General features: G+C 50.6%; 2 protein-coding genes and 1 long non-coding RNA gene across 9 annotated transcripts; 2 read left to right on the top strand and 1 right to left on the bottom strand.

Annotated features, from left to right (window-relative positions):
* Positions 1 to 20620: 20620 nt before the first annotated feature.
* Positions 20621 to 27247, top strand: Upk3a (uroplakin 3A). The gene is made up of 6 exons (XM_027954650.2): positions 20621 to 20738; positions 21609 to 21764; positions 22395 to 22674; positions 24669 to 24751; positions 25318 to 25450; positions 26942 to 27247. The coding sequence occupies exons 1-6, from the start codon at positions 20687 to 20689 to the stop codon at positions 27099 to 27101; spliced, it is 864 nt and encodes a 287-aa protein (XP_027810451.1). The 5' UTR covers positions 20621 to 20686; the 3' UTR covers positions 27102 to 27247.
* An 849-nt stretch (positions 27248 to 28096) lies between these two features.
* LOC114107256 (uncharacterized) lies at positions 28097 to 33367 on the bottom strand. Of its 2 annotated transcripts, XR_003585312.2 has the most exons (3): positions 32845 to 33367; positions 29801 to 30275; positions 28097 to 29685 (listed from the first exon to the last, which is right to left on the bottom strand). It is a non-coding gene; the product is annotated as an uncharacterized lncRNA (long non-coding RNA). The 2 variants fall into 2 exon arrangements; XR_011706994.1 differs by lacking the exon at positions 32845 to 33367 and having other exon boundaries at positions 29801 to 31035.
* A 227-nt stretch (positions 33368 to 33594) lies between these two features.
* Positions 33595 to 56857, top strand: Fam118a (family with sequence similarity 118 member A). 6 transcript variants are annotated; one of them, XM_071609396.1, is made up of 10 exons: positions 33595 to 33672; positions 43077 to 43132; positions 43761 to 44013; positions 46233 to 46454; positions 47793 to 47921; positions 49559 to 49844; positions 51249 to 51281; positions 52199 to 52276; positions 52502 to 52537; positions 55645 to 56857. In XM_071609396.1, exons 2-10 carry the CDS (start codon positions 43086 to 43088, stop codon positions 55662 to 55664), a joined length of 1104 nt encoding a protein of 367 aa, XP_071465497.1. In that variant the 5' UTR covers positions 33595 to 33672; positions 43077 to 43085; the 3' UTR covers positions 55665 to 56857. The 6 variants fall into 6 exon arrangements, with proteins under 6 accessions (XP_071465497.1, XP_071465498.1, XP_071465496.1 ...); XM_071609397.1 differs by having other exon boundaries at positions 43758 to 44013; positions 46266 to 46454; XM_071609395.1 differs by having other exon boundaries at positions 43758 to 44013.
* The last annotated feature ends 1723 nt before the right edge of the window (positions 56858 to 58580 follow it).

The raw sequence follows: 58580 nt of genomic DNA, 5'->3' as shown, positions 1-58580 counted from the left end.
AAAAATAATAATGTTTATGATAATAATAATAAAATGAATGCTACAGAGACTTGCCTGAAATTATAAATTAATTGTTCAGGGTTAACTTGAAATGAATTATTCTGGAAGCCCAGCCCAGTGGCGTGTACTGTAATCCCAGCAGCTCAGGAGGCTGAGACAGGAGGATGGTGAGTTCCAAGCTAGCCTCAGCAAAAGTGAGGCGCTAAGCAACTGAGTGAGACTTTTTCTTTAAATAGAATACAAAATAAGGGCTGGGATGTGGCTCAGTGATCGAGTGCCCCTGAGTTCAATCCCTGGTACCTCCCCCCAAAAAAGAAATGAATTATTCTGTTGAATGTGTAAACAATTAACTTTGTAGGAAATGATTTTTCCCTTCATCATTCATTATAATATAGCATGTAAGAAAAAAATAAAACTGTCTTAATATCCAAATTTGAGAACTCTATGGCAAGATTTCTGAAGTGCATTGATTGAGCTATTCCATAACTGAATTTACTTAAAATGAGAATTAGCCTTGCTCAATCTTATTCCCCTCCTCCCTAAAATATGAGGAAGGTCATTGTTTTGGGATAGGCTCCTATACTGGGCCCCAACAGACTAGACTAAAAACCAAAGCCGAGTCATTCATCCCAGAGTTCCATGTCACCAAACCGAAATTAAGCTGTTTGTCTACCTTCCGAGAAATCAGAATTAGAGAGATAACAGCCAAATTCCCAAATAGACTATTTTCAACTGGCATGAAGATAAAGTCTCCTTGCTTTACCCTTTATAAAAACGTCACCTGGAAGAACCTTGTGTCAGATCAGATGGGGGAGGCTTTATTGAGATATCACTCCCGGGCGGAACTCCATCAGACCCACAGAGGGGACAGGGGAAGGGTCTGAGGAGAAACCGCGTGGAAGCTGGACGGGACTGGACTTTTATGGGGCTTACAGCAGGAAGGGAAGGGCTTGGGACAGGAAAAGGTGTTTCTAGGGTCCCTTGCCCCCTTGAAGTTGGCTGAACTCCAGGATTGGCCAGGGGGGTCCTGTTGATTGACAGGCATTAGTCAGGAGATCTGGCTGATTGACAGGCTTTCCGCCGGCATCTGATTGATGTTCTTTTCCGGCGCGGGCTGCTTTGTTCTAAGTTGTCACTAAGTCGCCACCTCCAACCTAACACCTTGTTCACCAGTTCCGTTTCTGCCACTCTGTTTCCTGGACCCCACCTTACGAAACCTGCTGTTCTGCTCCTGCTGGGTGGGGGCCCTACTCCACTTCCTAGGATGGAGGCTGCCCCAGTTCACGAATCACCACAAAAGCCACGTAGACCTATCACTAAGTTTGTTGTAATTTTGTCTTTTTACAAGAGAGGTCAATGAGAAGAAAAGATTCTGTAGGCAGAACAATGATCCCAAAGATGTCCACATTCTACTCCCTGGAGTTATAGCAATGTATACATCACCTTACCTGGAAAAATAGGCTTTGCGTGGTGATCAAGAGCGTGGATTTTGATCTCACCATTATGTACAACTATAATGCATCAATTAAAGACTATGGAAAACAGGGCTGGGCGTGGTGGCACATGCCTGTGATTCCAGCAGTTTGGGAGGCTGAGTCAGGAGCATCTCGAGTTCAAAGCTAGCCTCAGCAATGACAAGGCACTAAGCCACTCAGTGAGACCCTGTCTCTAAATAAAATACAAAATGGGGCTGGAGATGTGGCTCAGTGGTTGAGTGCCCCTGAGTTCAATCCCCAGAACCAAAAAAAAAAAAAAAAAGGAAAACAAACAAGAACAGATTCTGAAATGGAGAAGTTATCCTGGATTACCAAGGTGGGCCCAACCTAATCACTTAAATTCTTAAAATGGGAGGACATTCCCCAGCTATGGCCAGAAAGACTCCACAATACAAGAAAGATCAGGTACATGCAGTGTGCTGGCACTGCCGGTGGTGGAAAGGACCACAAGCCAAGAGATGCAGGCAGCTCCCAGAGCTGGAAAAGTCCATGGGATCGATTCTCCCATTGAGCACACAGAGAGAACTCAGCTCTGCCTCACCTGAATTTTAGCCCAGCAAGACCCCAGTTGGACCGCTGACCTTCAGAACTGGGGTTGTTTTAAGGACTAAGAGTGTGGTGGTGGCAATACCAGTACAGCAGCAATTGCGTGGGCACCCCTTGCCCTGAAGTTTATTTTGCAAACACGAGAACAACAAAGCAAACTTGAGCAGAAAGAAAAGTCAACTGCAATGCAATTGCTTTAATGGGCCTGTTGCTTCGTTTTCTGAGCTTCCTGTTGCGACTTGCCTCAAGAACCTGCCCAGCGGCCATCGTCCTATGCTGGTGTGAAGGGGGGTCAGTGGTTCAGGGTTTTCTCTCACTCCTGGCCTTGATGTGCTGGTGGGCTGTGATAGGACCCCATGTTCATCTCTTGTCCTTGGTCAGCAGTCAGTTCCCAGGGCAGGGCAGGGCAGGGGCAAGCGGCCCACTTTTCAGTCAGTGATCACAGGTTCCCAGGGGTAGGTTCAAGGCTCCTCATTCTCCCCTGAAAGCCTGCTGGACGCCTTGCTGGGGTCACATGAGTAGGTGTGAGCTGCTTCCTGGCCAGACACCTCCCAGTGACTCACAGTTCTCCTGTGCTTGGAATTGCTGTTCCTCATTTTCATCTGGGAAGTTACATCTAACCATGCCCAGGTCTAGGTTGCAAGAGACCCTCCATAGGAGGGGACTTTCTCAACTGCTACGAAGGTGGAGGGGCCATCTGAAAAGGCGCAGGGGCCTTCCTTCTCCTCTAGCCTCCTTTGCCTGACTGCCATCCCTCCCAACACACACACACACAAAAAAAATATTTCCTCGGCTGCAGTTGTTGTCAGGAGTTCTGCCATTGGCTCTCCATTTCATTCATTCATTTTCTCTTTCTTTTTAAAATAAGTCCCTGCTAAAATTCCCCTGGAAGGGACAACCTTAAAATTATTATCAGGCACTGACACCTTGGTGACAGCAAAGGATACAGAGATTTTGGGAGGCTTGCCTGATGGGTGGGGGTCAAGAAGGTGCAGGCTAATATTGCTTGAGTGGCCACTGTGTGCCCACGCTCTGTGGACATGGAGTCGTGTGATTTCTGTCTCCAGCTCCATTCATCTTCCCTAAGACGCCCACATCTGCCCCCCGCCCCGCCTGCCCTAGGAAGAAAGGTACATAAGCACCTAAACCTAACTGGGCTAGTGACATTTAATAAACGTGCCTGCCTCTGTCCCCCGTTTTCCCAGGTCTATGGTCAGTTCATCTCAAGAGCCTTCGTGGGCCAAGGGGAAGCTTTCCCTGGGTCCCTACACTGCCCAGGGTGTCCTGTCTGAATTCCAGACCAGCTCTGCTGACTCCGCCGCTGCTGCTTCCCAGTGTCTCCTGCGGCAACACGGCCAGCTCTCAGGACGCTCTGACCCCAGCCTCGTCCCGGGAGAGGCCTGGGCCCTTCACCTTGAGCACAAGTCTGTGGATAGATCTAGGGAGTCTTCAGGGAGCTACATCTTTACTTCTAGCTTCTGACTGAAATTCCACCTGCCTTTCATTATGATTGTGGGCTATGACCGCAGGTTCACAGGTAGGGACTGTGACCGTCACAGTGTCCACGTGGGGACCAGCAGAAGGGGGAGTCAGACGCATGCTTGCCCTGCCAGAGCTGTGGGGAAAGGCCAGGACGCCCAAGGACTCCACTCAGGGATGTGTGGTCAGCTTTGAGGGTACAAAGTGACGGGGGAATTGTTAGGGGCTGGGACCACAAAGGTCTGTGAGGACGAGGCTGCCAAAGGCCTGCACACAAGAGGGCACAGGAGACTTGGCCAGAGCCGTCGCCACAGGAATGGAGATGGGAAGGAGGTGAGGTCACAGAGGCAGGCCTTGGTGCCCCAGTGACATGAAGCCAGAACCCAGGGCCCCTCACCCTGAGGCCCTCCCTTCCCAGCTTTGAGGACACGACACTAATTGTTGCCTCCCCTGTGCCAGCCTAGAAGGCAGGTGAAGCACCTGAAGAGCAGGAGCTTGTCTGAGCCAGAGTGAACGGCCACGGGGGACACAGGTGTCCTGGTGGCCCAGAGCAGCTGCACCGGATGAGGTTTTACAAAATGGCGGCCGTGTTCCCAGCTTCAAGCTACAGGGCCCGCTGGGAGTTACACCCCTTGTCAAGAATCATGACTGCCGCTGACAGAAATCAGGCCGTCTTGTAAGAAAGGGGTGGGTCCCAGTCTCTGGGCAGTTGGGCACCAGGTTCCTTGGTAAAAGGTTAACAGTGTTTTAGAAAACTACACTTTGGCCCAGAGCAAAAGTCAGGAGGAATCTGCAGCCAGTTCAAAGAGTCAGCTGCCAGTGTGCCAGAGACCTTATTCACCGTGTTCGTCGGCTTTTCACCCTGAGACAAAATACCTGAGGAAAACAACTTTATTTGTCTCATAGTTTCTGAGGTTTCCATCCACAGCCAGCAGACCCCATTGCTCTGGGCCTAGAGCATCCCAGCAGAAGGGCTTGTAGGGCAAGGCCACTCACCTCATGGTAGCAGGAAAGCCGGGGGTGGGGGGGGGAGAGGGAAAATGGGGCCAGGGACAGAATTTGGCCCTCAGGACCCTGTAAGGAGCACTCTGAGAAGCAAGCACCCAGACAGCAGGACACCAGACAGCCTGCCTGCTGCCTCATCCCTGCCCCTTCTGCAAGTAGCAGAAGGTAGCTGTCCCTAGGGTGACAGTGAGGTCATGCAGACGGCGAGGGGGCCTATATAAGTCCTCCGCTCCCCAGAGAGAGGCACTCAGGGAGGTGGATGTTGGAGTCTGTAAACAAGTCAAAATAACACCTGGCATTTTGCCAGGGGAATGTTAGAGTTCGTAAACAAGTCTGGATGGTGCCTGGCAAAATGCCAGAGGGAGTGGTTTGAGAAGTAACAAAAGTGAGCCATTAAGTGTGGAGATTCCTGATTGGTTGACTGATGTATCTAGTTTATGTTAATTAGATAAGCTGAGTGGAATGTATAAATACTGCTCCTGTCCTGCAATAAAGGGCTTCCACTCCTGCTGTATCAACTTACACAAGTTGTTCGTCACCCCCCCCCCCCCCCCCCCCCCCCCCGGTTATTTTGCTGCAGCCGGACTGTGGCAGGTGGACACTTGGAGACTCCCTGAGGCCCGCCGGAGCGTTCTCCACGTCTGCGTAGCTCACGGGGTCGCAGACCTCTCCCCCAGCGACACTGTCCCGTGCAGCCCGTTGGAAGGGAAGAAGCACTCAGGGAGGCAACCACAGACACTGCCACTCCGGGTTCCCAGAGACCACCTTGGTGGCCAAGCCACGTGGCGCTACTGGCAGAACATGGCCTGTTACGTCTGAGGGGCTTGCTGGCTGGGGGGAATGGGAATAGTTCCATTCTGTGTGTGTTAAGAGTGTGTCCGATATAACTGCATTTGAAACGCACCCGGCTCTGGCCCAGTTCCTCCAACACTGCTCACGACAGAGCCACTCCCTCCTACTGGGTTCGACCCCCTCCACTTCCTACCAGTTCAAATTAGGAACCCTTCCATGAGGTCATCCACCACTGAGGTCAGAGCCCTCGGATACAGTCAGCCCTCTAAATCCCATCTCTGAACATTGCTTTACTGGGGACATGAGCCTTTGGGGGGACACCTCAGATCCAGACCATTACATTGATGACATCTCCTGACTCCGTTTTAGGACCCAGAACCAAAGCTACTCCATTTTGATTTTCTTCCTGGACACCGGAAGCAGCCCCTCCAGGCACCTTCAGGGTCAGGCCCTCAGGCCACCCTGGGCCCAGCTCCTCACACCAGGCGCCAGCCTCCCCCACCCACCATGAGCTCCTCTTCCTGCTTCTCTCCAGCCCCCAGCTTCCTGTGCCCAGCTGACTGACCCACCCGCAAGGGGTGCCTGAAGGGAGTCGCGAGGTGCCCGCCCAGGCTCTCCCTCTCAGTTCTCCCCAGCCACCCCTCTCCTCCCTAGTCTGCCTGGCAAGTTCACCCGGTTCTCAAGTCCATCTGCCTCACGCCATCCCGCTGGCCTCATCCTAATCCAGGCCTTGGGTTCTTCGGCTGAACTCTTTGAGCAGTGCTTTTTCCTGTTCTGCAGACCAAATCATCATGATCTTCTGCGCATGATTTTTGTGGATCAGTAGTTCAGGCCCAGCAGAACTGGGCTCCCTGTTTGGGGTCTCCCGATGCTGAGATCCTGGTATGGGCTGGGGCTGAGGTCTCACCCAAGCCCCTCCCTTCCCAGCTTTGAGGACAGGACACTACCTTTGCCTCCCCTATGCCCACCTAGAAAGCAGATGAGCACACTGAAGAGCAGGAATGTATCTGAGCCGGAGAGGACGGCCCCACGGGAAACAGGTGTCCCAGTGGCCCCGCAAGCTCGGGGAGCTGCTGGCAGATTCAGTTCCTTGCAGTTCACGGCTCTTGGACTCTCCGAGGTCAGCAGGAGCACCTTTCTGACTTCCCCTGCCTTTAAGGTGCCCCCTCCTGTGCTGGGGTGTAGCTCAGCAGGAGAGCACTTGCCTAGCATGTGTGAGGTCCAGGGTTCCATCCCCAGCTCAGCAAAACCTTCCCACCTTAGGAGCGCAGGCCGTTAAGACAGGGCCCACCCGAGGGTCATTTGGTTTTGTTTTGTGGTGCAGGGGCCACATTCAAATTTCTCTTATTGTTTCTAAAACACCCTTTATAGCTGCTGCTACATCAGGCTCAGGGTGAACCTTCCAAAACTCAAGGCTGAACTTGTCTTTACCTTCAGCGTTTAAGGTCCCTGTCGGGTCCTGTTTCCACCTAAAACCAGAAAACAAATATTTAAAAATAAAAAATAAAAGGGGCCAGGGTTGTGGCTCAGTGGTGGAGCACTCGCCTAGCACCACAGCAGGCCTTCTCAACAGGCTGTGGTCCCCAGGCCGTAGGCACTTCTCTCTCGCTGTCTTCCACCTCGGACATTCCTCCTGCTTCCTATCCTTCCTACCCAGTGCAGAGGTGGTCTCCTCAGGGAAGCTCCCAGAGGCCATGAATCAGCTCCAGGTCTCACGTTTCCTGGTCCCTGGACACCCTTCTGTCCTTCAGAGCACCCCTGCAATCCACACAGATCTGTTTGTGGGTCTGGGTGTGTCACCACTGTCTTCCTACCCCAGCCTGGGCCCCCCTGTGGGGACACAGCTGTTTGCCCCACTATGTGCCCCCTCTGGCCCAGACCTGGCGCATAGTGGCTGCTCCCTACACACAAGAGTCAGGGAATAACGAGAGAATCAGGCATGGGCAATCCTCTGCTGTTGTCCCAGGACTTTGCAAAATCCACTGGCCATAGTAAAGTGACTGAGGGTGGCCCCCAGAAGGACAGAGCCAACTGTGGGAGTGCAGCTGCTCCAGCAGCAGGAGAGCTGCTTTCCACAGGGCCCCCCTCCAGGACACCTGGCTTCCTGTCTGCCGGGCTCCCAGCTGGAGCAGGAAGGGCAGGAGAAACAGAGGGCGCGGCCTCTTTAAGAAGCCAGAGTATGTCATATGTAGGGCACACCTGTGACCTCGGCTACGCCAGAGTCTGAGGCAGGACAATGGCAAGTTTGAAGCCAGCCTGGACAACTTAGCAAGACTCTGTCTTGAAATAAAATAGGGGAGGGGTTGTGGCTCAGTGGTAGAGCACTGCCTAGCATGCATGAGGCACTGGGTTCCATCCTCAGCCCCACCTAAAAATAAAGGTATTGTGTCCACCTAAAAATAGAGAAGGTAAATATTTAAAAATAAAAAATAAAAGGGGCTGGGGTTGTGGCTCAATGGTGGAGTGCTTGCCTAGCATGCGTGAAACACTGGGTTCTATCCCCAGCATCACATAAAAATAAACAAATAAAATAAGGGTATTGTGTCCATCTACAACTAAAAATAATAATAATAGTAAAATAGGGGGCTGGGTTGTGGCTCAGTGGCAGAGCCCTTCCCTAGCATGTGTGAGGCACTGGGTTCGATCCTTAGCACCGCACGTAAATAAATCAATAAAAATAAAGGTCCATTGACAACTAAAAATATATATATATAATAAATAAATAAACGAGGAAAGGGCCGCGGAGGTTGCTTGCCGGGCATGTGCAAGGCCCAGGCTCACCCCAGCACTGCAAAGGAAGACCCCTGGGAACCACCAGGTCTGGGGCAGAGGGAGGAAGGCCAAGAGCAGGCCAGGCCAGGACAGTGAGGCAGCGATGGTCAGAGGAGAAAGGTGGCGCAGAGCAAGGGCCAGGGCGAGGACTGGGCTTGGGTGCTGGCAGCCCCGTCCCGCTTGAGGCCAGCTTCCCCAGAGTACCAGGAGGTGGGCATCCCCCGGGGGCTCCTTCCTCTGGATGCTGGCAGCAAGGCAGAGGGAAGAGCCATCTCCGCCAGGCTGTGCTGGGAATGCCACCGGCCTCTGGGAGTCCCAGCTACCTGCCCTGCACAGGGGTGAGAGGCCGTCCCGGGGCTGGTGCGGATTCCCGACTCTCCACGAGCTCATTTCCCACCCGTTAGGGGCCAGCTTGCTTCCACCGAGAGAGGACAGCGAGAAAACAACCCGGAGTGGGGAGGCCGCTCAGTGGCACCGCGCTGACCTAACGTGTCAAGGAAAACAGATGGCAAGCAGCCAAGTTTTGCTTTAATGAGAACATTATAATTACACACAGTATTGGGTTCATTTTGGTAAAATGATACATACCAGGAATTTGATTTCAACCCCCTGCCCCCCTCTTCCTCCTGCCCCCCTGTTTTCTCTAACCTCCTCTATTGATCCTCCTTTCACTCCTTGTTTGTTTTTGATTTTTTTCTACACATACCCACAGGTGAGGTTCCCCTTGGTCCTTGGCACCTTTATATATGTGTACAACAAGATTTTGTTGAATCCAGTCCATATTCCCCGATTTCCCGGCTTTCACCCTCCCCCTGTTCCCTTCCTCCACCGATGGAGCTCACATCTTTATGGCTTCCTGTCCCCTGCACTGCCACCCTCTCACCCTCCGCCCATTCTAGCTTTCACCTATGAGAGAAGACAATCAGGTCTTGGGTTTTTCTTTTCGAGACTGGCTTATTTCACTCAGCATGATGTTCTCTATTTCCACCCATTTATCAGCAAATGCCAATATTTAATCTTTCTTTATAGCTGAGTAAAACTACGTGGTGCATATACACCACATTTTCTTTATTAATTCATCTACTGGCAGCCACCTGCGCTGACTTCACAACTTGCCTGTTGTGAACTGTGCTCTATAAACACTGAAGTGGCTGTTTCGCTATAGTACGCTGATTAGTTCTTTTGGATGGATACCAAGGAGTGGGATAGCTGGGTCACGTGGTGGCTCCACTCCTGGCTTTTTGAGGAATCTCCATGCTCCACGCTGCTTTCCAGAGTGGTCGTTCTCCTTTTCAGCCCCACCAACGATGGATGAGTGTCCTTCTCCCCCAACGTCCTTGCCAGCATTTGGTATTCTTGATAATTGCCATTCTAACTGGGGTGAGAGGATATTTTAGTAGAGTATTGATTTGCATTTCCCTAATTGCTGGAGAGGTTGGACATTTTTTCATACATCTGTTGGGCATTTGTATTTCTTCTTTGGAGAAATGTCTGTTTAGTTCTTTTGCTCATGAATTGATTGGGTTATTTGGGTTTTTTGGTATTGAGTTTTTTGAGTTCTTTATGTATTCTGGATATCAATCCCTTGTCAGGGGAGAAGCTGGTAAAGATAATCTCCCATTCTGCCGACTCCTTCTTCACACTCTTCTTGGTTTCCTTTGCTGTGCAGAAGATTTTTAACTTCATGGCATCCCACTTCTTAATTCTTGGTTTTATTTCACAAGTTTGGGGTCTTGTTTAGGAGGTCAGTGCCTGCACCTATATGATGGAGTGTGGAACTGAGGTTTTCTTCTCGCGGTGGCAAGGTTTCTGGTCTAATTCCCAAGTCTTTGATTCATTCTGATTGGATTTTTTTTGGCAGGGTGAGAGATCAGGGTCTAATTTCATTTTTCTACATGCCCCCATCCAGTTTCCCCTGAACCATTTATAAAAAGACCAGCTTTTCTCCCACATGTATTTTTGGCACCTTGTCAAGTGTTGGTGGTTGGTGGCTGTGTTTTCTATTCTATTCCATTGGTCTTCGTATCTGTTTTGATGACAATGCCGTGCTGTCCTTGTACCACAGCTCTGCAGTATGCCTGGAGATCAGGGGTTGGGAAGCCTCTCTTCTTGCTCAGGATTGCTTGGGCTATTCTGGGTCTCTGATTCTTCCAAGTGAATTTAAGGACTGTGTTTTTATAGTTCTGTGAAGAATGTCATTGGTATTTTGATAGGGATTGCATCAAATCTGTATATTGGTTTTGGTAGTATGTCCATTTCAACAATATTAATTCTGCCTATCCAAGAACATGGAGATCTTCCCCTCTTCTAAGGTTGTCTTCTTCTTCTTTTTTTTTTTTTTTTTTAAGGATATTGCAAAAGGGATGGTTTTTCTGGCTTCTTTCTTAACTGAACCACTGTTGGGATATAGGAAAGATACTGATTTATGAGTGTTGATCTTGTGTCCTGCTACTTAGCCAAATTTATTTATCAGCTCTAGCAGTCTTCTGGTGGAGTGTTTTTGGGCCTTCTAGGTACAGGATCATATCATCAGCTGTCGGGAATTAGGAATGAATCATTGCTTTTTTTTTTTTAAAGGAAACATTTTTACTTTATTTATTTATTTTTACGTGGTGCTGAGGATCGAACCCAGTGCCTCACGCATGCTAGGCAAGCGCTCTACCACTGAGCCACAGCCCACCCTGAATCATTAACTGTGCAACTCTGGACACTGAGACGCCTCTGCTGGGAACCCTTCCTTGCACAGAGGGGACGCCCATTTGCAGCTGACTCCTGTTGATAGGGAGAATTCCATGCTTGTCATGGAATTTACCAGTTCAAAAGCCTTGAACTCAAATCCCAGATGGGCATAAACCGATAAGTCCCCAACTAAGTTGTTTTGCTCACAACTTTGTCCTGTTCGCCTCAAGAAGCCTTTCCATTGTGAATCCCTTTGATGTTTGAAACCTATAAAATAAACATACAGAGCCTTGATCACTGAAAGAACCAGACTCTGTCAGAGCTGGATCACCCATCGAGTCCTGCTTTCACTTATAATTGAGTCTTCGTCTTTGTTTCTCATAGTTTCTTATTTTCTTAATTAAAATTTCTAATTTTCCTAATCTGACCCCTCGCCTGTGCTCAGAGAACTGTTTTGTGCTGCACAGGTCGCTGCAGTCAGCAAACAGAAATAGTTTGAAGTCATCCTTTCCTATTCATATCCCTTCAATTTCCTTCTCTTGCCTGATGGCTCTGGTTAGAGTTTCGAGAACTCTATTGACTAGAAGAGGTGGAGTGCTTGTCTTGCCCCTCACTTTAGAGGAGAAGATTTCAGCTTTTCTCAGTTTGGTATGATGTAGGCTTTGGGGTCTTGTATGTAGCCTTTATAATGTTGAGGTCACTTCTTTCTATCTCTAGTCTCTCCATGTTTTTAAAATATTTTTATTAGCTATTGATGGGCCTTTATTTATTTATTTGCTTATATGTGGTGCTGAGAATCGAACCCAGTGTTTCACACATGCTAGGCAAACGCTCTACCCCTGAGCCCCAGCCCCAGCCCCTCTCTCCATGTTTTTAACAAGAATAATTGCTGGATTTTACCCAAGGCCTTTTTTGCATCTATTGAAATGATCATATGTTTCTTTTTCCTAATTATATTAATTTAATACTGCGGATATATGTTTTTTAATCATATATGTATCATGTTTTATACATAAAAAGAGTAGTTATTTTCAGTCTCCAAGAATTTAATTCCAGGACTGGGGCTGTGGCTCAGTGCCAGGGTGCTTGCCTAGCATGTGTGAGGCACTGGGTTTGATCCCTGGCACCACATTAAACAAACAAACAAAAAAAGGGGCTGGGATTGTGGCTCAGCGGTGGAGTGCTCATCTAGCACATGTGGGGGCCTGGGTTCGATTTCCAGTACCACATAAAAGTAAAATAAAGATATTGTGTCCAACTAAAAAAAAAAAAGAATCTTATTAAAAAAAACAGATAAAATAAAGGTATTGTGTCCATCTACAAATTAAAAAAAAAATCCATCAAGTTGTTTATCTTTAAATACGTGTGGTTTATTTTAAGCTAATTTTACCTCCAACTTATGTACAAGCAACGTGCAAGTGTACACTGGTGACCGACCTTAGGGCAGGGCCGTCTTAGTCCATCCAGGCTGCTGTAACAAACACCCCAGACTGGGTGGCTTCTGGGGAGTAGCACCCAAGCTGAAGGCACTGGCAGACGTGGTGCCTGGTGAGTGCTGCTTCTTGGTCCACAGATGGCTCCTTGTACTCTGTCCTCACACAGTAGAAAGGGTCAGGGGCCTTTCTGGGGCCCCCTTTAAGGGCACTAAGCCTTTTCATGAGGATCCTGCTCTCATGACCTGGTCACCTCCCAAAGGCCTTACCTTCTAATATCTCCCTTGGGGGCTGGTGTCGGGTGGTGCTGGGGATGGGACCAGGGCCTGGAGCATCCCAGGCAGCTCCACCACGGAGCTGAACCCCAGCCCTGGGGGTTAGGATTCCAACCTGCACTGGAGGACACAAACATCTAAATCACATCAGGGAAAAAAGATCTGTATATTTGGGGGTTGGGGGTGTAGCTCAGTGGTGCAGCATTTTCCTGGCATGTACAAAGCCCTGGGTTTGATCCCCAGCAGAAAACAGCAACAACAAAGAAGGAGGAGGACGAGGAAAGAAAAAGAAAAAGGAGGGAAGGAAGGAGGGAAGAGAGGGAGGGAGGGAGGGACGGAGGGAGGGAACCTTATTTCTGACTTGAGCTGAGGAATGTGAAGGGTTGGTGCAGATTCTCACCAGCACAGATGGGCCAGGACAGGGGGCCCAGGTTCCCCCTGCACTGGGCCCATTCCCCCTGGTTTCTGCCCACTGGGCCCCTCCATCACTGTACACCTTCCTAGCTCCACAGGCCGCTGATGGGTGGCCCAGCTGTGAAGCCAGCAGAGGTAATGAGCAGAGGTGACACGGACTCGTCAGGGCATCTAGCCTCTGGTGATGGCACCACAGCCCTGAGCCTGGCTGCAGCCCAGAAGAGCCTCAGCCTAGAACAGTCACACCAAGCTGTCAGCCCACACTGTGCCATAGTCGTGGTGTAATTACCCCGCAGGACGGAAGAGAGGGCAGCCAGGGGATGATGTGTGGGCTGAGGGCGGCAAGAAGAGTTCCCAGACTCCTTTCAAACACTCTTTCTGGGTCAGGTTGTTCAGCCTGTGACCCAAAGCCAGAGTCCAGCGTGGGCTGGACTCTTCCCCAGTCCCCCTCCTGCTTTCTTGCTGGGGACACAGGGCACCAGGGCTTACCCATGTCTGCCCAGTTGCTATAGATACGGGCAACACTGACCTGTGTGCCTCCAGCCCCACCCTCTCTCTCTCTCCTCTGCCTCAGTTTCCCAACTCTCCTGGGAGGTGGGCTTGGGGCTCTAGGGTCACACGCCGCCCTGGCACACTTTCTGCTAGGTCTCTTCTGCCTCCAAGTTCCTAATGACAAGCTCTCAACACATTCCGGCCTTGCCACCCACAATTTGCCAGGAGCTCTGTGCTGTTGTGGTTGAACCAAATCTACCCCGAAATGACATTGCTGGTCCCCAAATCTGTTAGCCTTTGTGAGATCTTTCCTCCATAATAAAGATAAAAATTTAAATTAAAAAATTACAATTAAATCAAGCGAAAATTATTTTATGACTGCGTTGGTATAAAAATATATATATATTGAAACATTTTTCTACCTAAAAGTTCATTTTTAAAAATTCTGATTCTGATAAAAATTGGAAAAGTCGATCCCCCTGGTGGGGCAGGGTGGACTCCCCAGCACCGCGCGCCCAGCACCGTCCCAACCTGGCCGTCCTGCACGGGGCGCCGCCAGGGGGCGCGCGGCACCAGCGCGGAGCCGACAGCGGAGCTGGACCAGAAACCCACTGCCCGTGCTCCTGGGCTCCTCGGCCAGGAACGCGTCGCATCCCTTCCCTCTCCGGGGGTATTTGAGGCTGGGCCAGGCGCCTCCTCTGGGCTCCCACAGCCCCCTGTGACCATGTCACTCGACCAGTCATTGTTTTCTTCTCCCTGCCACTGGACGCAGGGTGCGTCCCCGGACTGGAAATGGGGCTGGCCACTCAGCCTCCCAGATCGGTTTTCAGGTGGGTGCATCTGGGAGCTGGGAGCCCCCGGCAGCTCTTGGTCACTGCGAGTGGAAGTCCTGCCCCACCCTTGCTGAGGGCCTGTACCCACAGATGCTGTCACCAGCTCCCCACTCCTGCCTGTCCCCACAAGTCCTGTAACTTCTGAGGGCCACTTTTGCCTCCTGCAGAGCCTGGGGCAAGAGGCTCCCACCTGCTTCGGAGGCCTCCAGGCCTGGGCCCTTGCGGGGTTCCCCAGGAACACCCTCTCCCCACCCCTAAGCTGCTGCCTGTGTTCTGCGGGGAGGAGGAATGGATTGTGAGAGGCCTGGGGACCGCAGGCAGAGATCTTCAGATCCCCGGGAGCTGATGTCTAATCTGGGCTTCATTCCACACTCGACAAACCAGTTTGCTGCGCTTGCCGCCACAGTGGGTGGGGCCGCCTGGCGCCTGACCCCCCCTGCTCAGCCCATGCCCTTTGGCCTTGACCGGCTTCTCCAGACCCTGGGGGCGAGGTGTCTGATGGCCCTCAGCCCTCTGTGACCAGCATAGGATGGGGCACAGATGGGACTGGGGGGTGCGGGCTAACCTCAGGTGGTAAGTCAGCTCCGCAGCCTGGACCCCTCAGGGGACCCTGAGCAAGAGAAGCCGACTCCCAGCCCAGAGAGGGCCTCTTCCCAGAGAAGCAGGCCTGCCGTCCCTAAGAGGATGCCATTGTGAGTGGGAAGTTCAGCCCTGGCCCTCTCTGGCTCCAGGTCCTCCACCCCTCAAAGCCATTGGAAGGTCTTGGTTCCCCCCACTCCAAACCCACTCGTCCATCTCATCTCAGTCGGCAGTTCCCCAGTTCTATCCTTCCATCTCCTCCGGCCGGATCCTGGTGTCCCCTTGATTCCTCCCTAACTCCATCCCCGCCTCCAACCCATCAGCAAAGATTCGAGGGCTCAGTCTTCAACACACACCCACAGCATGGTGTTCTGCCCTCCTGCACCGGGGCTGGCCTGCACCAAGGCCATGCCACGGCTCCTCCCAGGTGTGATCCTGCCTGAACCCTTGAGTGAGCCTCCTCTGTTCGCCTTATATTAATTTTAAAAAGTGCCCAGTGTTCATCAAACACTGAGGAGTATGTGCCCTCTGCAGAGCAGGAAGTCACTAAAGGCCCTCTCCCTGCCCTTGAGGCTCCTGTCCTGAGGCCTGGGGCAAAGACCCCTCTGCCATTCTGTTACCATAGCTACCCAGGTGGACTTCTGGGAGGAGGAGGGCCATGGCAGGCCTGTGAGGGTGGGCTCATGGTAGACCACGCACAGGTGCCCAGCACTGCGGGGAGGAGGGCTCGGGCTGGGAATCACCTCAGAAGTCCTCATCCTCAGAGCCTCTGAAGGGCAAGAGAGAGACTGTGAGCTTGGGGACAGGTCGCTTACTGTCCAGTGGGGCTGGTACTCAGGCTAGGCGAAAGGGCAGGAGGGAGGTGCGGAGGCCAACTGGCCACGCCAGGGGAAGAAGCTGGGCCTCACCCTAGGGACTATCGTGGCATCTGGAAGGAGGTGACAACCAGATTTACGCTTTAGAAGTGCCGCAGGGGCTTTTGGGTGGAGGTGCACTGCAGAGGAACACATGGGCATCACCAGGTGGGAGAAGGCCGGGCAGTGGCCAGAGTGTGGACCTGAGGCCCACCACCTGGGTTTAGACCCCTCTCCTTTCTCCCTACTTCCCAACTAGAGGCCGTGGGGGCACGTCTACCCCTCCATCCTAAATGCCAAACTTGGTGCTGGTTGCTGGGGTGGAGACAGCTCCTGCCCACACGGAACTTAAATCCAGTGGGTGCAGGAAGCACTTTGAGCTCAGTCACTTCCCTGTTACATGGAGGAATAATGGAACCCACCCCCTGGCGAGCACACGTGGAATGCGTTAGTGTGTTCAAGGTGCCCGGCATATGGGCAGCTGCTAATGTCATGTTCTTTCCAGGCAAGAAGGCACAGAGAGGGCAAGTGTGTGTGTTATAGCTGAATCGTGGCCTCCAAAATCCATAAATTGCAGTCCTAACCCCCGGGATCTCAGAATGTGACTGTATTTGGAGATGGGCCTTAGAAGAAGTATAAGAGCTAGGCACAGTGGTGCACGCCTGAAACCCCAGTTACTCAGGAGGCTGAAGCAGGAGGATCACAGGGTTGAGGTTTGAGGCCAACCTGGGCAACTTAGTGAAACTCAATCTCAAAATAAAAAATATGAAAGGCCTGGGGTGTAACTCAGTGGTAGAGTGACCCTGGGTTCAGTCCATAGTCCTGGGGGTAAAAAAGCCCCCTGGTCTCTGTTGTTTGTTACAGTGTCCCTGGCAGACAAATACAGTGTGCCTGTTGGTGGCAGCAGGACCAGAGTCACTGTGTACCCAGCTCAGGGTAGGCATCCACGAGAAAGGTCAGATCCTGGTAGGAGGAGATTGAAAGGGGGAAGATGGCCAGCCAGACAGGACCAGCATGACAGCTGGGGCAGAGGCCACAGGACAGCCTGGGAGCCCTGGCCTGCCCAGCACCAGTCACAAAGCAGTCACACCTACGCCCGCACTGCAGCCCTCCACTCTGCAAGGGGGGGCACCTTGAGTATCCCCTTGTTACTGAAAAAGAGGTTTTGGGGAGGGTGGGGACTGCCCAGTGAGAATCAAAGCCAGAGCCAAAAGAGACTTTTCAGAGTCCTGTCAGGTGTGGTGGCCCCTGAGGGTCACCAGGAGGGCAGGTCCTGCAGGATGCATGGCCAGGGCATGGGTCTGGGGCTTGGAGGGGAGTGGAGGCTGCCAGAGCGACATGGTTCCTAGAGTCACAGAGCAGGGGCAGATGGGAGAGCGCCAGAGGGCGGGGGACTCGGGTTCTGTCATGTGAGTTTTCTTTTCCTGTCATTTTACAGTGACTGAATCTCAAAGCCCCCAACATGGGAGGAGGGCCAACACTGAAAGCAAGCACTGGCTGCCTAAAGCTGTCCCACAGCTTCTCTGACTTCTGAAGAAAGGCACGGTTGAAACCTGCCGGTCAGGCTCCCTGGCGCCTGGAGACATTTCAGGGCTGAGAATTCCCAAGGGTGAACACGGAGCCTGCGAAGGGCTGGGCTTTGCTTGACCTTTCACGTTACCCAAGTTCCTGCTTCTTGGCCTCTCAACAGGCACGCACTTCCTCTGTGCCCAGGTTCAGAATGAAAGTCAGTGCTTTGGAACTTACTTAATCAAAAAAAAAAAAAATTTTTTTTTTTTCAAAAAACTTTTTTGGAATGTCTACACGGAGCCTGGGGCTGCAGCACAGGATATTGTGGCTGGGGTGGGAGTGTCTTTTCTTTTTTTTTGGCTGCTGGGGGTGGAACCTGGGGCCTGGTGAATGCCTCTGAGCCAGGCACAGCCAGGGGTGCTCTTGTTCCCCTAGATTCCCCTCCGCTGACTGTAGCGCTGCCCTCCACCCCCGGCGAGGGCTGCAGGAGCATTTCTCCTGTGCGGCTCCCTCTTCGGAACCCACCAGACAAGTCAGCAAGTTTTTAAGTGCAGATTGTTTATAAGTCCAAGACTTGCTTTTTTTCCCCAGAACCTTTGTGGGCCTTTGCAGATTATTATTTTAACATTTCCCCCCAAGCATTCTCTCCATATTTGGGCAAAGCAAAAGCCAAGACGAGTTTCTGTTTGTTTTTCTCATAAGAATTGGCAGCATTTTGGAGAAGACAACCGGTTCCCGCGACCAGTACCTCTCATGAGTGACTCCAGGCTTCAAGATCAACTTGGGTGACCTCTGATTCAGGTTCACAAACAACAGTTAGACCAGAAATGCAGTCCATAAAAATTCTTGGAGGTAACCCCACCCTCTGCTCAGGAGGGCCTTATCTCCGGGGTATTTTCTGTGTGCCCAAGATAAGCATCCGGCTGGCCACTGCCCAGGCCTTGACTGAGATCACACCCTGACCCCGTTTTACAGAGGGGAAACTGAGGCCAGAGAGGGTGGAGCACAGAATGTGCTGCAAACATCAAAGCCAGAGCCCCCAGCAAGCAAGCGCTCCACCACAGAGCTTCCCCAGTCCTTCCCCCGGCATTTTTACTTTAGAAAAATTCCAAACCTCGAAGGCCACTGCAAGCCCGGCACGTGCACACCCACGGTCGTTTACCAGGGGCTGACATTGCACTACGTTTGCTTCATCCTTCTGCTCCACCTCCCTCTCACCTCGTCCGTAGGATGACATTTTGTCCAGTTGTTCCACGTGACCTCACTATGACCACCGTGCTCCTTGCTCCGGGAGCTTGCCACCTCCTCACCGTTATTCTCTGAAGCCTCCATGTTGGAATTCCTCTCCCTGCTCTGCTCTCTGTACCTGTGCACCACAGGTTGCCGGTTTCACCTGAGAGTTCATGGAGGGCCTCTCCACACATGGCTGCTCGCCTCCTTAGCCGCCAACCTGCAGCGCTCCCAGCCTGTTTTTGCTTCTGTCCTGCAGGACACAGTTTCCAAGCATCCCGGCTGGCCGGCTTACAGAAAGTCCCTGCTTTGGATCTCTCTGCTTCCTGTCAACTAGAGCCAGGCTAAACATTGGGGGCAGGGAACAACATAGGTGACACTGAGTCCTCCTCAGTGCATGACACCAGGACGCACAATCAGGTGAAGCCTATCCTGTTCCTGGTGATGTCAAGTTTGGCCATTTGGTTAAGTTGGTGCTTTCAGATCTCTTCATGTCTTCCTCCCTAAAACTCTCTCACCCTATGGCATCCAGGGAGAGGATTCTTGCACATATTTATTGGTCATTACTAAGTAGTTATAAAATGGTGACTTTTTTTCTTCTATATTTATTAGTCTGTGATCTTTAAAGAAATTTCCTCTCTCTCTCTCTCTCTCTCTCTCTCTTTCTTAGTGTGTGGGATCAATCCCAGGGGTGCTTTACCACTAAGTTACACTCCCAGCCCTTTTAATTTTATTTTTAGACAGGGTTTCACTAAGCTGCCCAGACTGGCCTCTGGCTTATGATCCTCCTGTCTCAGCCTCCCAAGTAGCTTAACATGTTTTTTAAAGTATCGGTATTGAGCCACGGATTTGTATTTTAGCCGGTGGACTAGTGCATTCCTTTTCATAATTTATTTTGTGCTTGACATGTTCCAGGTCTGGCCTTCAGGAGCCCCTTCAAGTAGCTTTGTGCTAGCTCCTTTGATATGTGCCCACCATTTTTGTTGTTGTTGTTGTTAGTACTTTACCTTCTGATATAATAAAATGTGTCAGGTTCCTCTCGCCTTGCCACCTTCCAGCCCTGGTGTCAGTCACCTCTCCAAGTGGCCTTGGTGCCTCTTACTGGGGAATGATATTCAGAATCTAAATGTTTCGAGGGTGTTCTTTGCAATGGGGCATTCCCACTTCTGAGCCCTTTTCGTGATCAGAGGTAGAACGTTTTGTTATTTCATAATATTACTACTAACTAAAAATAAAAAACAAAGCCACCAGAGTTCTCCTTCCTCCGTTTCAAATCTCCCTCACCCTGCAGTGCCACCGGATCTGGGTACCCCACGGCTTCACGGTTGCCTGCCCTTTCCCCTGCCACTCACTAGTGGGGTTCTGGGTTCTATTTCCAGTATCTGTCCTTGAAGTTTCCTCCACTCAGGAAGTGAGTCAGATGATCTGTTCCAAGGTCTCTAGGACAGTCTTTGTCTGCAAGTGGCTATGCCATTCATGTCATACACAGATCATTAGTTTCTTTGGTTTTGCATTTTAGTTTTTCCTGTCTTTGTTGACTTACTCTTATGTCTTAAAGGTAAAATCGATTTAATTGATTTCCACTCTCTGCACATATTTCCTGATGTTGAAAGGAACCATCTAGTCCAGGGGACGATCCCATCCCTATTTTCAAAATCTCCCACCAGCAAGCAGGTGTTAAGACCCTGTTCCATTCCTTCTGAAGCAGCCAGAGGCTGGGTGGAAGTGCCCTGGGTTCCACCAGCCTGGGCGTTTCCAGGGAGATCACTTACGTTCTGGTAAGTCCCTGCCCCTCCTCGACTTCCTGGGCCTGCCTGGGTCTTGCATCTATAAACCCTAAAGGTCGCACTGCCAGTCTCCATTTAACTCACAGATCCGACACTTGGTTTTACCATGCTGACATGATAAAACCACAGTTTACCAGTGTCTGGCACATTGCAGCGGCTCCATAGTTGCAGGAATGGGCATCCGCATTTTATAGTACAGTAACGGAGGCCCCAAGAGTGTGGGGCTGCCCATGGTCTCATTAAGCAAGCGCAAAAGCGCCGCCTTGGCCCCGCACGCAGTAGGCGCTTTAGTGAGCACACAGGGAAGGACCGCAAGCGGATCTGCGCACTGGCTTGCCAATCTGGCGGGGGAGATGGGGCGGAGCCGTATGCAAATAGCCCGCGAGAAGACCGCGGATTGGCTGGTGCGGGCGGGGGCGGGGCCCGCCAAGGGCCTGGGCTGCCAGGTGCGCTGGCTGGAGAAGCCCAGCGCTGGGCGGCTGGACAGAGCTACCCTGGCGCGTCCCGGGCGATGCCTCCGCTCTGGGTCCTGCTGGCCCTCGGCTGCGTGCGGTTTGGCTCCAGTAAGCCGGGGATAAAAGGATAAGGACTGTGCCAAGGGAGGGCGAGCTCTACCCGGACCTTGATCCTCCCAGGGTCACCAGAGAGGAGCCTGGATGGGAAGTGGCAATGGGAACTTCATTTATTCATTCCAAGAAAAGGCGCAGAGTTCTGGCTTTGGGGACCCAGATATTATTATTAGTAGTAGTAATAGTCATCTTGTCAACTTTTAGAGCTTTCTCTGGTGGCAATCCGAGGGCTCACAGGTGGCTACAGTCTGGGACGGGTGTTGCTGGAGACCAACAGACAGGGTGCTGCAGGGGAGCAGAGAAGGGACAAGACCCAGACTCATGGTGACTCTTTACTGGGGGAGATGGAGGGACATTTTCCACCAAGGGTGTAGCATGGGCAAGTTCTGGGATGAGGAGGCAGCCTGGTTCTTCTGGAAGCTGTAGTCCATCCCTGCCGCTAGAGAGGAGCCAGTGAGGGTGAGGCCAGAGACCCAAAGCCCTGAACTTCTGGACCTAGCTCCAGGGCGCCAGGCGGGCATGGGAGGGCACTCCTGGGAGGGCAACAGAATCACGTCTGCTGTCAGGGTGGAGGGGGCCTTACCTTGCTGTCAGAAGAGGGTGGGATGGAGCGAGGACTGGCCATGGCTTAGAGGCAACGGAGATCCTAGTGACTGAACATCTGCAGAGGGAGCTCAGACTGCTGGGTTTCTGGCCAGGAAGCTGCAGGGTGGGACCTGCTGTATCTGACAGAAGATCATGAGATGGCCCACAGGGAGGGTGAGGCCCAGTGCCTGGCTCCCAGCAGGTGCTCCGTAGCACCCATGTGCACATGGGTGTGGGCAGCTCCGTGGGAGTCAGTTCCCATCCTCCTTGCCTCTCCAGCTGTGAACCTCCAGCCTCAACTGGCCAGCGTGACCTTGGCCACTAACAACCCTACACTCACCACGGTGGCCTTGGAAAAGCCTCTCTGCATTTTTGACAGCTCAGAGCTGCTTGCTGGCTCCTATGAGGTCTATCTGTATGTCATGGTCGACTCAGGTAAGGGTCCTGCTTCCCTCCGGCTGCTCCTAAAGGGGTTCTGATCTGTCAGCAGGGAAGAGTGAGAATGACAATCTCCTAGGTTTCTAGCAACCAATCTTCACAACTCATTCAGGGTCACAGTTTTATTCTTTCAACAAATATTTACTAACTGCGTATCTGTGCCCGCCGATCTCTGGGCACTGTGGGTATTTTCTGCCATCCCATAGAAGAGAAGATTGGGTTCAGAGAGGTTGAGCGAGTTGTCCAAGATCACCCAGCTAGTGAAGAGACCTGGGACCCAACAAAGGTCTATCTGCCTCTACATCATTCCTTTGAACAATATGACCCTCATTTCCCATTTACAGAATAGGGAACCCAGGACTTTCAGGGACAGGTATCAAAGGTGTATTGTGGTGGAGGATTACGGGAATATTCTAAGATAAAGTAGGTGAGAGCGGAACACAGTACCCAAGGAAAGTGCTATTTGTTCATCTCCCCAGGCAGGGACTGAACTCGCCCATGCCTGTGACCGCTGTGCCCAGCACAGGGCTGGGGCAGAGAGGAGGCTCAGACGTTTGATGAATGAGTGACCGAGTGAGTGGCTGGCTACGGTGGCCAGGATCCTCACTCCCGGCCCTGCCTCTGCAGCCAATCCCAGGAATGCCTCCGTGCAGGACAGCAGCAAGACCCCACTGAGCTTGACCGCCCAGCAAACCCAGGGTGGGAGGACCGGCCCCTACAAGGCAGTGGCCTTTGACCTCACCCCCTGCAGTGACCTGCCCAGCCTGGATGCCATTGGGGATGTCACCCAGGCCTCAGAGATCCTGAGGGCATATCTGGTCAGGGTGGGCAGCAACGGGACCTGCCTGTGGGACCCCAACTTCCAGGGCCTCTGCAACCCGCCCCTGTCTGCAGCCACGGAGTACAGGTGGGTGTGAGCAGCCGCTGGGGGAGGGCAGCAGCTGAGTCCCACCCCAACTCAGGAAGACCCCAGGGGGAGGGGACAAAGTGGGAGGAGCCACATTTCTAGAGGTCTTACGTGCTGGGACCATTGGGCAACTTCCTGGGCCTGGGGTAGGACCTAGGGCTGGAGCTCAGAAGGGCCCTGCTGCGTTTAATGCTTGGCGACATAGAAAGCAAGAATCCGGAAATCTTAATTCTTGAACGAGGGGCCTGTTTTCACTTTGCTTTGGACCCCACCAGTTATGGGGCTTCCTGGCCTTCCCATATGTGGAAGTCTCTTACCAAGGCCTTTGTTTCATAGGGAGGGAACTGTGGTCCAGAGAAGGAAGGCCCCCTGCTTTTCCTACCTCCTTCCTGCAATCCCTTTTCTTGCCCACCCACCCCCCTGGGCACCCACTCACTCCCACCCTCACTGCCTGAGCATCTCTCTGCAAGCTGTCCCTAGCCTCGGGAGCCTGGGAGGAGGTCTAAGCTGGTGCCAAAGCCCGGGCTGATCCCAGTCCAGGTACTAGGGGGACACTTGGGTCAGGGGCTGTGGCTTCCAGGCCTGTTTGGGCCCAGACCACTGCCCACCTGCCATCCTTGCAGAAGCACCCCCCACACCTGTGGCTGAGGCCACTGAGCAGGACAAGGGTCTCTGCTGCCCTCTCCCCACCCCAACCTTGACCTTGTCTTTCACGTCCCCTTCCTGACCTCCAAGATGGCCCCTCAGCCTTCATCTACAAGCCCACCCTATCTTAGCGCATGGGTGGGAGCCAGCCCTACCTCTGAGTTCTGATCTTGAAACAGGTATGAGGAATTTAGCAAACGCAGGAGCAGAGAGATTTTAAAGTTTTTTTTGTTTGTTTGTTTTGTTTTTGTTTTTTTGTTTTTAAGTGTTAAAAAAAAAAACCCCAGGCTGCAGATGTCTCAGTTTCGGGACAATCTCTATGTTTAAACTCTTCCCTTCCACAGGTTCTGGCTGTTCACTGTCTCACCAATCTCCTTTTCAGATTAGCAACACTTGTTTGGGGGGTTCTTTTCTTTCTTTTTGGTACTAGGAGTTGAACCCAGGGGTGCTGAGCTACATCCCCAGCCCTTTTTATTTTTATTTATTTGTTTTTTAAAAATATTTATTTTTTAGGTGTAGATGGACATAACATTATTTATTTTTTATGTGGTGCTGAGAATCGAACCCCGGCCCTGTCCGGGCTGTGCTAGGCGAGCGCTCCACCGCTGAGCCACAATCCCAGCCCATTTATTTTTATTTTGAGTCAGGGTCTCCCTAAGTTACTGAGCCTGACCTTGAACTTGTGACCCTCCTGCCTTATCCTCCCATGTTGTCCCTGGGATGACAGGTGTGCCCCACCACTCCCCACTTTTTTTAGCATTTATTTCTTAAAATGTAGCCCTGACCCCAGGACAGCTGGGCTGGTGATGGACATTATCCCACTTGTTTTTCTTTTTTTTTTTTTAAGTTTTTTTTTTTTTTTTTTAAAGATAGAGAGGAGAGAGCGATAGAGAGAGAATTTTAACATTTATTTTTTAGTTTTCGGCGGACACAACATCTTTGTTTGTATGTGGTGCTGAGGATCGAACCCGGGCCACACGCATGCCAGGCGAGCGCGCTACTGCTTGAGCCACATCCCCAGCCCCCCACTTGTTTTTCTAAGTCCCTTTGTGATTCCAGGGACAGGCTTGGAATACGGCCTGTGGTTAACGGGGCTGAGCCACAGGTGCTGTGTAAAATAACCAGAGGGCTCCTGAGGGACAGTCCAGCAATGGCCCAGCCCTGAAGCCTTCACAGAGGAGGTGCATCTGAACTGGGGAAGGCCCAGGGACAGTATGTGACCATGTCCAGCCTCCTCTGTTGTCCAGAGCCCTCTCAATGGCTGTCTCCCTCTGAGCCCCCTCTGTGACCCTCCTGCCAGCTATGGCTGGACACACAGGATGGTTGGATGTCATCCTGTCTCCTTCCAGGTTCAAGTACGTCCTCGTCAATGTGTCCACAGGCTTAGTACAGGATCAGACCCTGTGGTCAGACCCCATCCGCACCAACCAGCGTAAGTAGTGTGGTGGGAGCTCGGCCTCCAGCCAGCTTCCTCTGGGAATCTGCAGACCAGGCCCAGCTCTCGGGGCAGGAACTAAGTAGGGCCATTCTGTGGGGACCATTCAGACCTGGCTTGAGCCCACAGTGTCCTTGGACTGAGTCTCCCTGAGTCAATGGGTGATCTGCAGAATGGCGTTCTCTAGGGATCCATATGGGATAGTGCCCCAAAATGGCAGGCTCATTGTAGGACCTGTACCTTGTTCTCAAAGGCTGACGCCAGTCAGAGAAGAGCGAGACCCCCAGCTCTGAGCAGCCCCTCTGCTCAGCCTTGTTTACGTCGATCTCACCGCGGATGAGTCAGTTTAAAAATTTAAATTATGCAAAAAGAGGAAGAGGCCAGAAACACACAGGAGAAAGGCGGGAAGTGGGCCCCGGGGCACACCAGGCCACTGGCCAAGAGCCCAAGAAGAGTCGCTCCCTGGGCCCCTGGGACATCCCCGGGTACCAGGCCTGCCCATCCCGGGGAAGGGACGGAGGGCGCTGGCTGTCAGGGTGTAACTGACCATGGTCCTGTGACAGCCACCCCCTGCTCAGCCATCGACACGTGGCCAGGCCGGCGGAGTGGGGGCATGATTGTCATCACGTCCATCCTGGGCTCCCTGCCCTTCTTCCTGCTCGTGGGCTTCGCTGGCGCCATCGCCCTCAGCTTTGTGTGAGTACCTGCCGCTGGGAGGCCTGGACCTGGGGATGACGGCAGGGTCCTCTGCAGCTGCCCAGGGCACTGCCCTCCACGGCGGGTGGGTCTGGTGAAAAGCAGCAGAGCCCTGGGCCTTCAAGGCCAGTCCTTCAGCCCAGGAGCGAGGGGCTGGGCAGTGGGCTCTGGGCCGGTGATCCCACAGATCTTAGCTGTGACCGTGGTGCAGCCTCAGGCAAGACATGCTGTCCTGCGGTCCCCAGTGTCCTCCTGGGGCAAATGGAGGTGATAACTGTTCAGCCCATGGAGTCTGGAGGTCCTGTGGAATCGCCCCACCCTGCTGAACTCAACAGGCCTTAGCTCTTGTTGCCATTGTAACTCACCCGCTTACAGTCCAGACGGGGAAACTGAGGCAGGAGGCAGGGAAAGGGTGTCCCAAGGTCACAGAACCTGGGACGAGGACCCAGAGCTGGGGCTAGAACCCAGGCCTCCTGACTCCGCCGACACCTCTGGATTAGGACGGGAGGTCTTCTTGGGGGTGGGGTCCTGGCACAGCTACCAGGGCTGCCCAGAGGGAGGACAGTCCACTAACACCTGGGAGGACCGATTGGGGCATGAATCAAGGCACCCACAAATGCCCTGGGAGGAGGAGGGCAGGGCAGGTCCTGCCTGGAGCTTCAGGGTGAGCTTCTAGGAGGAGGGATCTGCAGGAGCAATGAGCATCGAGCATGGGGCAGGGAGGAATGCACGCGACAGGCAGCAGGCCCCATGCTCCTTGCTTCTCAGGGTAGAGGGAGCCCGGGGGCTTTGAAGCTGAGGGGTCCTGGGGTGGGATTGGGTAGGAAGCCTCCTTGGAGTAGGTTCACACAGAAGCCAGCCAGGTGGGAAAAAGTGGGCAGACCATGCATGGACTGGGAGAGACACTGGACCCAGGCTGTGTTCCACACTTAAGTTAATACAACCAGCAGTGGGTGACCTCAGCCTCTGAGGGTCACCCACAAGCCATCAAAGCCTGGTGGTGTCCCTGCCTCCTCCCTCTGGGCAGTGCCGGACACTGGCCTTCCAGACCCATCCTCTGAGGTTAGCCCGGCTCTTCCACTAACCCTCCTACTGGCCCTGCCTGTCATGGCCCCAGTCCAGCCGGCTGAACTCCCCACAGGTGCCCCAGGTTCTGCGGTCCTCCCCATCTCAAGCATCTCCTGCAGGACCAGATGAGCTGGCCCTTCCTCCAGGATGGGTCCACTCTCTGTAGTCACTGTCTGTTGAGGTGTGTCTCCCCAGACTGTCCTGGTGATGTGGGGACATGAGACAATGGCCCCCGCCATCAGCCCGCAGTAAGACCTGACACTGCTTATTCACGTAGCTCCCGACACACGCTGAGAACCCCAGGAAGGAGGGGCTCACTAAGGCTGTGGTGGCTTCTGGGAGCAACATCTGGGTGCCAAGGTCCCCGGACTAGAGGAGTTCCACTTTGCTCTGTCCCCTAATCCTGGCTCTCTCCTTGGCCAGGGACCTGGGTGATTCTGATGGGGAAACCACGCACGACTCCCAGATCACGCAGGAGGCTGTGCCCAAGTCCCTGGGGACCTCAGAGCCGTCCTACACGACTGTGAACCGGGGGCCACCCTTGGACAGGGCTGAGGTGTATTCCAGCAAGCTCCAGGACTGAGACCCCTGACTGGCAGCCTCCCCACACTGTCCTGGTCCTGGAGTCCGTGGTGGTCAGTGTTCATGCCCCGACTGGACAGAAGGTGAAGCAGGAAGGGTCAGTCCAGTTGTGGGAACACTCAATAAAATCTTCCCAAACTGGTCAAATTACAGTGTCATATTGTGTGCATGTAACAACAAATCCCACAGTTAAATGCAACTATAATGCACCAAAAAATGTGGAAAGAGATCCTGCCCCTCCCCCACCAAAATCTTCCCAAGATATTGAGGTCAGTACAGAACGAGGGGTGAATAGGTGAGAAAATGCACAAGTCACGACCTGTTGAGGGGCTGGGCTGTTTCTCTCCGGGGCTCTGTGATCAGAACTACAGAGACCAGGGCCGAGTCAGAGTTACGCCTCGCCCCGAGCCTCAGTCTCCTCATCTGTCACATGGGCTGCTGGGAAGATTCATTCCTAGACTGGGCAGGCCAGCTTCAGAAGACTCGGTTTTCTCTCTTGAGCCAGATAGCAAGACGGCCTCCCTTTTGGAGGTGTGCGGAACACAACCCACACCCCTCTTGGCATTCTGATAAGACGGAGGGAGACGTGGCTTCTAAGATCGGTGGGGACTCCCCAGGGGGATGCTAACCTAGGAGCACAGGGCAGAAGCCATGGAGGCAGCAGCTTAAAGCAGAGAGCAGCCAGCAGAAGGGAAAGCAGTGGCCAGTCCAGGCTACAGGAGTGGCCAGTACAGAGGGAGCCGGGTCCCTGGGCAGCAGGAACAGGAGGGCCCCCAGGCTGGACATGCTCGTCGGCCACTCGCATCCCTTGAGACCATGAAGCTGGCCTTGGCAGCCACTGGACTCCTGTGGCCTCCTGAGCCTGAATCCCCTTCTTCAGCAGAGACCTCCCAGGGTCCCCAGCTGCCTGGAGTCTGCTGTTGTTAAAAGTTCCTGCAAGTTTTCCACGTGGCTGTGTTTGCTTTGTTTTGTATTTGAGTTGAAGTTCACATGATATAAACTTAGCCTTTTTTATTTTTATCTTTAAATAGTGCTGGGGATTAAACCCAGAGCCTCATGTGTGCTAGGCAAGTGCTCTACCGCTGAGCTGTACTCCAGCCCAAGCCAACCGCTCGAAGTGCACAGGTCAGAGTTATAAAGGCACAGAGAGAGGAAGACATTAGAGTTTGCTGTTGGATTGAGGAGCAGAAGGCCTCAGGCATCCTTCAGGCCATCGAAGTAGGGCTCTGCAGATGTCCACTGCACACCGGGAGATGCCCAGGAGGAAGCCACAGGAGCAGAAGCCCAGGGAGAGGACTTAGGATCCCTCTGTTTCGTGTTTTGGATGAGTGGCTTTATAAAAACTCCAGGAAGTGAAAGTACTCAATATTGATCCAAGAAATTTTACATGACGGTCAGTGGGTGGGGAGAAGGATTTTCATTGTGCAAGTGTCCTCAGGGAGTGGAGACAGGGCGATAACATGTTCAGCAATGCAGGTCTGTAGTGAAGAGAAGCCAGAGGGTTTTGTGATCACTGACAAAGATTTTGTGATCACAGAAAAAAAAAAAAAAAAGAAGAAAGAAAATGAAGGATAAATTCCTATGAAGGTCAGTGATTTGATTTGTATGGTACCGTGACAAATGGAAACTCATACAACAGGAATTTTTAACTTAAAGTGTGACTTTAAGTCAAAAGTTATTTAAGCATAGCCCTGCTCTGCGTCCCTTATATATTCAAACTTTAAGAAGTCTCCCAGTCTTGAGGGCAGATATGTTCCCTCCTTTGCTAATTCTCTGCTTTGGCAGCAGGTATTCTAGATTCTTCTAGTGGAATCAGAGCTCCCCTCTTGGTCCCAGAAGGGATCATTGGTGTAGGTAGCAGCAGTGGGGACCGAATCCAGTTTGAAAGAAAGACTAATTCGAGAAAACAACATTGCTACACCTCGAATCATGATTTTCTTCTAAATAGGTTAAGACATCTTTTCTGTACGAGGTGATGTCTGGTTGCTATGAGACATTATCCTGTATTCAGTTGGTGTTCTCAGAACTGACTAGAAGACTTTTATAGGAAGAGTCCTGATTTTCTCTGTCTCACTCTCAATTTTTATGAAGCAGGGAATGATGACACTTTTCCCTTTTCTCATAAGAAAACTCTGACCTGTCCCCATGTCTCCCTTCCCTGGCCGCAGCCACCGATTCCGCTCTGTCCGTGGGTTTTCCGGATCTGGATGCTTCAGACGCACGGTCTTGCTGGCCCTCCAGCATCCCTTCTCTGACTAAGCTAGTGTTTTCGAGATTTGTCCCCAGCTCCTGTTCATCAGTGCTTCCTTCCCTTTGCTGGTGGAGTGACATCCTGTCATGCAGCTGGACCACAGTTCACTGTTCCCTTGTCCCTTAGTGGTCTCTGGGCTGCTCCCACCTCCTGGCCCCTCCTGTGCACAGTGCTGCGTGGACACTTATCTGAACCCCGTTTCTGGTCCTCCTGGATATACCCGGGCGTGGACTGCTGGGCCAGTGGCAAGTCTATGTCAAATTTTTGAGGATCCATCAACTGTCTCCACGGCAGCTGTTCTGGTCCCACCAGCCACACAGCTGCAGTTAGCCCACTAGTAAAACAAGGTGGAAACTCGGGCTGGAGCTTACCTTGGCTCTGGGTACCCTGTGGCTTTCTCTCCACTTCCCCAGTGACCAGGGCTCCCTCCCTCAGCAGCAGCCACCCACCATTCCAGTCGTGGGTCAGTGGCCTTCCTCTTCCTGCTGACCTCACTAATCAAGGTCCTGGGAATGTGAACTTCCAGCTACTGAGAAAGCTTCCAAACAGCTCAGGACACACAGGCTAACGGGACCAAATCACCAGAGCACAGATGAGCGCATGTACCTGGGAGCGGGGCGTTGGTGACAAATACACGGCCACTCCTTCCCTTGGCTCAGTGGCCTCTGTCCCCGTGATGAGTCTCCAGTCTCCCCAGAGAGCCCCCCACTTCCAGCCCCCTAGGACCTGCTGGTGCAATGAGCGGGGGTGGGGACAGCATTCCTGCATTTGGACAGGTCTGACCTCCCTGTCAGCCAACAGGCCTCGGGTGTCCTCCTCCTGAAGCAGGGGCCACAGATGGAGCCCATGCGCGGTGTCGTCTCCAGGCCAGAATGCAGCGTTATGTCACTGTTTCTCCCTCGTGGTGGCCCTCCTGGCTCTGACCTGTCACAGTCCAGAGCAGGCTCTAGACTGAGCTCCCAGATGGCGGGTAAGGTCAGGTCCATTTCTAGGGCCCCCCACCCCCCCCAGCGAGGACAGGAGTTGGCTGGTACCAGTCATTCCTGTGGCTGTTTGTTGCACACCAGCTCTGAGCTCAGGGCCCCAGGGAGGCAATGGAGCACCTGCCTCAGGAGCAACACCTCGCCAAGGTGGACATATTCAGAACCAAGACGGGGGCCGCTGGCCGCCCAGGGGAGCGCTGAGGGAGAAGAGGGGGGAGGTGGGAGGGGCCTGGAGGGCTGTGGGAAGGCTGGCTTTTATTCTGGGCACCTGGGAAGCCATGGAGCAGTTTCATGCAGAAAATGACCTGTGCAAAGACCTCTGGCTGCTAGGTGAAGTGGGGCAGGGAGACCCCCAGGCGACAGCAGAGCCCTGTAACAACCCAGGCCAGAGGTGTGCAGAGGCTCAGACGGGGGCAGGGCCAGACAGGAGGCGGTGGGATGTAATTCTGAAGGGGAAACAGAAGAACTTGCGGATGGATTGGCCACGGGGAGGAGGGGGAAGGGCAAGTGGTAATGACTTCTGGGTTTAAGGCCAGGGCCACCGAGTACATGGTGGGGACCTCAGCCAAAATGGAGCAAGCAGGTGGGGTGGGAGCATATCAAGAATTTGTGGAAGGGGTTGGGGTTGGGGCTCAGTGGTAGAGCACACGCCTTGCACGTGTGAGGCACTGGGTTCAATCCTCAGCACCACATAAAAATAAATAAAGGTATTGTTTCCATCTACAACCACAACAACAACCATATATATATATATATATATATATATATATATATATATATATATATATTTAATTTGTGGGAAACTGGGCGTGGTGGTGCATCCCTATAACCCCAGCGAATCTGGAGGCTGAGGCAGGAGGATTGCAAGTTCAAGGCCAGCCTCAGCAATTAAGCAAGAACCTGTCTCAGAATAAAAATAAGAAGGGCTGGGGATGTGGCTCAGGGGTAAGACGCCCCTGGGTACAACAACAACAAAGAAGAGGGAGGGGGAAGTTCAATAAGCTGCTCATGATGTGTCAGGTAGAGCAGCGCAGTAGGTGATGAGGTGCCTGAAGTTATCAGAGGGCAGCCGAGTGTGCCATTGTCCCTGATACTGGCTGCCCCTCCCCTGGAAAGGATTACAGTCAGTTGCCCCTTGGTACCCACCAGGATTGGTTCCAGGACCCCCGTGATACAGAATGCACAGGTTCTTAAGTCCCTTATGTGAAATGGTACAGTATTTGCCTGTGACCTGCACACATTCTCTCAAACACATTATTTCATTAGTAGTATGATTTGCAGTGCTGGGGGGGTGAAGGGGGCCTCCGCATGCTGGGCAGCTACCACCCAGCTGTGTGCCGGATCCTCCCATGTACTTTAAATCATCTGTAGATTACTTATAGTTACGAATAAAATGTAAATGCTGTGTAAATAATTGTTATACTATGTTGTTTAGGGAATAATGACAAGGAAAAAGAGTCTTCCACGTCACATTTGACACAATTTATATGTGCGTGTGTGGTTTGAACCTTGGGCTTCACAGATGCTGGGCAAGTGCTTAACCATTGCGCTACACCCCCAGCCCTTTTTATATTTTATTTTGAGACAGGGTCTCATTAAGTTGTTGAGGCTGGCCTCAAACTTCCAATCCAGCGTGAGAGGAGCTGTGTTTCCCTTGGATAAGGGGCCCTCCTTCCTATGGCATCTCTTTTGCTGGCCTTTGACTGGGCTCTGAGTGGAAGGGCTATGCCTCCAGGGGAGTGGGGCAGGGTGGGGCTGGAGGGTTAAGATCCATCCCCCTGCCCCACCACCTCGGGCCTTGGAAGATGCTCCAAGGGAGGACCCTATGCATCTTGGATCTGGCCTCTACAGCACCTAATCCCAGGGGTCCCATTTATCAAGGTCCTTCCTGGAAACCGGAGCTGCTCGAGGGCAGGGGTGGTGTCTCCCCTAGGTCTAGGTCCTCAGCACCCAGCACAGGAGCAGGTGCTCATGAACTGAACTGCCTCACATTTAAATTGTTCACCCAATGGGCCGAGGAGCCATCTGCAGAGGTTAAATGGGCTGGGACTACAGGGACGACCTGCAGGGGCCTCAGCGTCTCCTTTTGTTCAACTGGAATACTAGTGATGGTGCCTTCCTCATAGAGTCTTTGCAAGCGCTGTGAGTGCTCCGGCAGGTACAGGCACTGTGTGGGAAGCCGCCTTCAGTTTTCCGGGCTCTGGACCCCCCCAGTTCACAGGCTGCTGAAATTCCTAAGCCTAGGTTCTGTCACACAATGAAGAGCTTCTATCCTGGGTTGGGGGAAGGTGGAAGGGGCATGTTAACAGCCAACTTTAAAATCAGGCATAAAAAAGGAGCTGAGGAGAGGAAGTAGTGGGGTGGAAGGTCTGGGAAGGGCTGGGAGGAGGAAGTGGCTTTTGATCCGATTTGGTCTAGTGTAGGGAAGTAAAGCCTTTCAGTGGCAGAGATGGCCAGGAGGGGGCCACCCGAGTCATGCGCTCGCGGCGAGGATCGCCCGATTTACCCACCTGCGTCGCCGGTGCACTTGAAGCCACTGGATCCGAGCCCAAGCGGATCGAGCGCTCGGCCTGGGGGAGAGGAGCTGTCGAGGAGCGAAGAGCACGTGCTCGCGTGCCAGCCCGGTGGTAGCGTCCGGGGGCCGAGGGGTGAACCAGACGGACCAGGTGCTGGCTCTCACGCAGAGGGACATTTAATTTCGGAAAATGAAGCGCTCTCTGAAGAAAAGGAGGCAGGTCTGGGGCGGGGAGGCGAGTGAATGGGCAGGGGGCTTCGTCCGGACGGGTTGGGTCTGCTTGACGTTTGAGAACGGAAACTGAGCCTGAGTGGTGCAGGACCGGCTGCAGAGGGGCGCTTCCGATCGCCCTCACAGCTCTGCAAGTCCCTGCAAAGCGCGCTGGCCCCCATTTTGCAGACGAGGAAACTGAGGACATGGGGCAGCCTGCAGCAGATATTGCCGGGACCTAGATCCCAAGCTCCCCGCTTGCCGTTGGCGCAGGCGCTGAGCTCCCAGGGGCGGGGCCAGGGCCGAGGGGCGGGGCGCGCGGAACCCGCCCCACCCACTGGGCGGGGCCTGTTACGGCCGCCGCTGGGCCGTTGATTTCGCCGCGGAACCTTCGCGGCGAGGGCGCGCGCGCGGCGGAAGGCATTGCGGCGGCGCGGCGGGCGTCCTCGGCTCGGCCCGGCTCCCGCCCGGGCGCGCGCGCAGCCCCCTCCGCGGCCCTGCTGCCGCCCCAGGCAGCCCGAGGGCCGCGCGGCCGCCGAGAGACCCGGGTAGCCGTCGACCGCGCAGCAGGCGGCGGCGGGAGCGCGAGCTGCGGCCCGCGGCGGCACGGCAGGTGAGGGGGCGGGCGGGCCGCGCCGGAGCCCTGGGACCCGGCCCCCTGGCCCCGACCGCCTTCCGGCCCGGGAGCCCCCAGGCCTTCCGACGTCCCCGGACTCAGACCTCCCGGGACTCGGCGGCTTCGGGGCCAGGGTCCCCCGAGACCGTCTGTTCCTGACACCCTCGGGATTCCCTCGGGACCCGCCCAGCCCCTCGGATCCTCCGGCCCGTGGGCTCCCCTCTGTCCTTAGCACCCCCGACCCCGAGGGTCCCCGGCTGCGAGTCTGTGTCACCTGCCTCGAGGCGTCTGTGCCCTCCTCTCAGCGTGAGGTCTGTGGGGTGCGGAGCCTCGGGGCGCTCAGAAATGCTCCCGGAGTTGGTGATGGTTAAGGATAAAAAGTAGGAACAAGTAACAGGTCCCCAAGGACCACTTTGTAACCGGACGGAGGGCGCGATCGCAGGCTCTGCATGTGTAATTGTGTGCACTGGGGCTTGGAGGCCAGATCAGGCACAGGGTTTAACTTTTTAATGCTCTGGTGAGACTCATATGGATAGAGGGAGGGAGCTAGGCAAATCAGGGCTCTTTTATGTTGTCTGCTCATTCTGAGAACAGCAGGGTTTCATTTTGTTTTGTGTGGTTTTCTTTTTTGAAGTGGGGAACTAGCATTGTTTTGAATGACTGATAGGTTCTGTTATGGTACACCGGCTTGGTTGGCTGGTTCCGCGTTGGAAACCAACTAGTCAAGAGGCTAAGCTGTAGTAGAGAAAGAACTTGATTAGGATGAGCTGGCTGATGGGGAGCCTACAGGGCCATCTCCCCTCCCAGGAAGCCGATTTGGGAGCAATTTCTGTAAGAGATGGTTGATCACAGGCTGATGGGCACCATCTTACAGGTGAAGGTTTGTGACCAAATAACACATCTGATCCACGACTGACCCTAATCTAGAGCTGCTTTTCAGTTCTGTAAATCTTAAGAACAAAGATTATTTCCTAGGGCTCTTCTTGTCATAGGCAGTTCTTTGCCCATAGGCGGTTCCTTGCCCGTAGGCGGTTCCCAGCGCAGTCTAGAGGGATAGCTGCCTGAGATCTCTTGCTGATCATACTTAGATATTGGGAGAAAATATACTTCACCTGATTATTATGGCAGACAAAGGTCTTTGCATTGGGAGACAGAGGACACTGCCCCTGCTGTCAGGGCTTTATTGAGAGGCCAGGGGGGTGTGGTGGTAACAGTGCAGTGGCCTTGAATGCAGCTTGGGTGGAGGATTTTTGAGAAGAGGTAAGGGTTAAGGAGGACTTCTTGGGCTGTGGATGTAGCTCAGTTGGTAGAGTGCTTGCCTTGCAGACGTAAGTACACACACACACACACACAGGTCATCTTGGTGATGAGGAGGTGGCAGGGAACAGGTGAGCAGATTCTTGAAGGTTGAGGCCAAGAACTTTGCCACAGTTATTCCAAGCAAAGGCAGCAGACAGCGTGTGGAATGACAGAGGGAGTTCAGCATAGATTTTGGAAACGTCAAGGTGTGGCTGGAGTAGAGCTTTGTCCTGGGAGTGTGGCTGGAGTTGTGTTCTCTGCATGGTCAGTGTGAGGAGGGCCAGCCCACCATGCCCTTGGGCCTTTCTGGAATTACTGCTTCTGCTAGTAGGGTCCTGGTAGATGGTGATCTAGCTGATTGAAGGAAGGTGAGCAGTGGTTGGTGGGGAGGAGTGAGGGAAGCATTTCCAGTGGAGACCAGAAAGGGAGCATGGGAGTTTTGTAGAGCACAGGGATTGAGTCAGGAGTGGTGAGAAAGGGGCCCAGAGTCCAGCCAGGACCCACACATGGCATGCTTCCAAGGCTGAGCACCTTGGGGAAGCAGGAGAACACTGAAGTATTTAAGGAGGAGAGTAAAGCGGCTTGGGTGGTGGTGGGGAGACTTGTTTGGAGGGAGCAAGATTATTGAGAGATGGGGATGACCTGGACCAAGGTGATAGCCTCCTGGGGCATGGCGGAGCTTCTGAAATCCCAGGCCTAAAAGACAGCCTGGGGATTGACCTGGGAATGTTTAGGTCAGGTTTTGTCATTAATTCATCAGGTATGTGTTCACCTTAGAGCTTCATCAGGGTGACAGTGTGTGTCACAGTGAGCCTACTAAGTACCCAGAAGTTACACCTGTCATAGAGTGGGCAGGGTGAAGGGGCCTGACTCTCAGAAGTGGCCGAGTTCATGCTGGCCTGGGGGATCCTGAAGGAAGTGGCAAGCCTTTGAAGGACAGAGAAATTCAGATGTGTCAATTGTTACTGGAGACAATGTGGGACTACAGGTGCTGGAGCTGCAAGCAGGTTTGAGTGTCCAGTTAAGTTGTGAGACTTTGAGGCAGTGGCTGACGTGGATCAGAGAGATTTGGGAAGAAAGGGCTACAGGACTCCCTCTGTTGAAGTCTGGGCTGGGTACGGGAGCCTGGGCTAGCCCTGTTGAAGACGACAGTGTTCTGTATACAGTCCAGTAAGCTGGCCACACAGCAACTGTGATGGGTCAAAGAAGAACTGAAGTGTTTTGATTCACTTCATTTTGATGAATTAAATAGGAAAGCTCCACTATCATACAGCTGTAGTGTCACAGGAACATGCTGCTCTTTTAAGTGTTGTCCCATTTAGTGTTTCCAGCCACCCTAGGAGGTAGATGCTGTTGTTCCTTTTTACACATAAAAGAAATAGGCTCACAAGGAGTGGTTTCCTAAGTGTTAAGCAGTGCAGCCAGTATTGGTGTTGGTGGGGTGCTTTCTATGATATCCTGCTTCCTTCACCCAAGGAGCCTGGAGCTTAGTTTTCCTGCAGGAAGAATGGAGTATTGTTTTCCTCTTGTAGCCCGCCTTATCTATTCCAGCTAAAGTTAACACAGACAGTAAGTAGTGTGACAAGCCAGCAAAGACCAAACATAGAACTTCTGTGAGCTGATTGGTTTTCCTGGGGCTCCACTAATTGCTGACTTCTCTCTTAGCATTTCTGGGGCATGAATGGAGTAAGAGCTGATGAAATTGCAAACTGCACTCTGTTATGTGTGCAGATTTGGTGTTCTGGAGGTGGAAATGAGTGCCTGAGATGGAGTTTTGGGTCACAGTGGACCAGGCATTGCCCAAGGTAATGGAAAGAGTCTGGGACATGAGCCAGGGGCAAGTTTACAGTTTGTTCCTAACTCATTGGGAGACACTAACCAGGTCATTGCCTCTCAGTCTCCTTATCTCTTCAGAAAAATGAGGGTATTTGGTATCTATCAGCTTTAAGATTCCTCCAGCTCTGGATTTCTGTAGTTCAAGGTTAATGGGAGATCTGCTTTCTAGAACATCTCTTCTAGATCCTCTTGGGAGGGGACATGGTGGAGGAGAAGTGTGCTTTGGCCTCAGTTTTGTTGTCACCATTACTAGCTTATTAAGTAACACAGCTTCTTGAGTTATGTGACGTGTCACATCTGATAGAAACATCTATTTTCCCGGATGGCAGGTTCCCAGTAAAATATCAGGTGTGTTTGTTTGCCTTTCCGGGCTGCGCTGATGTCAGAACAGGTACAAGACTACACCGTGGTGTCGGGCCTCCTCAAAGGCTTGCTGTCATGTGGGTCAGGGGAAGTAGAAGCCGTGACTGCTTTGTGGGGTTCGAATGAGACGATGTACAGAAAGTGTTCAGAGCTCTCCCTCAGACCTAGTAAAGGCTCGAAAAGTGGAAGTGATTAATGTTGATATTTAAATGAAACTGACTTTGAACTTTTTAAAAATTTTCTTGGTGGCAACCATGGATGGAACCCAGGGCTTCACATATGCTGGGCAGGGAGCCACACGTCCAGTCCCTATTTTCTGTTACTGGTGATTTTACCTTTACTTGATTGGGGCCCATGTGCCCAAGCAACTCTGGGACATTGGCTTCAGGAAGCCAGTTAACACATTCTGATAATCTAAGTAGGCAGTTCTGTCGTAGTTCATTTGAGATGAAGAGAGTGGTCAGGTAGGAGGGGTTGAAATTAGGGTTTGCCTTTTCTGTAAGTTGCAGAAAGCAGTTCATCCTGAAGATTCCTCTTTACTGGCTGAAGTTAGATTTTACCAGAACCCTGGCTAGCCTGACACATGTTATGGTGACTGTCCTGGAAAGGTGATAACTGGGAAGGCTGCTAGTGCTGGCTCACAGTAATGGATGAGCTTTCACAGCTGGTTAAGTGCCCTTAGATATTGGGCTTCCTCAGTCTCTGCAACAGCCTGGCCTGGAAGTGGCCAAGCAATCCCTATTTGACTGGTTAGGAGGCTGAGCTTGGGAGAGGTCTGCTGGGAATGCTGGTGCTCTCTGGAGGGCAGATCCGTTTCCCTGTCTCATCCCAGTGCTGCTCTGGGTGCACACTTGATTTGGGGCTAAGCCTCTTCTTTGCGGTATGAAAGCTTGACTTTTTTGTCCCTTTGTGCCTTATTTCCAGTTCAGGTGGAGCTAGGCATGCTAATCGCACTCACCTGAAATTCCTGTCAGCTGGACCCAGGTGGTTCATTGGAAACGAGACTGCCACGTGTGATTTCTTCATCCTTGGCCCCCACCTGCAGCGGTCCACTAGGAAGCCAGGTTGCTGTGAGAAAGGAGGCTTAAGAATTGGGCGAAGTCAGGGAAGCGCACCATTGAGAGAGGGCTGGGTGGCCTGCTGAGCACTGCTCAAAGGCTTCTGCCTCCCAGACCTGCCTGTGGGGCGTGGAGACCATAGGCCACCCTGGTTCTGTAAGTTGAACTCAGCATTTCCAGTCTCCTGTCTCCTTCTGCACATTTGTATACCATTCTAAGTGTGGTGACTTTGCTAACGGTGGCTGTAGTGGCACTAGTGATGTTTCTGGGAGTCATCTGCTCTGTTACCTGGCCTCGTCCTCAGGATTTTACATACCAACTCAGTGGTAGCGACAGTGACCTTGTTTGACTTTCTTGTCTGTAAATTCTGGGTCTTACGTGTCCCATCACTTTTTGAAGTGATTGCAGATGAATTGAAGGTCAGTGCTTGGAAGTGCTACTGTACATTGGCTGTATAAATGTGACCCCTGCCCCTTGTTGTGTGAGGCTTTATTCTGCACATCTGCTTTGTGTCCCGCTGTAGCCTGTGGGTGTGCATCGCCCTGCTTTTATATACAGCTTACATCCATGAGAGTTGGTCACGGTTGCCATGTCTATAATCCCAGTGGCTCAAGAAGCTGAGGCAGGAGGATTGTGAGTTTAAAGCCAACTTCAGCAACTTAGCAAGGGGCTGGGAATGTCACTCAGTGGTTAAGCGTCCCTGAGTTCAAGTCCCAGTACCAAAAAACAAAACAAACAAACAAACAAAAACCTTAAGAGAACTTATTTATAGAAAGAAAGTAAGAGGTTTTAAAAAAAGTATTGTCAAGGGTCCAATAAACTTGGACCCTTCTAACTCACTATGCTTGTAAAGTAAAAGTGCAGCTTGTGATTGAAGGTGAATAATTTAGTTTTTTGTTATGCCCCCTTTTAATTTTAAATCCCAAGTTTTTAATTCTACAGATATTTCAATAAAATTGCCACAGGTACATTCAAATAGGTTTATGTATATTATGTTAATGTTAATTAGTATTATTGTACTATAATTATTGTAATTATATTTTTACCATATTTCTATTATATTACTGTACTTCAGTTTTTATAGGCGTTTCACATCTGTGATGAGGGGAAACAATGTTTTCGTAATTAGCATTGCTGGCAGACATTGGCGCCCTCTTCTCATAAAGCTTGATGGCCACTCAGTTATGAGCCTCTGGCTTCCTCAGTGCTCCGTGTTCCCTTCCTTCTCCGCCCCTCTGCTCTGGCCGTGGAGAATGGTGGTGGCAAGCCTTTCTGTCGAGTTCCATAGCTCCATGCTGGGGCCTGGCTGGCTGCGCTGGGGTTGCTCCCGTAGTTGTCAGCTGACTGCCTGCCTGGAACCGAGGGGGTCCCAGCAGCCTTGCTCCTGGTGGGTGGATGGGGTTAGCAGGTGGTAGCAGGTTGTCTGCCACATGATGTTTGTTTTTTCAGGAGCCAGGACTGGGCTTTACAGAGCAAGGTTGCAGAAGACAGGCTCTACTATTAAAGCACTTCTCAGACTTCTGCCTGCAATGATGAGCTGCATAGCTGCCCATATTTAGACATTTACAGTCCTTTATAAACACTAAAAGACATTACCTCATTTCCTGTTTTTCAACAGCATAAAGATCAGAGCCAAATCTTACAATAACTTGGAGATTACCCCAGATCTCCTCTGATTTCTAAACCAAGGTCCAAGAGAGAGATTTCCATGGCCTGATTCTAAAAGTTTTGGAAGGACAGCCAGCCTCTCTCTGGTACTGCTTGCATCTCAAATGCCACTCTTCTAAACCAATCAGATTCCAGACAACAGCAAAACCCTTCAGAGGCCTTTCAGACACACTGCATCTTTTGGTTTCCTTGGTGATCACGTCACCAGTTTGTAGGCTCAAAGCCAAGTCATCATAGCAACCCATTTTTTTGCAAGGACCTATCAGCATTTTCTAAAAGCAACATCAGGCCTTAACACACACCCTTAAAAACAGATCCTGTCCTTCTCATCCAAGGCTTTAATGAAAGTCTTACCAGGCATCTAGGGTGTAGTTTGGTGGCAAAGTACTTGTCTAGATGCACATGGCCCTGGGATCCATCCCCAGCACTGGTGTGTGTGTGTGGCGGGGGCGGCGGTCCTCACTAACATGTCCTCTGCATAGAATATAAGATCACAGTATTTCATAAACTAGCTACACAGCAGCCGAGACTGCCTTATCCTGTTTTCTCAGCAGCCAGTGCTACACAAATGTTCAGAGTCTGGATACCGGAGGCCTGATCATGCCAGGGGAGAGGGTTCTCCAGGAGTCCACTGCAGTGGGTTAGGACTGGAGACTTGCTTTGCTGGCTGTATGAAAATAACAGGTCTACTTTTCATAGTTTACCACCTTTTGAATTGGACTCTTCACACAATGACTTGGCTGAGTCATGTGACTTTTTTTGGGCCACTGGCATATTAGCAGATGGATACAGGCAGAGTTCCTGTGCTGAGTTTAATGTCATTGGGTACTTACCCAGTTGGCTGCTTTGATCCTTAGAGGTCCACATAAGTCTTAAATTTTAGAGGCCCTTGTGCCTCTTGTGGTTGGAACCTGCATGTTGTGTTGAAAGTGCTATCTGAGAGCCAGTTCCAGACCTTCCAGTCAGGCTGAGAATGAGGGTCAGAGTACAAACCAGCAGCAACCACCCAGGAGCACTTACTTTCACCCATGTGGAAGTGTTGTGAATAATGATAACTTGTTCTTTTGGGAAACTTTGAAATCACTTAATTTTGGAGTTAAGTACTCTGCAAAAGGTTTACTACTTTTAATACTTTTTGCAGATGTATAAATATAATATTTAGGTTTTGAATTTGTAACTATAATTCATGCATATATGGAGACTCAAAAGCAGTTGAACATCAATTGAAGGAACTAGAGATTTTTAAATTTCTTTGCCATGATAACAATTTGAGGCATGTGGTGTGTTTAGTTACTGGCTGTTAGGTAACTGTTTTAAAAGTCTTCTAAAGTACTAGGTGGTGAAGGCTGAGACAAATGAGCACTTCCCATAGGGCACAGGGAGTATTCTGTGGGTTATCTGGGGGGTTAAGTGGGAGGTGGGGCTGGGATTAGTCTGCTGATGAGCAGCTCCTTAACCTTCAAATAGGATTGAACAGTGTGTGACTCTTGGCATTCTGTCCCTGGTGGGGGGAGGGGATTAGAAAAGGAAGCCTGGGGCATCTACAGGAGAGCTGTTGGACTCAGCAGTTTTAACTCAACAATTTCCTTTGAGGGTCCTGAGCCTTCAAAACTCGGCTAATTAGCAGGAATCCACATTTCATAGTTGGCAAAGCTGAGGATTGATGAACGGGTCATGGAAAGCTCAGGGCTGGGACCCGGGGGTGTCTGGTGGAGGGATCCTACTGTAGAGTGGAGAGCCTCTGTATTTTTTACTTTCTTTAGAAAAGTCCTCGTGTGTTTGCCCTGGTAGGTCTGATGGGGACTGCACTGGGGAGGAGAAGGGGAGCCGGGGTGAGCAGCAGCCTCACTCTGCCAGCAGTGACCACATCTCTGAGCCTCACTTTCTGGGGGTTCTGTGTAGTGGGGACAGTCTCATGCACCTTGAGGAGTTTGCAAGCTGTGAAGCGCCCCCAGAGAAAGAGAATGTGTGCTCTTAGAGCAGCGTCTCAGGGTCACCTTAGGGTCCCACTTACCTCCACAACTTAAGAGTAATCAGACCGATCAAGCCTTGGGTCCTTACCCTGGAAAGTTATTTTTTGGTAACCTGATTTTAACTGAGGGGGGAAAAGATACACGTGGACGAGTGGTTTTCAGTCAGTGCTGGTTAACATGTAGCAAAGCGGGATTTTGCATGTCCTGCTGGCCTCCGTCGGGAGGCGCTCCTGCTCTAACTCAGCACCGTGGGCTGCTCTGAAGCCATCCTAAATAGGCAGTTTCAAAGTGACAAAAAGCAGCTGTGCACCAAGCCTGTCATTAGGATATTATCCTACTAGGGTCCTGCATCAGGGACTAGATAAAGATGGTCTACCGTTTATTGGAATTTCATACGTGTAGCATGATTGTGAATGCTTTTTCATAGTATAATGAAACTTATTATAATGCATGAAAAAGTGGGATATGTACTAGGTTCTCAGATGATATAAAAATTTAAACTGTTAAGTCTCAAGGGAAATATATAGATGATAATATATATTGCTCAGAGGTAGTAGGATTATAGGCCATTTAAACTCGATTTTTCTGTGTTCACAGTAAATATTATGGAATTGAGGGGAAACATGATTCTGGAAAATTAGGAGACGATAGAGAGAGCTTGGTGGATAGAGACCATATGGGTTCAGAGTCCTGTTTTGTGTCTGCTTTGGTGACTTCTTTGGGCTGGATTTCAGTTAGCCACGGGCAGGCCTGGCACCTGGGAAGTACGGAGGGGTGTCGGGGTTCTGCCTCAGATCCAGGCCTGGACTCGGTGTCTGGAGTGCTCCACACCTTCTTTGAAAAGTCACATTCTGGCTTCCCTTGGTTATGCCACTTGTCATGTCCTTCCTTCCGTGATCAGTCATCTGTGCTCACGTCCACTGGGAGTCCCTCAGAGTGCTGTCCCAAGAGACCCTGGGGGTGGGGGAAGACGGCAGTGTGGGGCTGCAGCCCTGCATTCCTGTGCCAGTTCTCCTTCCTTTTCTGTCTGACCAGACAGTGGTGCATCTCCAGCCTGATAAGTCGCAAGATTAGCAGGAGTGGCTGTGTGCTTTGTTTGTGTGGCATTTTTCGGGTACTCTAATTTAAACCGAGATCCAGGGCTTTTGGTTTTACTTTCAGCTGTAACTCTTCCAGGGACCTTCTGACTAATTTTTCTCTTTAGGATTCACAGATGGATTCAGTGGAAAAGACAACAAATAGAAACGAACAAAAATCAAGGTAAATAAAGTTAGCTACCCTTGCAGGCAGGGTTATTGACTTCGCATAGCATTTGTCTACAAAGACAGAGTGACACGCACTTCCAGTTTTCTGCCCTTCTGCCCAATGAGGCGATCACAGTTGGCTCTCCAAGCCCAGCAGCGGTAGTTAAAGGGGTGGGAAGAATTCTTTTATATTTGCTGTCAAGTGACGCAGGAGGAGGAGCTACCTACCAGAGAACAGGTAGGGATTGATAGGTGTCAGAAAGCCAGGGTGTTGCCAGGAATTGTCTTGCCTGACACTGTAAGCAGGGATCATCTGTCATTATAGTTGGTCTTTTCGAGCTACTTGCAGCCTCAAAGGAATGAGGCTGAGCTTTTTGTTCCGATACAAATCACACAAGCACGTGCTTAGCACCATGGGTGACTCAAGGTGACTGAGCACAGCTGCCCGTGTCCATCATGGAGGAGGGTAGAATGTGTCCAGTAAATGCCTAAAGAAGAAAGACATACAGGCTTGGTTTTCTGGGGTACAGCGGGAACAAAACGTGTATTTAGGGACAGGCCCTGTTTGACTGAATGTCACAGATGTTGCCAGGCTTGGTTTTCACTTCTGTGTTCACTTCCCCTGCTCCTTTGTTTTGAAGTAGAAAGTTTTTAAAAAGCCTCATCCGGAAACAACCCCAGGAGCTGCTCCTGGTCATCGGGACTGGCGTCAGCGCTGCGGTGGCCCCAGGGATCCCTGCGCTCTGCTCGTGGCGGAGCTGCATCGAGGCTGTCATCGAGGCTGCCGAGCAGCTGGAGGTGCTGCACCCAGGAGACGTGGCCGAGTTCCGGAGGAAAGTGATGAAGGACCGGGATCTGCTGGTTGTGGCCCACGATCTGATCCGAAAGATGTCACCTGTGAGTCTCAGAAATGCTTCAAGTTTGGCAGGGCAGCTCTTGGTTCTGGATCAAGCTGGGTGAATTTTGAGCTGAGTGCCTTGCAGAGTGCTCCGCGAGCCCTGCTGTGCTCATTGCTCTGCAGAGTGGGGCTGAGGTGCTGATGTCATCCTTTTAAATAGGATAATGTCAGGTGTAGCCTGTGGCTCCTGTATCCCATAGTGAGTGGCCTGACTCTGCAGGGTTGGCTATGGATATTGTCATGCTGCTGTGAGCTTTGTGATTTTGTGTCATTTGGCACAGAGGTGTCCTGAAGGTAGGTTTTGGTCTAAGTAGCTGGCCACGTCTTCAAATGACAGCTGGTCCCCAGAAGGCATTTTAAGATGGGTAGTAGGTCATCTGTGAGGCTTGGGACTCTGGGGCAGCCAACATCAGCAGGGACAGGGCGAGGTGGGACGGATTCCTAGCTCCGGAGGTGCTGGCAGTGAGGCTCAGGGCAGGCAGCGCTGGGTGAGGCCTGGGCTGCTGGGACGGTTGAGTCCACTCTTTCTCCAGCTTCACTCCTCTGGTTACTCACAGCAGAGTTGCATTTGCTGTCACCACCTCCTTTCTTCTCCCAAACCCACTTTCCAAAAAAAACTTTTTTTTTTTTTGTAGTTGTAGATGGATAGAATACCTTTATTTATTTTATTTTTTTAAAGAGAGAGAATTTTTTTTATATTTATTTTTTAGTTTTCGGCGGACACAACATCTTTGTATGTGGTGCTGAGGATCGAACCCAGGCTGCACGCATGCCAGGCGAGCGCGCTACCGCTTGAGCCACATCCCCAGCCCCAGAATACCTTTATTTTATGTGTTTATTTTTATGTGGTGCTGAGGATCAAACCCAGTACCTCACGCATGCTGGGCAAGCGCTCTGCCACTGAGCTACAGCCCCGGCTCTCAAATCCACCTTCTTAACCAGGCTTTGCCCCCACCACCTCCTTTGGCCATCACTCTGGGGGCTGATCTCAGCCCTGTTCCTGCTGACTCCCCGAGCCGTTCAGGAGACACTGCTTCCTTCCTCATGAGGGCAATTTAAGATGGTTTCTTAAAGAACCAACCAGAAGAAGAAAGATTTTACAGCACTTGTAAAGTCTCAGAGGGAAAGCTGGGTCTCTACCAGGGTCATCATGCCCTCCCACAGTCTGGTACAGGCCACTTCTCACCGCCCTTCCTGATACTCCCACCACTCCTCCTCCAGCAGGAGCCTCACTGACCCTTGGACCTGCCTGAGCTTTACCCTAGTTCCTTTGCACTCGTTCTTCTCCCTGCCCAGACATTCTGGAAGCCCCTCGCCCGCTCAGGTCTCTGCCAATGTCTGTTATCAGAGAGGCCTTGCCTGTGCCCTTGCCTGAGCCACCCTCCTTCACAGGGCCCCTCTCCTGCCCCTCTTGTTTTCCCCATGGTGTTTATCACCATATTTGTACATGGCCTTTCCCTTCCTCTAAAATCTTTTTGTGGTGTTGAAAATTGAACCCAGGACCTCAGGCCTGCTAGGCAAGCACTCTATAACTGAGCTTCATCCCCAGTCCCCCGCCCCTGCTTTTTTTTTTTTGGTACTGGGAATTGAACCTAGGAGTGTTTAACCACTGAGCCACATCCTCAGCCCCTTTTCACATTTTTTTTTAGAGACAAAGCCTTGCTGAATTGCTGAGGCCCTCTTGAACTCCTGATCCTCCTGCCTCAGCCTCCCAAGCTCCTGGGGATTACAGGTTTGCACCACAGTGCCTGGTTCCCCAGCCCTTTTTATCTTGAGATAGGGTCTCACTACATTGCCCAGGCTGGCCTAGAACTTGTGATTCTCCTACTTCAGCCTCTCAAGTAGTTGGGATTATAGATGTGCACCCCAGCACTCTTCTCTGTATTGTAATAAACTCCCTGAAGGTGGATTGTCTTCTTTTTTTAAAAACTTCTATATTACCAGGCACAGTGGTTCACACTTGTAATCCCAGCAACTCAGGAGGTGGAGGCAGGAGGATCACAAGTTTCAGGCCAACCTTAGCAACTTGGTGAGACTCTGTCTCAAAATAAAAAGGATTGAGGATGTAGCTCAGTGATAGAGCACCCATGGGTTCAACCTCAGAAGCAGGAAATAAAGAAATAAACTGCTGTATCTGTAGCAGGCAGAGTGCCAACTACTTAGTGTGTAGTAGCTGTTGAGCTCTGATTTCTTGTAACTCTTGCTCCACCCTCCATAGCGCACAGGTGACACCAAGCCCAACTTCTTCCAGGACTGCCTGATGGAGGTGTTTGATAGCCTGGAGCACCATATCCAGAACCCGGTGGTGCTACAGTCCATCCTCAGCCTGATGGACAGGGGCACCATGGTGTTGACCACTAACTATGACAACCTGCTGGAGATCTTTGGGCAGCAACAGAACAAGCCCATGGAGTCCTTGGACTTGAAGGACAAGATGAAGGTAGGGCAGGGTGCGGCAGGCAAGGGAAGGCTCAGCGTGCACTTTGTGGCTCAGAAGAACTTCACTCAAGGCATTGAACTTGTAACTAAGAAGTGCCACTGGTGCCCCACAGTGAAACTGGATAGTCAGTCCTGAATACCACGCCAGTCTCTCCTGAGGCAGCTGGGTCCCCGAGGGTTGTGCCCTCTGCCTCTGAAGACTTCTCTTACTGCTGCTGTTATTTTCTTTTCATGCTGTTCAGTATGTCTGACACCTGCACTTATTGATTATAGTCACCGTGGAAAATATGGGGAATAAAGCAGTATTAAAAGAAAAATTCCTAAATTCCATTGCTGGGAACTTTAACAAATTGAGATTTCAAGTTTTTAATCCTGTTTTTTTTTTTTTCCCCTTAATATTACACTGTGCATTTTCCTGTCATTAAGATTTTTCTTTTCCTTTGGTACCAGGGATTGAACCCAGGGGTGCTTAACCACTGAGCCACATCCCCAGCCCTTTTCATATTTTTTATTTTGAAACAGTGTCTTGCTTGCTAAAATTCTGAGGCTGGTTTGAACTTGTGATCTCTGGCCTCAGCCTCCCAGTGGTGATTGAGGATGTAGCTCAGTGATAGAGCATGCATGGACCACGCCCAGCTCATTAAGCTATTTTTTTTTTAAAGTGTTATTTTTAAAATGGCAATAGAATTTTGGTATATGTGTGTTTTTCTAGGGATTGAACCAAGGCCTTGCAGGTTAGGCAAGTGCATTATATATATCCCAGGGCCCCCCCATCCCCCCACTTTTTTGTGATACTGGGAATTGAAATTAGGGTGCTCTGCCACTGAGCCACATCCCCAGCTCTTTTTTAAATTTTGAGACAGTCTCACTAAGTTTCTCAGGCTGGGCTTGGACTTGGGATTCTCCTGTCTCCGTCTTCTGAGTAGCTGGTGATACCTGGCGCTTTCCTTTGTATCTTGAACTGGAATAACTATAGTTGGCCATTTGATAAGTACTTTTTTCCATATGTTTTTCCCTTGGTGTGAAAATAATGCATAGAGTAATTGCAGTGTAGCCCGTAACTGAGTGTAACCCGTAACCGTCCCCTTCTCCAGCCATTACTCCTGCAGTTTACACAACCATCTGTCTTTAAGAAGTTCTTGTTGAGGTACCGTGACAGGAATAACTAGTGCCAACAGCTAAGTTTCTATGTTTTAAAGGTTTAATTTATAAATTACAAAATCTCTCTTAACTCTTTTTAAGGTAGGTTTGAAAAAACCATGAGCTGATTTAGATGTTCTCTTCTTCTGATTGAAATGACGCCAGGCTGATGTTCTCCATGTCGGCTTGGTTTTGATAGGTTCTTCAGTGGGCAAGAGGCCACATCAAGTATGGAGTTCTTCATATTCATGGCTTATACACAGACCCCTGCGGGATGGTGTTGGATCCGTCAGGATATAAAGATGTCACTCAAGACCCAGAAGTAATGGTAGGGGCCGTCTTGGTTGGCTTGGTTGTGCCCCTGGGGAACCTGTGGCCCCGGTGCTCTGCTGCATCTGCATCCTTGCAGTCAGCCCCCCACACGTGCCAGCCACGGGTCGTGTCTCTGTGTCCCAGCTGTTCCAGGCCTCGCCTATGCGTAGATGCTCAGTGCACATCTGCTCTAGGAGGGAGCGCGGAAGACTTGGGAGGGTCTAGCTCTCCTCTCCCGCTCTGCGCCAGCACCTGCCATTGAGGGAGGCGGCAAGGCGGAGTGCACAGCACAGGGTCTGCATGTGCGCTCTAGTCGCTCCTCTCAGCTCACAGTTTTGCCTTTACTCAGGCGTCTTCTGCCCATTTCCTCTCCTTCCTTGACTTAGCAGTCTCTTCAGCCTTCACAACCCAGTCTTAAGCCTCCTTCTCTGTGAGGTGTTCTTGATGCTGTTCACAGAACAAAGTGTGGAGAAGCCGCGTGTTCCAGCGCTTCCTGAACACTTCTGTCCTGGCATGTAGGTCTGCAGCCTCTTCGTGGGTTCACTTGCAAGCTCAGGCCAGGTCCCTGTTCCTCATGCTCTTCCAGCCTGATTCCCTGGGGACAGAGTGTCAGCAGGTGACGCTGCTGACTGCTTATGAGGAAGTCCATGCTGATATTGTGCCTTGCCAAGATGTCTGCCTGTGCGAATTGGTGATTCTCTGTTGCTTGCCTGAGTGACCCCTCGCCATCTGTGCTTCTCCTCTTCCCACCGTTGGCTCACTGTCACTCCTCAGGTCTCCTGTTCTCATTCCCCAAACCGTATCCACCTGTACCCTAAGGATGCATTTCCATCCATGGTCCGTGGACAGATATTAGTTTCAGGGTTGCCGCAGTCTGGCTGGGCACAAATCACTAGCCACTGAAGCAGGAACAAACTTTATTTTTAAACTGCAGGAAAACACTTCACACAGCTCCCGGGGAATCGTCCTGAACGCCACGAGGCTTGTCCAGGAACCCCCAGCCGGAAATATCTCTCCCGGAAATCCCTCCTCCTGCACTTCCCCAACCAATGGGAACTCTCGGGGAATCCCCGGAAATCCCCACGAGAACTCCAAAATAGTGCGAGAACTCAAAAGTTGCGGCAGAGGCAGATAGTAATGCCTCGCCTGTCAATCAATACTGTTGGCAAAATGCCAGGGGCCATACAGACTCAGCCATGGCTCTCAGCACAGGGTATTACATGTGTATGTAGAATTCTGAGCTGAAGATGGTGTAATGTCCTTATTTTATGTCTTAGTAATTTAAGATTCTACATCATTCTAGAAGAGTGGAGTTGGGTGTTTGCCCTGCTGAGCATTGGCTGTCCTCACCAGGAGATGCATTCACACTGGCCCCTGATTGGCTGGTACCTGGCCTGGCTAGGAAGAGGCTCCCTGACCCTGGTTGAGAGATGGACTCTCAGTCCAGTGCTGACCCTGTTTGCCCCAGGTCGCTACTTGGGGTTTGCCCAAGCCCCACCTCAAGAGTGTACCACCTTTCTAAAGACTTCTGGGGGTGACTCTGGGGAAACCCAGTGGGGAGCAGGATCTGAAAGCACGTGCGTGGGACTTGGTTAGTTGTAAGCTTCCACTGTTTCGCATACAAGCGTCCCCTTTCCTCTGGGCCTTTCACAGGAAGTTCTACAGAACCTGTACCGCACCAAGTCCTTTCTGTTTGTGGGCTGTGGCGAGACCCTGCGTGACCAGATATTCCAAGCCCTCTTCCTTTACTCAGTGCCCAACAAGGTGGACTTGGAGCACTACATGGTGGTGCTCAAAGAGAATGAAGACCATTTCTTTAAGCATCAGGCGGATATGCTGCTGCATGGAATTAAAGTGGTGTCCTACGGGGACTGTTTCGACCATTTCCCAGGATACGTGCAAGACCTCGCCACGCAGATCTGCAAACAGCGAAGTCCAGGTATGGAGTTTTGTCCTTACTTTCCAAGTACAAAATTCATGGTTTTTTTCCCAGTCGCCCCCTTTGGAGTTATAATTCACATACCATAAAATTCACTAATATTATTTTTCAGAAATGCCTCTGTGATTTTAAGATTTGAAGATTGGAGAAAGTCGGTGTGACAATGACAGTCTATAATTGAACTTTGAAGTGATATTAAAGTATATAGTTGTGCACATGAATGTTGGACACGTGTATTCAAATTTCAGGTTATCTTAACCAATAAAGGAAACTACAAGGCCAACTTTATCTGTCATGAATATAAAAACCTGAAAAATGCAGATATCTTCTGCTCTTATCCTGTCACCACATTTAAAAGCTAAAATTCTCAAACAAACAGGATGATTCTATGAAGGTTTTTATTTCTTCTTTCAAAGTACATTTTCCTGTTCTGCAGAGGGCAGCGTATCTCTAAGGCATTCTCCTGGGCCCTTACGAGGAGTGACCAGGATAACTGGAACTTCTCAGACCTTGTCATCTTGACATGAGGGGGCTAATGTCTTTGAGTTTGGTGTCATAAAACATGGATGACAGCAAGTGTGGAAAGTTCTGTATTGACTGTCCTGTCATGTAATACGAGACTCAGTTACTCTTCCCTACATGGTGGAATGAGGTCGGCACACAGGCCAGCTAGGAACTAGAGGGTGCTGATGATCCTGCAGTCACGTGAGTTTTCACCAGTACTTTCTTTTCAGAGCTGCTAATAATCAGCAAAATAAGTCGATTCAAGTTGTACTTCTATGAATAACAGCATAACCAGGGCAGTAGTCCGTCTCTCTAGTTTCTTCCTAGGGGTGGAAGAAGGGAAGTCAAACTTGTGAGCTTGGCTGTGTACAGTTTTGCAGAGACATTGCACTGTCCCCAGCTGCCCTTGCACTTGTGACTCCCTGGAAGACCAGGACCTGTTAACTGAGTTGAGCTTCTGGATCATATGGCTGAGTGGCTTCCTGTTTCCTCTGAGGTCACTTTTTCAGATCCTGGCAACTGAGTAGATTTTGACAAACTGCAGAGGTCTGAAAGGTCACTCATGTTTTTAATCTGGCTGTCATGAAGGACGTTTGTACTCACATTGACGGACTAGTACTCCTGGTGGGAGAGAATGAATGCCACTGACAGTGACATTAGTGATTAGCAATCATGGGTGTGAGCAGTGCTCCATTTGCCAGCTGGCTCTCAGTGCTTCACATGACACTCACTGAGCCCTGGTGTCAGCCCTGCCAGGAGGAGAAAAGAGGACAATGACTGGCCCAGGGCTCCACGGCCAGCACAGAAGCCTCAGAGCAGCCCTGGCCTCTGGCCCCAGTGGCCAGAGGAAGAGGAGCATCCCAGGTCTGGTTCTGCTGACTGTTGCTCTTTCTTCCCCAGATGCTGAACGAGTGGACAGCACCACATTATTGGGTAAAGCAGATCTTTATTCTTGCCGTCCTGTTTTTTGCCTCCACATTCTGTTTACCTTCCTGCCACTCTTTATGAAATCATGAAAGTTGTGTTTCTCACATTAAAGAGTTAGCCTGAATTAAGCAGCCTCCTGGAGAGGATAAGTGGCAATACATTCAGCTACAGTGAGGGACTACATCCATCCCTTCAGTGGGAAGCATAACTTAGGCTGTCTGCAGGCACCTGGGAATAATTTCTTCCCAAAGAACCAAGAGGTGCAAGTTGTTGGAGGGAGGCTGTTTGTATTGCACCATGCAGTAAAACATGCAGGAACCCAGGGCAACCTGTCTCCTCAGAAGCTTTTCTGTTTAGTGCTTGTTTGAAATGTGAACAGTCCTCTCGATGGACTCTACTCCGCCTGATTATAAATTAACAAGACTTAGCAGCTACCAGCGTCTTCCAGTGGGCAAGCTGAGCAGTAGGGATCTCCCTGTGAGTCTGCAAGGAGGGCCTCTGCAGCCCGTTTGGCATAGGGGTTGCCAGCACCACATCTGTGTGAGTGATGGGTGTGCTTGGGCTGAGGAAGCCACCCTTGGCTTTCCATTGCCACACTTACTTAACTAAGCCTCTAGAAGTCAAATTTTTCTTCAGAATAAAAGCAGCGACTTGGTTGTTAAAATGTGCAGTGTACGCGGGGGCTGGGGCTGGGGCTCAGTGGTAGTCACATGCCTGGCATGTGGAGGCACTGGGTTTGATTCTCAGCACCACATATAAATAAATAAAAGTTTATCAACAGCTAAAAGATATTTTTAAAAAATCTGCAGCGTATGGAAGGGATTATTGGGCTATTGCTTCAGTAAGAGCAGATTTAGAAGGTGGCCCTTGGAGGGTGAATTCTAGAATAGATCAGCTTATTAAAATAAGTTTTTGACTTTCAGGTAATGCATGTCAGGACTGTGCAAAGAGGAAGCTGGAAGAGAATGGAATTGAAGGCTCAAAAAAACTCAGACAGTCAGGTACTGGTATTGTGTTATTCCGTGGGGACCTCCCTGAGGTGTGTCTTATTAGTGGGTGGCTACAGTCCCAGTGCTTTGCTTTAGTGCCCCTTGTCCTGTGTTGGGAGCAGTGATTCACTGACTGGGTCAGAGAGCACTAAGAAGTTTTAGAGTGGAACCTGACCCCAGTTGCCCAGAGGTGCCCCCTTTAACTTATTTAATTTTCTAAAATTATTTATTTTGCAGTGTGGGGGACTGGACTCAAGGCTTTACACATGCTAGGTATGTGTTCTGCCACTGAGCTGTGTCCCAGTCCTTCTCGCTAAGTTGCCTAGGCTGGCCTTGAACTGTGTAGCTGGGATTATGGGTGTGTGCTGTTGCACCCAGAACCTTTTAGAAATTTTGTTTTGTCAAGAAGATCACTGAAGGAAGCAAACAGAGGGTGCAGATTGTAGGCTCAGTTCTTTTGAACTTTCACCAAGTGAAGACACCCGCAATGATCACACCCAGTGCAAAAAGTGGAACAGCTCAAGGACAGTCGGGGCAACCCCCCCCCCCCCCCCCCCCCCCCCCCCCCCGCTCTCCGCCACTGCCCCCTTCCCAGCTAAAGTCAGGTTCTAGAGGAAACCACTTCAAATCATTGCTTTTTGCTGCTTCTGTCACTAAGATTTATTTCACCTATTCAAACTGTTGATACTAGGAGAGGTGATGGCTACAAATCAAAGAAATAACACATTCCATTGGTGCTTGAAGTTGGGAAAGGAAAGGATTTACTTAACAAAAATGTCAGTGTTTCTTGAGTTGTTAACGACCCAGTGCATGACTCCTGTGCAGTTGCAGGATGTGTGGTTGACATCGAGGTCCAGTGAGATTTTTTTCCTCACGCTTGTTTATTATTTCATTTTAGAACCTTAATGATTATTTCCATCTTCTTTTTTCTCTCTTCCCAGAATCAATACTAGTGGGGGTCTCCTGGATTATTTCCATTCTCTTAGTTTTCTCTAATGCTTCTTAATTTTCATTTTCTGTTTCCATTTTTTCCAAAACTTTCTGGGAGATTTTCAAAATAGTTTTAAATTTAAAAAAAATATTTATTTTTTAGATGTAGTTGGATACAATACTTTTATTTTATTTATTTATTTTTATGTGGTGCTGAGGATGAAACCCAGGACCTTGCACATGCTCGGCGAGCGCTCTACCTCTGAGAGCCACAACCCCAGACCCCCTTGGGTTAAATTTTTGACAGTGTGATCTTAAGTTTTTTGAGAGCTCTTATTTTCTGGTTTAGCCTTTCTCCTAGCATCTGTTGTTTAGGATGGTGATATCTTTTCAAATCTCTGGAGACACCAGAGGCCACCCTGGTCATCTGACTCCTTTCCTGAAAACACTGGATAGAGGATTTTCAGATACAGGACTTTATTTTCATTACTTTATGTAAAAAAACCTCAGTAAAACAACACCTTTACAACAATCTGCCAACAGTCTGTGAGAGCTTTGGAATATTAACATTGTCAATTATTAATAGTTAAGGTGACTCCAGGGTGTGTTGAAGCATACTGTGATGGGTTGGGGATTCCCAATCTGAAATCCACCAAAGTCTTTAAAGCTCTTTTGAGTGTCAAGTCAGTGCTCAAAGTTTGAATTTTGGAGAACATTGGAATTCTGTTTTGGAATTAGGCGTGCTCAGTCCCTTAAAGTCTTGTCAATACTCCAAAATCCAAAAAACAAAAACCTCAGGAATCTGAAACACTACTGGTCCCAAGCTTTGGATATGGGATACTTGGTCTGTGCTGCATGTTTCTTCTTTGCTGGAAGGAACATACACTGTGATCTATTGTAGTCATTAAGATTCATAATGAATGCAGATGACACTTAGATAAAATGAGGCAATTTTCAAATGTCACCTACAGCATGAATTGTTGAAAGTTTTGGTGGCAGGTAGAGGCTGGAGGTTGTAGCGTCCTGCTTTTCAGTGGTGGATGAAGTGAGTGAGCCAGGGTCCTTCTGCAAGGACAGCTGCTGTAGACCCTGCATCCTTTCCTTTAAGTTTCATATGACTGCACTGAACTTGAGAGGCACGTGTATCTTTATAGGGAGAATTGAATTTTGATGGAGTTTTAGATAAAATTCTTTTGAAATCTTTTAGCAAATATTTGGGTTGTGAGTTGACTTCTACAACTAAAATGAAACAAAAAGTAAAACTAATGTTCTTTACGCCGGGCCTGGTGGAGCATGCTTGTAATCCCAGCGGCTCAGGAGGCTGAGACAGGAGGATCGTGAGTTCAAAGCCAGCCTCAGCAATTTAGTGTGGCACTAAGCAACTCAGTGAGACCCAGTCTCTAAATAAAATATAAAATAGGGCTGGGCATGTGGTTCAGTGATTCAATCCCTGGTACCATCCTGGCCCAGAAAAATAAATAAATAAATAAATAATGTTCTTTAGAGCTGGGTGCTGTGGTACAGACCTATAATCCCAGCTCACCAGGAGGCTGAGGCAGGAGGATCACAGGTTGGAAGCCAGCCTGGGAAACTCTGCTGTCTTGAGATGAAAGAGGCTGGGATGTACTCAGTATAGAGCACCTGGGTTCAGTTGCTGAACCACAGAACCCAAAGCAAAGAAAACCCTAGTGTTCTGTGAGTTGTCCTCTGAGCAGGTGCTTCTTTCCACTGGGCTTCCATTGCTGCCGTGTTCGGGGAGGAAGCCCGTGGCTGTCCCCACTGGACAGTGCCGTTTTCCTGCTGCTCTGGTGAACGTGTGGTCTTGACTCCTGTATCTCCCTTTAGGGTGTTGTGTGTGTGCAGGTGGCAGGGCCTGTTGCCTAGTAGGTGTTGCCACAGAGCAGTGGGCCAGGGGTTCTGTCCTCTTCGGTGCCCAGTGGGAGCTCTGCCCCAGGTGCCACCAGCAGCAGCACGGCCTTGCTGCAGGCAGTCATGTGTGCTCAGGGAAAAGCCTCTGGTCTCAGTTGTGTAGAAAGCTGTGGCTTGTGCTGCACAACGGTGAGAGGCCGAGGGTCATCTCAGACCTGCTGGCCTCACATTGCAGGCTGCAGAGCCCAGGGGAGAGGATTTCCACCTGCCCACCCAGAGCCTTGGTTCTTCACAGGCCCACCAGGCTCCCGCTGTGCCTGTGCTGAAAATGCCCATCCTTGGTCCGACAGAGAAAGAAGGCAGCGTCCAGGTTCAGTGGGGAGATCGCCTGGTCCTTCCTGCCTGGTCCTGTGTGGTATTACAGCTGCAGGGCCATCTCTAGACAGCAGCTACTGTGGCCTCCGGGGAAGGCTTTCCAAGTCCTCTCACAGGCACACTGGGAGGTTTCTGAAGCAGCAGTCCTGTTCTATTGCAGGTGTTTTCAGCTGAACTTCAGTTTTGGTGTTTCTTTGCTTGAACAGATGATGCTGGAGGATCTTGAAATCTCTAAAACCAGTTAAGATCTACAACTTGAAAGCCAGCCTTCTGTAACCACAGTGCCATGCCCAAGTGATGAGGAACGTACAGAGGATTCCATGTGGATCTCAAGCCTCAAGTCACATGCCCAAGAGCCACATGGCTGAGTGACAGCTCCACTGTATGTGCTTAGCTGCTTGGGAGTGACATGGACACACTTCAGGTACACTTTGTAAGGACTGATGGACAGCTACCTCAGGGACCAAATCAGTGGGAGGGATGTCCCTGGTATTCCCAATTCCTATTTGACATGCTCTCTTATGTCTAGATGACATTTTTCCTAATAAAGGGGGAGAGTAAAGATTGTCCAAGCAACAGTAGTTGCCAAAGAGAAAATACGAACTGGACAGTTAGTTTACTATCATTTTATGTGGAACATCTTTACCATAGAAAACATTTTAAAGACACGTTTGTTATGTTGTAAAGGATGAGTTGATGGCTCAGGCACCGGACCCAGGGCGTTTTTAGACAACTCGATTAGTAGGGCTTCTTTGGAATTACATCATCTTGGTAACTTCTTTTCCAAAGAGATGGCAAGTCTGACTCTTGCTAGGAAGGGTGAAGTCTCAAGAGCCAGAGGGTCTGTTCCAAAGTGCTGGTCAGTGTCGTGGAGGCTGTCCACTGCGTGTCTGGTAGTTGAGAAAGCACAGCGGGGCAGGAGACGGCTCTGCACTTTTAGATCGTCAGTTCTGAGCTTTCCAAGTCTTACTTCTCTGGGGCTAACCTTTCTGTTGTTTCCTAAAACCACCTTCCATGGATCACATTAAGGGGATTTGCAGGGAGGTGAGCAGAGCCTTGTGAAAGGCCTGCACTTGAAACATCCTCGGTGCTCATCCGCGTGGCAGCAGTGGTGGCCCCTGGCAGTGCTCATGGCGCCTGTGGCCCAGGCTTGCGTGATGCAGTGAAAGCTGAAGACCAAGGCTTCTCTTGAAAACAAGCCCTGCCTGGTCTCAGCTGAGGCTGCCCGTCTGTGATGTGACATTTCTTGCCAAGCCCTGTGATCTCCCGTTGACACAGGGAAGGTTAAGCACAAGAATGTCAGGTTGGGATGTACAGGGACTGGAGAAGCCAGAGACAGGACGGAGACTTTCCCCCTTTTGAAGCATGGACAACAAACCTTTTATGTCACTCTGCTCATAAATAAAAACTTAACATCAACTCTGTGTGCTGAACTTTTCTTTAGTTGTGACAAGTCTTGGTATAATGCATTTAATGAGAATTTTTAGCTTAAGTTACTAAGTTGTGAAATTCAGTAAATTATTTCATTTGATGTATTTATAAGTTTTTTAAAAAATATTCTTTAGTTATACATGGATGTAGTATCTTTGTTTATTTACTTTTACGTGGTGCTGAGGATTGAACCCCGGGCCTTACACATGGGAGGCAAACACTCTACCGCTGAGCCACACCCCAGCTGCCTATAAGGTTTTTTTTTTTTTTTTTTTAATTTTTATTTTTTAATTGTACACAGTTCCTTTATTTGTTTATGTGGTGCTAAGGATCGAATCCAGGGCCTTGCACATGCTAGCCGAGCGCTCTACCACTGAGCCACAACCCCAGCCCTATAAGGTTTTTTTAAAACATGCATTTTTCAGTTGTAAGTGGACACAATACCTTTATTATCATTTTTTTATATCTTTATTTATTTTTACTTGGTGCTGAGGATCAAACCCAGTGCCTCATGCATGCTAGGTGAGTGCTCTACTACTGAGCCACAACCCCAGCCCTGTAAGTATAAAGCTTTTAAAGATATATTTACTACTTGCAATCAGGAATGGATACTTGATTTTCAAAGTTGGAAAGACATGAGGTACTGTGGAGTAGGATACAAGAGGAAAAGTAAACCCGAGCCCAGAGTGCCAACTGTTGAGAAGATCCAATGCTCTTGTTGTAATGTATGAATATAGTCTTCTTATAATGGCTCCTTTTTTTTTTTCTTTTTTTAAAGTACCTAGGATTGAACCCAGGGGTGCTTAATAACTGAACCACATCTCCAACTCTTTTTATTTTGAAACAGGGTCTTGCCAAGTTGCTGAGGCTGGCTTTAAACTGTGATCCTCTTGCCTTAGTCTCCCAAGCCACAGGGATTACACGCATGTCCATGGGGCCTGGGAGTTTTGTTTTTTAATGTGTGTACCAGCTGTTGTGTTTTTATTATGTTGTTGTTGTTGTTTTTTTTTTTTAAGGTTTCCCTCAACCCCACACTTTTATAGCCCTGTCGTTTTCATTTTGTGCTTTTGTGTTGTGTGGTGGGTTTTGTTGCAACAGAATTGACTGCTCTTAGGGTCACTGACAGAGGGCCTGTGAGTTAGTGTGTTAGGAAGAAGAGAAAAGGGGTAATGCTGAGTCCCTGCAGCACTGAAAGGGACAATTCAGTGTTAAAGTCAGTGTCTTTCAAGACAGAGAAAGCAGCAGGTGACCTGATGGTAAAGCAAGTACTAAGGGGAGAACACAGTGGTTTCGCACCTACAGGTGAACTCTTGGCAACTCAGTCCACGTGGTGGGCGCAGAGTGTTCTGTGTGTGTAGAACAACGCCTGGTATTCAGGAGCAACCCTTACTACTCCAGGAGGCTGCTTCCAGTTGGCATTTGGCCCAAAGCTGACTTCAGAGGCCACTGCAGAGTGTGCCTGTCTTATTCTGAAGTGGAAATAAAGTAGTATATAAGTTTGGCTGGACACAGTTCCTTGGGAGGCTAAGGCAGGAGGACCCCAAGTTTGAGGTCAGCCTGGCAACTTTGACCCAGTCTCAAAAAATTAAAAAGGCTTGGGGTGTAGCTTAATGGTAAAACACCCCTGGGGTTCCCAGTATTGCAAAAAAAAAAAAAAAAAAAAAAAAAAGTTGACATCCTTCCGAAATGTAACCATCTATTTACACAAAAT

This window comes from Marmota flaviventris, chromosome 3 (assembly GCF_047511675.1).
Source record: "Marmota flaviventris isolate mMarFla1 chromosome 3, mMarFla1.hap1, whole genome shotgun sequence".
Taxonomy (NCBI): domain Eukaryota; kingdom Metazoa; phylum Chordata; class Mammalia; order Rodentia; family Sciuridae; genus Marmota; species Marmota flaviventris.
Note: the sequence above shows the minus strand (reverse complement) of the source record. Positions and strands in the feature narration are given on the sequence as shown.

Coding starts and splice junctions, on each gene's coding strand:
- Upk3a (XM_027954650.2), top strand. CDS start 20,687: ATGCCTCCGCTCTGGGTCCTGCTGGCCCTCGGCTGCGTGCGGTTTGGC. Junction 22,675..24,668: donor TCTGCAGCCACGGAGTACAG/GTGGGTGTGAGC, acceptor GTCTCCTTCCAG/GTTCAAGTACGTCCTCGTCA. Junction 24,752..25,317: donor CCCCATCCGCACCAACCAGC/GTAAGTAGTGTG, acceptor GTCCTGTGACAG/CCACCCCCTGCTCAGCCATC.
- Fam118a (XM_071609395.1), top strand. CDS start 43,086: ATGGATTCAGTGGAAAAGACAACAAATAGAAACGAACAAAAATCAAG. Junction 49,845..51,248: donor CTGCAAACAGCGAAGTCCAG/GTATGGAGTTTT, acceptor TTTCTTCCCCAG/ATGCTGAACGAGTGGACAGC. Junction 52,538..55,644: donor CAAGGCTTTACACATGCTAG/GTATGTGTTCTG, acceptor TTGCTTGAACAG/ATGATGCTGGAGGATCTTGA.